Source organism: Peromyscus leucopus, chromosome 12 (genome assembly GCF_004664715.2).
Source record: "Peromyscus leucopus breed LL Stock chromosome 12, UCI_PerLeu_2.1, whole genome shotgun sequence".
NCBI classification, from domain to species: Eukaryota; Metazoa; Chordata; class Mammalia; order Rodentia; family Cricetidae; genus Peromyscus; species Peromyscus leucopus.
The window spans coordinates 38,714,736-38,785,305 of record NC_051073.1 but is presented as its reverse complement, the minus strand read 5'-3'; the positions used below and the strand labels follow the sequence as shown (position 1 = coordinate 38,785,305).

Here is a 70,570-nt window from a genome sequence, read left to right as displayed (position 1 = left end):
ATCTTGGTGATAGAAGTTTGGTCACCTGTATCTGCTGAACCATCTCACCGGCTCCTGAACCATGCAGTGGTGTGTGTGTGTGTGTGTGTGTGTGTGTGTGTGTGTGTGTGTGATATAAATGTCCTATTTAGAGCTAAGCACTCCATTATCACTTCTCAGCACTTTGACCATATACGGATGTCTCCATTAACTGCTGTCTACTACAAACAGAAGTTTCTCTGACCAAGGCAGAGAACACTAATCTATGGGTATAAATAAAAATATATTTAGGAGGCAGTATGATACCATGTCCCTTTAGTAAACCAGTAGTAGCAGTTTTCATCCCCCACCCAGCATCTATGACCACCCCAGCTCCAGACCTTTGTCCAGATGTACAATACCAGGCATGAACTCCATCCTATGTAGTGAGCCTCAAATCCCTTCAGAAAGTTGTTACCTCCATGTGGTGGTATTGTTTTCTCCAAAATATTGTGTACCTTAATAAATTTATCTGGGGTCAGAGAACAGACAGCCACTAGATACAAAGGCTAGAAAATGGTGGCACTCACACCTTTAATCCTAGCATTCCAGAGATAGAAATCCCTCTGGATCTCTGTGAGTTCAAGGCCACATTGGAAACAGCCAAGCATGGTGACACGCCTTTAATCCCAGAAAGCCAACCTTTAATCCCAGGGAATGGTGGTAGAAAACAGAAAGATATATAAGGCGTGAGGACCAGGAACTAGAAGCATTTTGGCCTGGTTAAGATTTTGGCTGGTTAAGCATTCAGGCTTTTGAGCAGTAATTCAGCTGAGACCCATTCTGGATGAGGACTCAGAGGCCTCCAGTCTGAGGAGAAAAGACCAGCTGAGGATCCGGCGAGGTGAGATAGCTGTGGCCTGTTCTGTCTCTCTGATCTACCAGCATGGACCCCAATAACTCGCCTCGGGTTTGATTTTATTAATAAGAACTTTTAAGATTCCTGCTACACCTCCATAAGAGTCATGTGCTATAGTGGGCATTTTGAGAAAGCTGGTATTCTCCTTCACAGCTCTTCTTCCTTGGCATTCTGTATAGCACCTCCTGACACTACAGAAACTGGCCACCAGGGAGGAAGCTTCCAACTCAGTCCCCACTTGATGTCTCTACGTTTTATAGTCAAAGTATATGGTTTCTTCAACAGGGTATTACCATCTAGTTCTGATGGGCAGCCAAGAGCATTGACAGTAGCCTACCTTGTTTTGGGGTCTCCCTGACCCACAACTTATAAGGTAGTATCCTACACCTAGCCCTGGGATTTTCATTTAACAACCTATAGCTTTTGGGAGCAGTGATACCCACTCATACAGGGTACCATTCTTCAAACTTTTAAAAATTATATATATTTTTATTATCTTATCAAAGAGAAGGCCTGTTAGGGTTTTATTGCACAAGAGTACCTCGTCAGATCAGGGTGAAGGGATGCCACAAAGTCACACCATGTAACAGACCCTCACGTAAGAGATTTATCCAGTTGGGGGTATACAAAGGCAGGCTCTGATGGAGGATGGGGGAAAGAGGGGACAGGCTATGAAAGCACTGGTTTTATAAAGGGAATAATGCATGCACATGGGGAGAATGTGACTTGCCGTGACAGTAGAAATGTGTCAGATTTGGTGGCCAGTGATGACATGGCTGTTGGCAGTGAGTTACTGAAGGTGGCCTGGGGGGGGGGAGTTGTTTCCAACATTTGTCCCTCTTGTTTATTATAAAAGGTGAGAAAATAGGAAGGTGTGACTGGTAAGGCAGAAATGGGAGTGCTGTGCTCTTTAGACTGCTTCCTGTTGTCTAGGGGTGTTGACATCTTCAGGGCCCTGCTGATCTTCACCATCAGGACATATTCTGTAAGTCCTGAGGCTCCAGCTCTGTGGCTAAGGGTTGGTAGCCTTGTAACAATAACTGATTGTTTGATTAGAGATTTTTTTTTTAATTTGTTGGAGAAACATAGAGAAGAAATTGATAAAGTTAGGGTGCAATTAGTAAAAGTGGGAAAACACAAAGGGGGGGGTCAGGAAGGGAAATATCCACTTCCACACTTGATCTTAGCCAAAAGGCCGAGAAGCAATTGGAAATATCCACTTCCATGTGGGGTTCTCAAAGGCCCTGAGTCTAGAAGCATCGAGATGTTTCTTACATTTTTTAGAAGTCTGTTTGAAGTTGTTGGATTTTCTTTTTTACTGTACCCAATTGGTTGACACAGAAGCAGCATTCCTCTTAGAGGAAGAGGCAAAGGCCACTTTCCCCCGCCAGCTCTTAGAAGATCTAGTCCCTAGCACTTTTGGAGTAGCACCACTGCCAAGGAGTCAATTTATCCTTGAAAGGTGACTACAACTTGGGCCACCTGTTGGAAGTCCTGGATGAACTAGGAAGAAAATCGATGAAACAAGGTCAGAGGGGTGGTCACTTCAGCTTTCCTGGTGACAGCACCACAGTTATTCCTGGGATGGCCAGAAGGAGCAATATTTGATCCACCCTATTATTATATCAGGTAGCTATTGAGTTCACAACCGGAATTGGTAGGACCCATGGCTTATTGAATTTTTCTTACTTTTTTTTTCTTTTATATTTTTTCTGTTTTCTTATTAAATGTTTTTTAACCTATCAGCTTTCTTGGTGTTTAAAAAGTGTTAATATTACACAAATAGGGGCTGGAGATATGGCTCAGTGGTTAAGAGCACTGGCTGCTCTTCTAGAGGACCTGGGTCCAATTCCCAGGAACCACATGGCAGCTCACAATGGTCTGTAACTCCAGTTCCAGGGAATCTGGCACCCTCACACAGACATACATGCAGGTAAAACAGCAATGCATGTAAAAAAAACAAACAAACAACAACAACAAAAAAAAACAAACCAACCAACCAACAAAAAAACAGCATACCAACAAAACAAACAAACAAAAGCCAGGCAGTGCTAGTGCACACCTGGCACTTGGGAGGCAGAGGCAGGTGGATCTCTGTGAGTTCAAGGCCAGCCTGGTCTACAGAGAGTTCCAGGATAACCAGGGCTACACAGTGAAACCCCGTCTTGAAAAACCAAGAAAAAAAATTTACATAAGTAGAACACAAAATCTGGACAGGTGCTGTTCTATGTATTTTATATGTATTCATTTACTTAACAGTACTTCATAAAATAATTAACCTCATTTTATACACTATTAAACTCAGTCCATAAAGATGTAATAACTAAACTCATGCAGAACTAATAAGGTTTGGAGCCAGAATGCATGCTATAAAGCCTCCTGTTTCTACACTAGCCTCCTTATTAGCCATAGGAAGTCTGATCTAAGTTTACACTCTAATCGTTTGCTCCTGAAAGCAATTGCTTCCATAGCTGTTAGTTGGCTCACTGTGAGGGGTAGAGGAAGTCACATGCTGGACTGTGGTTTAAGTTAATTGCCTCTGTTTAATTCCACCCATATTTATCTCTGCTTATGAAAAGGGACCAGATGGCATTACCCATCTGTTGTACATCCTTCAGGTGAGGGTCATTTTTTCTACACGAACAACTCTTGTTTTCAAACTGCATTTAATTTGCAAAACAAGAAAAACCTCCAGTCTTTTCAGGCTTAAAACACACACATGCATGCGGTCAGAAAATGGAGATTTTTAACTTTTACCCCTTACTGGAGAGATGGCTTAGATGTTAAGAGCACTGGCTGCTCTTCTAGAATACCTGAGCTCCAGTCTCAGAATAAGTAACTGGAGTTCCAGGGGATCTGATGCCCTCTTCTGGACCTCATAGGCACTGCATGCACATGGTGCACAGATACACATGCAAGCAAAACACCCATACACAAACTATTTACCATTTAATTTCTATACATTCACTTGTGTTTGAATTCCCCTAATCTCATTTGTCACTGAATGTTTGAGAACCTTGTGGGAAGGTAGGAAAAACAAATTTAATGTGCTTTGGTGACCCCTCAGGATGCTTTTACCAGTCTCATATTTGTGAAACTAACTTTTCTCACAGATTAAACTCTTAAGTCACATTCATAATGCAAAACAGATTTATTTTTACCCAGACAATGAGCATTAGGAAAATGGAAAGGAAATCAGTCTTCAGTAATATGAAGCGATGAAGGTTCTCAAATCACTGACTTTGTGATCCCCAACTTGCTTCTTTACCCTTCGAGGTTAAATCCCTGCACCTGATGAGGTAGACGGCTTTTCAAGCCGTGGTTTCTTTTGTTCCTTCGGTTTTGCTCCTTCCAGAGAAGTATGTTGATTTTTCAGATACTGTTCATTTGTACTCTGTGTGTCGAGAAATGGTTTCACAAGCTTTTCGAGCTACAGACACAAACAGGGAAGGACAATTCATTATGGACCACATCTCCACGGTGAGACAATTTATCCAAACTGTAGCCTATGAACCACAATCCAAAGTACAGCAGATATGCAGAATCTGAAGTTCTACCACAAATCTTCTAAATCACTGCTTAGAGTACTGAGAAGGACCAGGAGATTCATATGCAGATTGAAAAACCAAAAGAATTGGTCAATGACATTCCAAACCTCCAGGTAAACACAGGCACCTGAAGGCAGGAGTGCCAGAGTATTTCATCAGGGACACAGACCATTCTAAGGAATGAGGTTCTACCTTCATGCTTTTCAGTCCCCTTTACTTCAATCACATGGAGACTTCGACTAGATACCCAGAGCTCCTTTTCAAGGACTTAGCTCTAAGTGTTCAGGCCTAAAAACCCAGCTATTTACATCTCAGTAGAGCCCCTCAGTGAGCACATTCTCTAGCTGGAGTGGAGAACTTTTGTGCTATGGAGTTTTTTTTTTTTTTTTTTTTTTTTTTTTTCCATTTTGACTTCCTAAGATGCTATGCGCTTGGGGAGTGAATTCTACTTTAAGGAAGCGTGTTCATCAACAGTCAGGAAGATTTAATCAAGACTACAGTCCAATCACATCTCAAATGGTGCCTCCCAGCAGGCAGCAGCATTCCTTGGAACTTACTTCGAAAGCAAAACAGAGACCCTTCGCAAAGCTTATCAAACAAAATAAACTGGGAGTGGATGCCAGCAGCTTTTGGTAGTGAGCGCTCCAAAGTGTTTCTGGAGATCAATGAGCTTAGGTATTTCTGAGTGACTTTTACAAGCTGGCACCAGACCATTATTTTGTATAACTGTCCAGAGCACATCATTTCTGAGAAGTCTATGCTATCATGCATTGCACTCTTTCTTATTAAGATCTCTTAATCTTTCATGCCCCAGTTACCCTTAGCAGTTAGGTTTCTGCCTTCTTTGGGGATGGACATGCATATAAGGCAAATTGGTAGCCCAAAGTGAGAAATGACATTGTGAGAATCAATGAACTACTTACATCAGTTTCACGATGTCTAGTAGCTAGATTCTTTAGCTCTTTCAGGTTCTGTGTTAATGTTTTTTCCAGCTCCTGGGCTAATGTTATGGCTTGTATAGGAGTGGTTATTTCATTCATATTAGGCTTCTGTTGGAGAGGAACAGAACTGTTAATTTCCTTCCTTAGGACAGTGTTACATTCTTCTTTACATACATAAAGAGGAGACTTGCACAGTCCAATAGTTTCCACAATCTGAAGTGCCTTGGAATCAGCTGATGGCTCACTTCCAAACACTGATTTCATATGTAAAGTGAGTTTGAGGATCATAGATTTTACCTGCAGAGATAATTAAGATAATCAAGGACATTGAGAGTAAATGGCCCAGGTATATATTTTATTTATTTATTTATGTTTTTTTTTTTTTTTTTTTCGAGACAGGGTTTCTCTGTGTAGCTTTGTGCCTTTCCTGGAACTCACTTGGTAGCCCAGGCTGGCCTCAAACTCACAGAGATCTGCCTGCCTCTGCCTCCCGAGTGCTGGGATTAAAGGTGTGTGCTACCACCGCCCGGCCAGGTGTATATTTTATAATTCCATTAGGTTTGGAATTCTATGGTGACAGTTCTGGTTTTTTTTTTTTTTTTTTTGTTAGCAAATATTTCTTTTTATAAAGGTTCAGTTAAAAAGCAACAGCAACATTTTAGCTAATCAGGGATGTAATGTCCCTGAGTTTCAGACCATTTCTTTTGAATGTCTTCCCTGAGAAATGAAGTGGAGTAAGACACTAGAAAGACAGATAGTAAATACCTGAACCTGTGTATGAATTAGTGCTATGAAAGAGGATGTTAATGGGCTTGTGAAGAGGTCGTAAGAGTACTGCTTCTTAGTCTGTACAACATTCAGATCAAGTTAGGACAGAATGAGGAACTTGTTAAGATACAACTCTGAGTCCTCATTTACAGATACCTTGGGCCTGGGTTGGGGTCCATGAATTGCATTTCTTAGGATCCTCAGGTGGAGCTGATGCTGCTGATGTAGAGACTACCTTAGTGTAGTTCATTGAGAAAAGCTAAACAAACATTCAGTAACTACGTTTTACCCCAAAGGTATTGTTGACACCTGCTTACCCGTGAGCTCAGTCACAAAGAAGACCAGGTAAGAACACAAATAAACTAATAAATGAGAGAGCAACCAGTTATTTCCTAGGCCTAGACCAGGCCCTGCAGAGATGATTGCAGCAAAATTATCGTTACCTTGTGAATTGGAGGGCAGATCCTATTCACAGGGATCTTACGTTCCCATAGCTGTCTTAGGAGTTGATCTACAACTTCCCTCTTGTTGTCAGCCTGTTTTTCAAAGAACTGGGCAAAAGGAGGCATTGTCTTGCCAACAGTGAAGCGGTAGGCCTAGGACAGAGGTGAGACTATGAGGATGCTGGGGATGGGAGGAGCTTAGTCTTGTTTCTGGCCCTTTCATTAATTGTTAAAGCTGTGACTGAGGTGCAATGAAAGTTTTATTAATCCCAACATGTCTACATTAAAAACAAAAGTCACACATTGGTGTAAACCTATGTAGTCTGCCTCCCACCACGGTTGGGTGCCCATTTAATTGGGGGGCACCAACTGAGAATCAAGGTTCTATTTCTCCTTACCATATAGCTCATGATTTCCAATTGCAGTTCTAAATCAATAAACTGCGGAACATCAAGATCCTGACCACTGAGTTGCCATGTCACCTAGTATCAGATTGCAAATCTAGCTACAAATATTTCTAAGGGATAACAAATCCCTCGTCACCCAGAATAGAGCAGAATCCCCCCCACACACACACACACAGCTGTTTAAGAGTCCATACTAACCATTTCTATGTACACACGGGAGACATGCAGGTGGAAAGCCACAGTTCGGTTCAAAGAATTTATGCACCTCTCAGGAAAGGGGTTGAGGGAATACATTTCAGTATTAGGGAAATTCAACGATGCAATGAGCCTCTCACTGCTGTAGAGGGCTTCTTAAATCTGATAGGTCAGCCCATGCCTAATGACCAGGTGAATTTTCTTCCAGCTGTGACTAACCTACCAATAAAGACAGTGTTTCTGAGTGAAAGAATGAATCCGTTCTAAGGATGCCAAGGGGAGGCGTGGAAGGAGGAGTTACTCTAATTATCTCCACGGTCAGTGTTCTTGCTCATCTTTCTAAATATGATCAGAGAAGACAGTTACACACTGAGAGAGTGATGTATTGTCAAAAGGGATTTACTGCCTTTACTCATTCCTCTCCCTTAAAAAAACGATGATGGTACAGAGTGCTGGCTCCGCAATGATGCTACCCAACAGCCCGAAACTTCTGCATAAAGCCTCAGCAAGATGCAGCTGAGCTTAACCTGGGAGAAGGCAGAGTTCTGAAAATTCAAAATCATGTCAGCAAGGGAAAGCAGGGCAGATTCCCTGATAAATATATGTTCGAAATTTGTCTTGATAATGGCAGGCAGACAGAGAAATGGAAACAGACGTAAGGCACTCTTCTGGGAAACAGGAATGCACAGCTGTAGCTACCAGATGAGGCAATAGTTTCCCAATTTCTCTGTTGGATTCCTTCTCACTCCATCTCTCTGAAGTTTCTGTGTGGCCGGCCATCTACTTCTGCATTATCTTCTGAGGGCAGGGGCTGTTGTACTTATTTCACTATTTCTATGGTCCATAATGAAGTGCTTTTTTTTGTTTTGTTTTGTTGTTTTTTTAGGTAGTGTGTTAAATCAGTGCCAATTAATTACAGAATATTTTCTATGTAAGCAAAGGGTAAAAATGTTCCATGCGTCTGGTGGATCTCTACTTGGGCCGAAATCATGTTTTCGTGAATACAAATGGAACTAGCATGTGTTCAAAAGTCTGTCTCTGTGAGGTGGTGAGGGGTGAGCAGCCTCCTGAGGGAGGAGTCGTGGTAAGTGAAGGAGCTAAGCTTTCAAAGATGGGCAGAGTTTCACATAAAAAGTCACCTTAAGGAAGAGATGACTATGGAAATGTCACTTCACTTGTGTCTTTTGGTTCCTGATGCAACACTACCGGTGTCCCCATTGAATTTATGCCTCCATCTTAGAAAGACAGTGCCTGGCAAGCCATAGTTTGCATGGGAATCACCTGGGGCTCCAGTTCAAATACAAAACTGTGATTGGTGGAGCCTGAGAAACTGCATCTCTAAGCTGCTGCCAGATGCTGCCTATCAAGGGATACTCCTGGAGAAGAAAGATTTTAAGACCATTCCCGAAAAGCTTCTAATGAAGTTCTGTAAGGTAGAAACCATGCTGCTGGAGATCTTTGAGTAGGAGGGAAAAGGAGGCATTCTACAGGGGTCACTGTGTTGCCCTGACATGTCTAAACTGTCAGGACCTCCATGACAGAGTCCTTAGGAAGCAGAAATGCTAAGACATTTGGTGATAATGGACTCAGAGCAGGCCACAAGGAAAGAACATAGAAGCTGTAAAACTTGTCCACTGGTTCTGCTCACAGCTCAGGAAAACATGAACCGATTCCTCCTCCCCCAATTCATGAAATTTTTTTTAGAAGCTCAGAATACTGTGTGAGTGATACGAGCTAGGGCTAAAACATTTGGTGTATCACTCTCTATATGCTGCTGTTTATCTGAGAATGAATCCACAAGCTGTAGAGTTTAGTTATATAGAAAGATTTTTATGAGCAGTTGGATATCTCTGTAGGATCCTTAACGTCTTGAAGGATACTTCCATTTAAACATATCATGATTCTACCATTCCTTCTGTTACAAAACATAAAACTGAATGTATGTATTTATATTCATATATACTTTGTATATATACATACTCATATGTATGAATACTAGCTCTATCCTATGGCTAGACATTTACTAAGCATATTAGCCAAGTTTCTCTAGAGCCACAGAACTTGTGGAATGAATATCTCCCTGTCTCACTGTGTATAAAAGAGGAATTTATTGGAATGACTTACAGGCTGCATTCCAGCAATGGTTAGCTGTGAATGGAAACTCCAAGAACCTAATAGTTGCTGAGTCCCACAAGGCTGAGTCTCAGCTGGTCTTCTATATATGCTGGAATCCCAAAGTAACAGGCTCCAATGTGAGGGCAAGCAGCCAAAGAAGGACACCTTCCTTCTTCCATTGTTGTTATGTAGGTTTCCAGCAAAAGGTGTGGCCTGTCAGAGCCTGCCCATGAGTCAACTGGGTACCTAGGTGGAAGCATTTGGATTATAGAGACAAGGAAGAAGACATAACAGAATCAAGAGGACTGCCAGTCAATGCCAGACAGTCCTGAGTTTATTTCACAGCCAACTTATATACAGTCTTGAAGGACAGAGGTAGAACAATGCACAGCACAGGCATTCAACCACTATCTTATCCTGTCCTCGTGTCAAGGAGCAGGCAGTTTCATTTTTTTTATCTCGATGTACCCCCGGCTGGTGGTGTCAGCAGCCTTCATCTAGCTAGATAGTATGGTCCTTCCTGTGGGCTAATCAGCACTTTCTCACAGCCCTGGAGCAAGCAAGCCTGAACTCTATCGACTCAGAATAGACTTCAGATTCAAAATGGGAAACTGAGTCAGTTGTGGGCTCCCACAGTGGCCAAAGTTAAAGGTGTGTCTTCCTGCCTCAAGATCCAGATTAAAGGTGTGTATCATCCTGCCTCATGATCTGAATCACAGGTGTGCCCTCCATTTCTAGATTTTAGTTCGTTCCAGATACAGCAAAGTTGACAACCAAGAATAGCCATCATACTAAGGAATACTTTATATTACTATTTAACCATTTTGAAAGAGCTTCAGCCGGGCGGTGGTGGCGCACGCCTTTAATCCCAGCACTCGGGAGGCAGAGCCAGGTGGATCTCTGTGAGTTCGAGGCCAGCCTGGGCTACCAAGTGAGCTCCAGGAAAGGCACAAAGCTACATAGAGAAACCCTGTCTCGAAAAACCAAAAAAAAAAAAAAAAAAAAAAAAAAAAAAAAAAAAAAAAAAAAAAAAAAAAAGAGCTTCAGTGATTTTTTTTTTGCTTTCCATAGTTTTAGAGCATTTATCATCATTTTTGCTAGGATAAAGCGTGATGCTTATTCCTTGCCTTCCCAGCTTCTAGTAGTCAGCATTCCATCTCTCCTCTCTATGGACTCAGCGTTTTCAGTCTCAGCACAAGAGTGAGAATTCAGTGTTTCTTGACACCTGCCTGATTATGCCTAACACAGTGTTCTCCAGTTTCATCTTATTTCCACAAATGTCAAGATTGAAAATTTCAAGATGGAATGATGCTCCACTCTATATATTTACCCATTTACCCACACTTTCTGTATCTGTTCATTTTCAGATGAACGTTAGATGACGCCATATCTTTGTCAAATTGAATAGTGCTGCAATTAATATAATTAATATAACAAAATATGATGTGATATGATAATACCATTAGTAAGGAAGCTGGATGATAGAGTGATTCTATTTTCATTTTCTCTTTCTAAATAAATAAATTTATTTATATATATTCTGTTTTGGATGACATATGTGTCTGTGGATGTGCACATCCTATGGCATGCAAGTGGAGGTCAGAAGACAGTTTTTGGAGTTGATTTTCTCCTACTACTTTTTCATGGGTTCCTGGAACGGAACTCAAATTACCAGACTTGAGGGATCGGTGTCTCTCTCAACTGAGCCATCTCACTGGCCTCTAGTTCAGTGTTCTGAGATCACTATGTAGTGATTTCCAACTGTGTATATTTATTTTTATTCTTCCCAACAGAACATGATTTTCCCTTTCTCTGGTTCTTTGCCAACACTTACTATAAATATTATAAATGGAGTCAGATACTATCTTGTTATGGCTTTGATGTACATTCTTTAGTGACTAATCACATTGATCACTTTATATCCATGCTGCTTGTAAATATCTTTTAAAGGGATGTATATTCATACCACCTATCTATTTTAAAATCTGATTTTTCAGCTTTTGCTTTTGAGATTTTTTTTCATATTCCTAGTACTAATCCCTTTCAAATAGTCTGCCAACTTTTTCTGTGATTCTTCAGCTGTCTCTGTACTATACTAGCTGTCTCCTTTTCCATGGGGAAGAAGCCATTGGATTTCATAGGATCTTGTTTATCTAGTTTTGATTTTGTTGGCAGTGTTTTGAAATCTTATCTAAAATAGTATCACCAATATCATTGCCTATGCTCTCTGCTTTTTGATCTGCTGATATGTAGCAAGCTGAACAGTAAGTGCCCACTTCTGTGGGCATGGCTACTGTGGCAGCCATGGCTTTCCTGCCGTGATGGACTGTACCCCCTCAAACACAATTACTTCTGGGGATATAGCTCAGGTAGTGTAATCACTCAGTATGCATGAGGCCCTGATTTTTGTCTCCCAAGACAACAAAACAAACAAAATTAATTTAGTACTTGTGAACTCTTTTCTGTTATAAAGTGAAAAGAAAATGAACGAAGTATAAAATTTGATAAATAACAAGCAATCCTATTTAGAATGTTGCATATTTAAGATTAATTCTGTGGACTTTCAGGTAGACTTCTATTTTTTTTTTCTGAAATAAGTCCCTACAGTCTGAAATATATTTATTATGTTCTAGTAAAATTATATGAAATTACAGTTTTAAACAGTCTTGTGATTGAATGAAAGATTGCTGACTATATATAATCTTAATGTGTTCTTAGGAAAGTATAACTCACCCCTATCACATGGTCAGTGAAATATGAGGGATTGTTACATCACATTATAATAGATACATATGCAAATCCTTAAATATTCATAGAAAAGAGGATGACTAGGGAATAGGGTTTATTAGTATTTAGAGCTTTAACCATTTTATGGAGACACAATCACAGCATCAACAACGTGTCTCTACAGTAACTGTAGTGACCACACATGTGCTTTCATTTGGCGAATGCCTCTGTGGTCCACCTAAGTGTACATGCTAGTGGAAAATGTGAATATCATTCACCAAAAAGCAATATGATCATATCCCAGGAGAGGGGAAATTATGATCTCACTAATGAGATTGTAGTGCCTGCATTATTAGCACTTACCCTAGTAAATACTTACTACAGTAAGATAGACATTCTCACATGAAGTTTTCATCATCTATTTTACACACACACACACACACACACACACACACACACACACACACACACACCTCTACTACCACCACTACATCATTATTAACCAAACTAACAATTACAGTAACAAAAAAATAAAACAATCCCTCAACCCCACCCTTCTGTGCTAATCCGTGTGTGAACAATCCTTTTTGAGATCAGTTTCCCTGGACTCCTACCATTCCTTCTCTGCTGGGGAACTAACGAGGAGTATTTGATGCTGTGGAATGTTCTGTATGGCAAATGTGTTGCTCTGATTGGTTAATAAATAAAACACTGATTGGCCAGTAGCCAGGCAGGAAGTATAGGCGGGACTAAAGAGAGGAGAATTGAGGGAACAGGAAGGCAGGGAGAGAGACCTGTCAGCTGCTGCCATGACAAGCGAGATGTAAGGTACTGGTAAGCCACGGGCCACGTGGCAACTTATAGATGAATAGAAATGGGTTAATTTAAGATATAAGAACAGTTAGCAAGAAGCCTGCCACGGCCATACAGTTTGTAAGTAATATAAGCGTCTGAATATTTTTACGTGGGTTGTGGGACTGTGGGGGCTTGGTGGGACCTGGAGAGAAGCTCTCTAGCTACAAATGGCACCACACGTTGGGCGTCAGATATTGGTGAAATTATTAAGGCCATTCCACGTAGTTAAAAGGGAGGTTTATTTTGTGGGGTAACTTACAAATGAAGGGATAGTTTACAGGGTCTGGAAAAGGTGTGGCAAAGTCCAGCAGTGTTCTCTGGAGAACTCTCCTCAATCTACATCAGGCATCAAGGGTCCAGGAACCAAGAGACTCGCGCATCAGGATCTGGGGTCTTCAGGGTCCTCTCTCGGCCCTGTCTTGTAGGCGTGACAGTTACTGAAGCCTCATTGGGGGTTGGAACTTCCAGATCAAAGCTGGAATGGCTACCCACTACAATTTGATGAGAAAACAACATGGCTGTCTCTGCTTTAGGTGAGTAGGTGTCTGGTTTGATTCCAGTGTGGTTTGACCCAAACACTGGGGAAAAAAAAAAAATAAAAACAAAAACAAAAAAGACAGACTCAAAGCCACCAGGGCCATCCTATGATTGGAAGATGATGCAGGATTGGCTCAGGAGAAGGATGATGAATGCAGGTGGCTGACTTGTGAACTTCCTTGGCAAAGGCTGACATGCTGGCTGCATGCAACAGGAATGGGATGTTAAACCTTGTGGGGAAGAGAAATATTTTGGGATGTTAGGTGTTCGCCTTTCTCCATCCCCTTTCTTCTAACGAATCCACATTAATGGGTGACATTTTATATTAATGGAGTTTTTTTTTCATATTTTTATTATGTTCATAACCAACTGCTTCATGATCCTACGGCCTTGACATCCATACCGTGGTGAACTACAAGGCAAAGAATCTCTTCTTTAAGTCACTCTTGTCCTGCATCTTCTCACTGTAATGAGAAAAGAAACTAATTCAGAAAACTGGTGCTAGGTAGGGAATAGTTGCTGAGATAAACCTGACCATGTAGTTCAGGGGCCTTTGGAACTGGTTTGCCATAGGAATCTGTAAGAATTTGGAGAGTGCTAGAATACAATAAACAGAACTTAATGGGCCATTCTTTTGGGGATTGGAAGAGCAGAATGCCAAGAGCGATGCAGACAGTGGAAGCCTGGCATGATATTTCAGACTGGGACAAGGATTCTATCAAGAACTGGACTGGCAACTATTTGCTTTGTGGTCTGGTAAAGAATCCAGCTGCACCCTGCCTGTGTCTTCACAACTTGAGTGAGGCCAAGTTTGGAAACAATGGGCTAATTTGTGAAATGGAAGAAACATCAGGATAGGGTAGCATTCAGGCTGTTTCACAATTGCTGATCATTGTTCTCATCCAGGTACCCAGTGAAAAAGAACAGCAAACAGCAGATACATGGGGAAAGTGTACAGAAAGGAGACTGAGTTTAAAGATACAGACAGGGTTGGTATGAAAACAGCTCTAATCTGTCATTGTGCTATTGTCATTGTGCTATTAGCATCAACGAAGAGAAACCTAACCCTCTGTCCTGGGATAATAGTAAGATGTCCTGAAAGTAAGACTGTACCCATCAAAGTCCCCAGGTTGTAAAAATAAAAATTCATCTGAAATGAGACAGACTGAACTGAACCACCTGAGGAAATGTTTCTTCAGGCATGTAATGGCCACTGAAACTCCATTCCAAAGGGGCCATGTCTACACCTTGGACTGGTAGTAGAACTAGGCAGTGTTGCCCAATAGGACTGGTTTTGCAGGCATGAAAGTTAAAAGACTGTTGTGTGATATTTTTATTGCATGCTGACCATAAAATTTGTTTTGAACCAGAGGGTGGAGCTAGCTACTAGCTGACCAAAATTAATCATAGAGGTTTTGGAGGACTGAGGACAGATAGAGAGACAGGAAGCAGTAGGACAGGGCTTAGAGAGGATTTCGGCCCTTTTGGATGGATGAACAGAAGAGATAGGAAGTCACTGGTCCCTTCACCTCCACTTCTCTGATCATTCAGGTTCTTACCCCTATATCTGACTCTCAATTTCTTTTATTGATAAAGAATAATTAGATAAACGCAAGAGTAAGGGAGTTAGGATAACTGTGTCAGGATTCTAGAATTCTTCTGCAGCTAAGCAATGTGTGGCAGGGTTGGAGTCTCTGCAAGGATGCAGCTACCCAGGCTGGGGATGGGCAAAGGCAGGCTCCACACAACCTACCACCCATTTTATGGTGTTCCAAGACTCAGCTCCATTCATGTTATATGTAACTGTGTTTCCCCCTGGCATCTTGCTGCTGGCTTTCCAAGCCACCTGTCTTAAGAGGAGGAAGAGACATGTTACCCGATGCTTCACACACCAGCCCGACACTACAAAGAACTCTCATCACACCCCCCCCTCCCAAAGACCCTTTCTTCTTCAGGGCCAAACTGGTTCTGGAGGCAGAGACATGCTGACTCAGTGTAGAAATGTGGATGCCCAGCGACAAGAAAATGCAAGGTCCTTTGACGTGGTAAGCTCCAACAAGATATTCTAAGTGGCCATAACACCACAAAGAGAGTGCAGAAAGCTTCTCTATAGGAAGTGTGCTTGCTGAATTCTGTGCAGGGCCCCTGCTCACCTTTCTGTCTCATCTCTGTTCTACTATCCAAGGTGTCCAATTTCCCTCAGGTATCTCCCAGACTGGATTTCAGCTTTCTCCCACAGTCATCCACAGTGCCATGGATGACTGCTGGGTAACTCTAATCTGTTCTGTGAGGTCTCTACTTTGCTTTGTCATCGGCTTATTGATTCTACCCCCCCCCTCAAAAATGTCCTAAAAATTCTCTCTGATCTCATCCTTTACCATGAGTTGAAATAACAATCTTCAATTTTATTTGTATAACCATGCGTAAATAACTGTTACCTATTTGGGATTTGTTTCTACCCTCTATAGAGAGACAGAATTAGCTTAATCATGACTTTCATGCTTCTCTTTGGTCTCAAAGGTCTAAGCCCTGACTCTCTACTTAGACTCAAGGCAGTCGCTCATCTATGATTCTGTATAAAATAAAAACAGACAAAGACATGCTTCTAAACTACAAGGGCACAGAGGAACAGTCCCATGCAAAAAGGGAGAAACAGGGACATAGAAACAAGGCTTGGGAACAATGCAAACCCAAACCCATCAGGGTAAGTAGATCCTTCTATAACTTCATGTCCAGCCCTGGGGTCTATGGCATCATGATAGGCGCTCCAGTGGGTTTGGCAGCCCAGTCCCTGTGGGTTTGATGTTTGTAGCCCATATGGCCACTCTGGAACTCGCTCTATGTGGAGCTTGAACCATTATCAATGGCCACTCCATATCCTAAGTACTATGCTGTCTTGAAATTTCCTCCTCCTAGTTGAATTCAGCCTCACTCAAATTGTCACGACATCAGCAAAAGATCAGCCGATTCTTTTCCAGACTGTAACATGACTAGCCTCTAGTTTTATACCAATCTTTAGAGATTTTTGTCTGAAAATTTATAAATATAGCCTTTACTATCTCCATTTTGTTTCAGCATTTTGGTTTTCTGAGCTCCCACTGGAATGGCTATCAAATTCTACTTAAATCATGCCATGACTTCTTCAGCCACATCTCCAAATTTTTCCAAATTTGTCCCACACACCAGTTTCAAAGACTTAGCCACATGGTCGGGATTAGTCCTAGCAGTGACCCTAATTCTCTGGCACCAGCCATCTGTGTTGGTTAATTTCATCCCCTGGGGCCACAATACCTGACAACGTAAAGGAGGGCAGGTTCATTTGGGTTATAGCTTCAGAGAGTTTCAGTTCATCATGGCAGGGAAGCCATGGAGACCAGGGCACGTGGGAGAGGTTGTCCACAGGGCAGCAGGCCAGGAAGCAGACAGCATGGGAGAACAAGGGACTGACTATTGCTTTCAAGGGCTATCCCCAGCAATGTGTGCCTTCCAGCAAGGCCCCACCTCTCAAAGATTCCACAGACGCAGAACATATTACCATTGTCTGAGGAATGAGCATTCAAGACCTGAGTGTGTGAAGAACGTGTTAGATACAAACCACAGTACCCACTCTTCTCTTCCCTGGCCCCACCTCCAACCCGTCTGGGCAGCCTCACCCATTCTGGCTCAGGATGATAAAGTGGACTGAAAAGTATTTCGGTATCTCTTGAGTCAGACACTTCAAAGCTCCCATAGGTTCCTGGAAACCCACCACATTAGCTACGGCTCTGCCAGGCTATCCGAGGAATGCTTGTCCTTCTTGGCTTTTTGTTCTGTGAAAAGCAGCCCTGTTTTTCCTTGTGGTTGCAAAGTTCATAGGCTCCTCTTCGTAGGACTGAATGCTCAAGACTTAGGAAGGAGCCTGCAGGGTTACTTTTTTTTTTTTTTTTTTTTTCATTTTTAAAAAATAAGATTCTACTCACTCTACATACCACCCACAGATCCCACCTCCTCCCTCCTTCCACTCCCCTGTCCTCCTTCCCAAGTCACCCCACATCCCCACATGCCCCAAATCAAGGTCTCCCATGGGGAGTCATCAGAGCCTGGCACACTGAGCCTAGGCAGGTCCAAGCCCCTTCCCACTGCACCAAGGCTGTGCAGGGCATCACACCATAGGCACTGGGCTCCCCAAAGCCTGCACATGCACCAGGGACCGATCCCGATCCCCCGGCCTGGGTGCCCCCCAAACAGTTCGGGTTAAACAGCTGTCTCCTGTATCCAGAGGGCCTAGTCCAGTCCCATGGGGGCTCCACAGTTCATGGGTCTCCATTAGTGGGGCCGGTCATCTCTGCACGTCTTGCCCTCATGATCTCAACGCCCCCCCCCTGCCCCCCTTCCATTGACTGGATTCCCAGAGCCTAGCCTGGGGCCCAGCTGCAGATCCCTGCCTCCACCTCCATCAGTCACTGGATAAAGGCTCTATGATGAATGACACTTAGGGTATTCACCAGACTGGTCATCAGAGTAGAACAGTCTAGGCAACAGGGTTAGTTTATAATATGCACTGTGTAGAAATCAGGGAAGGTTCATGCAAAGTTTTTGATTAGGCTCTGTTATACTTTAAGACTATATTTAGCACATAAGAAGAAAATATTTATAAGGTTCAAGTTGTTATCATTAGAGTTATAGATATAAATAATTCTAGTATTTTCTGAAGACTCCTCTGTAGACTAGAAAAGGGCCATTTGTTGTTGTTGTTTGTTTTTTAGACAAGGTTTTTCTGTGTAGCCCTGATTGTCCTGGAACTTGCTTTGTAGACCAGGTGGCTTCAAACTCACAGAGATCTGCCTGCCCCTGCCTCGCCACATGCTGAGATTTAAAGGTGTGTGCCAACACTGTCCAGCACACAGAATATGTTCCCCATTCACTTGACCCCAGACCCATCCTTCATTTCTACCTCTTCTTCTACAGTGACCATCTCAAGTATAAATCTGGTCTTGCTGTCTGACCTCTGCCTTAATGCCTTTTGTAATGGATCCCACCCACTTCTGAGTAAAGGATAAAGTCCAAAACAGCGTGCAAAGAACAGCCTCACCTCACCCCATTCACTTCCCCACAACTTTGATTACCACCACTCTGTGATTTATGCAGCTGAGGCTCAGACCTTAAGTCTGGATAGGTTACACTAGAAGAGATCATCATCTTTTTTTTTTTTTTTTTTTTAAATAATCTTGTGCTCCATGGTTCACAGAGAAATTCAGCAAACACCTTTATTAAAACAGTACTCTTGATGATATATCAACAATTGTTCTGTATTTGTGTTCTAAATTCTAAGACGTCGATGACAACTGCTTTAAGAGGTGGGTTCTAGTTCTAACCTTTCTGATGGGTCAGGAAACTAAAACAAACATCGCCCAAGTTCACAAATGACAAGGCCAGGTTCCAAAACCCGACGTTTAAGCTCCACGGGCTGTCTCCTTAACCATGCTTTTGTGCATCCTTCACTAAAGTGCAGGTTCACAGGCCCATCCACAACCAGAGTTTGAAGTATGGTGTTAAACATTTGAGGACTATCAATAGGCGAGCACCCTCTAGTGGCTATACTCGACTGTTACACCATTCTCAGTTAATAAACGAGGTTTAAAAACATTTTTTTGAGATTACAATATTACAAATTTATTTGAGATTACATCACTTCCCCCTTCTCTCTCTTCCTTTCAAGTCCTCCCATGCATGAGCCAGACTTTGTGATGCTCATGTATCGTACAGGCGTAGCAGGATAAATTATTTTCATTACGACGACTCTTTAATGACCTTTAATTTAACTTTTTCACTAGTGTATGAATAGTACCAGATGCCTGTCATTAGCACCCATTCAGTTTCAGAATTTAAATTTCATTAAAAATTTAAATTACATGCCGTGTGTCTATGAGTTTGTTCATTTATTTATGCTTGCATGCACGTGTGTGTGTGTGTGTGTGTGTGTGTGTGTGTGTGTGTGTGTGTGCATATCAAAGCACCTGCCAAGGTCAGAAGCCAACTTTTGCTGGTCAGTTCTCTCCTTAAGCTTTGTGAGTCTCAAGGATCAAAATTAGGGAATTCGCCAGATTTGAGGCAAGCACCTTTGCGCACTGAACCATCTCTCCAGCTCAAAATTCATTTTTTTTTTTTCCTGGAAGTCCACACCCCATCTGACAAGAGGGAAACACTACGTTCACTGTGCCAGTGGCAGATTTCACTCATTGCGGCTGCCGGGGCTTCCCTGCCATCAGAAACCTTCAGTAGGGCCTGCTCAGTTTATTTCACAACATGAATAATTTTAGATTTGTGTCCCTCATTTTCCCTCTTGTCCTCTTTAGATGAAAGTTGGAAGGATGAGAATCCATTAACTATATATTATACTATATATGTTATACACATTTAGTAGTGATGTGTGTATAGATCTCCCCCATTTCCTGGGTAAATAACTGGATTGTTATTTATCCCCAAACAGGAACTGATAGGCAATACTTGTCAGGCTGGAGCCAAGTGTCTGTAAGTCCAAAGTCCCTAAGGTTAGAGGGTCAAACAATGATGACGTTTGTTCTCTCTGAGGCAACTGTCAACAGGCAGCCGTCAGGGGGTGCAGAATGCTGCCCCAGCTCTTTGCTCAGACCGCACATTCAAAAGTAGAATGAACTCAGAGTAGCTCATCTGATCCCCACCCTTACATCTGTATCCCAGCCATTGAAGAACATCTCCTTTCCTTTAGCGGCCAAATCCAGAGGTGACACACACCTCAGGTCTTAAGCTAGCCTCGAGGCCACACCCTAGGGGCTGGTACCTCAAGGTCATAGGTGGAACAGGTACCCACTACCGTTGGGGATTTCTTGTGAGGAAGCTATGTGTCGATTTAAACCTGGAGTGCTGTTATTAGAGGAAGTGAAAAAACGAAATGGATTTTTGGTGGGAAAATAGCTCACAGGATACTTCCTTTATTTGGACAACTTTATATATATTTTTTTCAAGGGCTGATTTTTCACAGAAATTATGATAAAAATGTCCTGTGTTTCAACAGCTCTAGTTAATGAGATGTTACAGTTCTTGCAGAGGTGCTGCTGGTTGTGCTGAAAGCCATGTTGTCTTCATGGGCCTTCTTGCTGGGGACTTCAGTATATGAACCAAGGCAATTAGTTGGAAGCAGTTGCTGGTGTTCCCTGCACTGCTTGCTCCTGTATGCACAGATTACAGCTAGGTACGCTGCTTGGGATGAGTTATTTCCAGTTCCCCAACCCCACAATTCAAACGTTAGTGAGCAACGTTGACTTACTGTGCAAAGCACAAACTTTAAGTTACCTCTTTGGCTCACAAATCACGAGGTAAATAGCAGTGTTCTTAGTGGTCACTGATCAATCGTGTTACTTTCTGAGCCTGCTTCATAGATGTTCAGGGTGCTGTGGGTATAGCTAATGCTGTTTCCTTGTCTCCCGGGGGTAGACCCGTGTGACATTTTATAACAATGAATGATTGAAAAGGGGGATTATTTAACAAGGGTGAAAGTGAAGGAAGGAAGGAAAGAGAAAGTGAGTGGTAACCATGGAAGTGGGGTCTGGCCAAACTTCACTGGAATTACAGGAGACATTACTGACCCAGGGATGACACTGTTCTCATCTGGAGGCACCTATACGAGGTGGAGAAAATCATTAGTCAAAGTTTGTCAGGACCATCTGTGTGTATTTATTAAGAGAGAGGAAGCTGGGTGGTGGTGGCTGGTGGCGCACACCCTTAATCCCAGGGCAGCGAGAGCTATGCAGGGAAACAGTGTCTTGAAAAACCTAGAGAGAGAGAGAGAGAGAGAGAGAGAGAGAGAGAGAGAGAGAGAGAGAGAGAGAGAAGAAGAGAGAAGAAGAAGAAGAAGAAGAAGAAGAAGAAGAAGAGAGAAGAGAGAAGCATGCATGTGTATGTGCGTATGTTTTAAGGATGTTTGAGTCTGGCAAAGCTCAAATCTGTAGCTCATCCATTATTCTAATTGAGTCTTCACCTGATTGACTTAGGTTTGCACATATCTTGGAAGGTAGAATGTCCACCCACACAAATTTCAGTTTCTTGTGAAACTACCCTTACATGAACATACAGAAAAATGTTTGACAACCTATCTAGGAAATGTGGCCCAGCATATGAAAAATAAAACTTATAGAAGCAGTTAGTGAGATTGTTCAGCAGGTAAAGGTATTTGCTACCAAGCCTGATGACTGGAATTCAGTCCTTTGGTCCCACATGGTAGAAGGAGAGAGCACCGATTGTCATCTCACCTCCACAGGGTGCTGTGGTTCACAAGTATGTGTGCACACGCGTGTGGACACGCGCGCGCGCGCACACACACACACACACACACACACACCAAATAAGATGTAATAAAAATTGTTAAAAAAAAAAAAAAAGAACTTACAGACGTCAAACTATTTAATACACACAAAGAACCTGTTAGAGTTGAATGAAGATGATTCAGAGGAAGTAAAGTGGGTTGGAAAGGAAAACAAGCTAACTAGCCACCACCACCACCAACAACAACCCAACAACACTAAAGGCACTACTGGAATATTTCAAAAGACTGAAAGCCCAATATATGTAACATCTTAAGCTGGTCCAGAAGAGAGACAAGTGTGACAATTTAGCAAGGCCCAGGAAAGGCTCCTGCTCCAGGCCATAGTATATACAATAAGAACAAGGAGGTGAGCATGCTCAACCTATTCTCCAAAAGTACAAAGAAGTAAAACATCCCACGTCTCAACATCACCAGTGTTTTAAATTACTAAGTGGTTAACACCTCAGATATTCTTTCATTTATAATTTATTATCACTTAGATTTTATGTGTTGACAAAAATACTAATGAGCCCCAAAGGACCCAACATTTTCTACTTATTATTAAGAATGACATGCTGCCTTTAGCTTGAGGGTCATTTTTATAGTCCTGCAGCACCATGCAGAGTGAGGTCTGCAGGTGGAGTAATTCATCTGAAGCCCTGATCTCATGGCTCCAACAGAGTTTCTGCTTCAGTGTTGGGAAGGCCAGTACTTTCTCTGTTTCCTGAAGCTCTTGGCTTAAAGGCAGCCAAGGACTTTCTAGATTCCAGCACTTTCTTCTACTGGGCACTTCTACTCTACTGATCAGACAGGAGCACTTAAAAAAAAAACCCCACTGATTCTTTCCTTTTTTGTTTGTTTTTTTGAGACAGGGTTTCTCTGTGTTGTTTTAGTGCCCATTCTGGATCCCATCTCACTCCATAGACCAGGCTGGCCTCGAACTCACAGAGATCCGCCTGGCTCTGCCTCCCGAGTGCTGGGATTAAAGGGTTGCGCCACCACTGCTGCCTGGCCTGATTCTCTCTTCTTTGCGCCATCTTACCCACTGCGTCAGTGACAGTGCATCAGAGGCCGGAAAGCTTCTGGTTTCCTTTGTCCCTTGATAAGCTTCCTTGCTCTTCTTCCTGACTTTGAACCCCATGCTCTAAGCCAATTAAAATTACTTTAACTAAAGAAAGAGCAAGTCAACCACACTAAGTTGCATTGCATACTTAATATATAGGGTTGTTGTTGCCTAGGCTGGTCTCAAACTTACAGTTTCTGTGTGAACCTTCTTCAGCACCCTAGGTTGCTCACCTGTCCTTAGCCCTCAGCCCCTTGGAGGTCCCCGTCTTCATTTATACAGCAACCCACCTGCAGCAAAAAGCCTTTCAAATGCTGTTTTCCCTTTCTGCTTTCACCCAAAGGCTCTTCACTTCGAAGAAGCAGGTTCCAAGAATTGGGTAAAAACATTGCTCTAGGTAAATGCAGAGAACAAAGAGAACTGATTTGCCATCCAAATCTAAAGCAATGCCAGTCTGGTTTAAGATAAAACCTCTTAAACAAGTATTTTCCAAGAGTGATCCCTCCCACCAGATGGGACGAATGTCTGGGGATCTGGGCAGAAGCAGAGTGAGTACCTTTTCTTGACTAAGTATTGCTGTGGATGATTGTTTGATAAATAAAACACTGATTGGCCAGTAGCCAGGCAGGAAGTATAGATAGGCAGGACTAGCAGAGAGGAGAAAAGGAAAGGACGGGAAGGCAGGGAGGGGAGACACCAGCTGCATCCAGGGAGCATCATGTAGAGGCAACAGGTAAAGCCACGGAACATGTGGCGACATATAGATGAACAAAATTGGGCTTAGTATAAGAGTAAGAGCTAGACAATGGTAGGCCTGAGTTAATGGCCGAGCAGTTTAAATAATATAAGAGTCGGTGTGTTTATTTTATAAGTGGGATCCGGGATCCTGGCTGGGCTTGGCGGGAGCTGGAGAGAAACTCTGCAATTACACAGTATCTTTTGTTGTGAGTGCTGTGAAGACAGGAAGGAAGCGAAGAGAGGGACACATAAGCAATGCTGAATTTCTTTCTCATTATGTATGACGAGGGCTCCTCACAAGTTATCCAGGACTCACTATTCCTTGACTGCTTAAAACAAAGCACATGCACACATGTACCGCTACTTTGTCCCCAAGGTCTTTCTTCCCAAAGGACCCAGACTACCCTTTGGCTCCCGACATGAGAATGGTTGATACGGAATGAGAACAGCATTGATACTGAAGGGGTCTGATGGTCACACGGCCCTAAACCCTAGCAAATGTAACACTTTCAGTTCTTCGGCTAACTAAGAAGAAATAACTATACTGTCAGTTGAGTATATTAAATACTTGCCTCCTGCCCCTCACTGTTCATAAATGACTGGCTCTGTGCTTGCTAGTTCTGAATCACCTTTTCAAAAACAAAAACAGAAACCCAAACAACCTTAAGACATAAGTGAAGTTCTCCAGAATCAACTTCAATACTCTGTTTTAAAAATTGAGTGCTATTTCTACCTACCTGTGTGAACAGCCAACTAAAATTACTTTAACTAAAGAAAGAGCAAGTCAACCACACTAAACTGCACTACATACTTAATATATAGGGTTGTTGTAGCCTAGTCTGGTCTCAAATTCACAGTAATCCTCCTGCTTCAGCATCGCTTGTGTTGGCATAAAAGATATATTGACTTAAGGCAATTCCTCACTGATCTCTTAAGATTAAGAAAAGTCTGTATGAAGATGAAAAATTCAAAATGTAAATCCTAGGGCAAAATATTAAAATCTCAAAAACTTTACATCTTTGTCAATTTCATTTTCCTCACAACCCCATGAGAACTTCTAAGTTGGTAGGAAGCACGCCAAGGCCATGTTTAGCAATACCTTGTTACTAATTAGCCTGTGTTTCTGTATCTGTTTGAAAGCAATGGAACAGAGTCAGTTTGATAAGACATGACTCACATTTGGATATCACAGAGAATTGGTAAACATAGTGTAATTTAGGGAAGATGCTTGGAAATTGTGTATGTGTGTGTTCGAGGTATGTATATACATATGTATGTGCATGTGTGTATGTGTGTATGTGCCTATTTGTGAGTGCATGTGTGTGTATATGTGTGTGTGTGTGTGTGTTTCTGGAAAGCAGGTGAGCTACCAGAGGAATGAAGTGGTTTTCTCAAACTCTCCCTAAACAGAGAAAATAATACACTAATGAAATTAGTTATTTTTAATTGAGGAAGGTTCAAACTTATAAAGATTCTGAGAGGCATGTGGAGTTTGGAGACTGACAGTTTAAGTCTGTATCTGCATAAGGCTAATCAGAATTTTCTGGCTAGTGGGGTCATACAGAAAATAAAATCATATTGCACTGCAGAACACCAAATTCAGATGCAGATGAATACTCCTACTGCATAGCTGTTGTTTACAACTTAATTTGTCTCCACTGGCTTCTGATACATGAAATTGCTTATAGGGGGGATATTTCATTTCTATGTCATAGACCAATAAATAGGATTTGGGAGTAATTTGAGCCCCCAGGAAGATGATTTTTTTTTTTGGTGCTTCTTCTTCTTCTTCTTCTTCTTCTTCTTCTTTTCTTCTTCTTCTTTCTTCTTCTTCTTCTCCTCCTCCTCCTCCTCCTCCTCCTCCTCCTCCTCCTCCTCCTCCTCCTCCTCCTTCTTTTGATAGGGTCTCACTATGTACACAAGGCTGGTTTCAAACTCACAGAGATCCACCTGCCTCTATCTCCCAAGGGCTGGAATTAAAGGCAAGCACCACTATGCCCGGCTAAAAAGATGATTTTTTTTCTCATACAAATCAGGCTATTTAAGGATTCCACTAAGTACTGAACATTAAAATTGAATGTGAGGACTGTGCTGGAAGCCAGAGAGGGGAGGAAAGAGACAACCAAACAGAAAGATTAAGGATGGGGAAGGCTGGAAACCAGCACACAATTTGTTCAGGACCAACTTATTTTGCTGGACAAGTTTCATTTGGCTATTTTTTTTTTTATTAGCTTTGCATTAGCAGAATGGGGAGCATACGTGAAGGAATTTCTTACAGAAAAATTACTAGAGAGATTGCTTTTTATTAATGAGGTTCATTTATCATCAGCGGGCCCCGCCAGACCCATCTCAGGCATTCACAGGTGGCCAACAACCTTCCAAGAGATAATGCTTATCTTTGCTTCTCTTCCAAGCTGGTCTCCAGGCTGGGCACACTACAGCTGAAAGTTAAGGGTTTTTCTTCTCGGAAGGTTTCATCACTTCTCTGTGAGGTCATTGGCCTGCCATTCTTTCTCTTAGCTGCCAGGGAAGCCTGTGGTTCCTGGCGGCACCAGGAAGCATGTGGTGCCAGGCCTTTTGCATGAGAAGCAGCAGAGTGAACGGACTGGTTTGAACCACACCTACTGAGCGTCTATTACTGTTCTAGCCAGAAAGGAAAGCTTGTGGAGAAATAACCATTGGCCTAGATTATTATTTACTAGTAGAAATTAAAATCACCCCAGATAGTAAAAGGGCAAATGAGCCCTTTCGATATTATAAAACATGTTGACGTTAACATCTGTGTCTAGGCACCATCTGGCTTGGCACAAGCCGCTGACTATTCAATCTGCGAGCTTCTGAGACCCTCATATTTTCAAAGCTTAGGCTGTGGGGAGACGAGAGATCCTAAACTGGAGTGTGCATGTTTTCTCTAGGATTTACTAAGGAGCCCACTATTTACTTACAGTCTTTCCAGAACTCTTTGGGTAAGCTTAGCGCTTACCCAAAAAGGACCAAGGGCACCCCCCCCCCAGACCCATAGCCAGGACTAGTCTGCAATCTCTGTTTGATATTTTAAGGGTGTGTCTCTGTGTTTTATTTCTGCCCGTTTGTCCTCAGCTTTCCAGACCCCCCCACCTTTGGGTGAGTGAGCAGGGTAATCGAAGGTGGTGTACGTGAATAAACGGCACCTTTTTTTTTTATTAAGAAATTTTTTATTCATTTTACATACCAACCACAGATCTCCCTTTCTTCCCTCCTCCTGCCCCTCAGCCTTCCGCCCCCAACCGATTCCCCCATTCCCTCTTCCTATAAGGTGAGGCATCGCTGAGCCGGGTACATTCAGTTGAAGCAGGTCCAAGCCCCGCCCCCTGCATCAAGGCTGTGCAAGGTGTCCCAACGTAGGTAGTGGGCTCTAAAAAGCCAGCTGATGCACCAAAGGATGGATCCTGATCCTGCTGCCAGGGGACCCCTTAAGCAGATCAAGCTACACAACCGTGTCGCTGATGCAGAGGGTAAACGGCCCCCGTTATCAGTTCTAGCACCTCCACAGACCTTCACGTACTTGCCGTAGGACCCACCTCAGTGGGCGGGGTGGAGTCTTATCTTCCAGTCCTGGAGCAGTCAGGCGGGTGCAGGTGGCGATAGGACAGAACTACAGTTCCCAGCATCCTCCACTCCCGCCTGCTGCCCGTCGGCCTGCGGCCCACACCCGCCAGCAGCTCTTCCAGGCTCCGGGTTCCAATTTGCAGCGAGTCTCGGTCTCAGGACCCCGGGGGACTCCGGCGGGTCTACAGGACCGGCGCTGCCCAGTCCGGACGGGACATGGCCTTGAAGCTGGGCCGGCTGGGCGCGGGCCCCTGCTGGCGCGCGGTGCAGGGCGACTATGGACGGCTGCGCGCTTGGTCCCCGCGCGGCACGTCCGCTCGCGTCTGCCGGCTGCCTGGCACCGCTGGTACCCAGGCTCGCCGCGGGCTGGGCCACAGCCCCTCGGCTGGAGGCGGGTCCTGGCTGGGGACCGGGCTGGCCGCGGCGCTGGCGGGGTTGGCAGGGCTGGCAGCCGCCGCCTTCGGGCACGTGCAGCGGGCGGAGATGGTGCCCAAGAGCTCAGGGGCGCGAAGCCCCTCGCCTGGCCGCAGGGAGGAAGAGGAGGACGATGAGCTGGCTCGCCGCTGCAGCGCCTTCATGACCTCGCCGGTGACCGACCTGCGTGAGCTGCGGAGGAGGCCCGAGGACATGAAGACCAAGATGGAACTGATGATCATGGAGACCCAGGCCCAGGTGTGTCGGGCGCTGGCACAGGTAGACGGGGTCGCCGACTTCTCTGTGGACCGATGGGAGAGGAAGGAAGGTGAGCAGAGGGCCCTCCTGTCACCCACCGTGGGATGGAGTGGGCACCAGTTGCAGTTTAGGATTGGGGTTAGGTTAAAGTAGGCAGTACCCACCGGGGTTTGATCTATTAGACGGAACACCCTTAAAAAAAAGACAGACATTGAGAGAGCTGTGTATTCTCTGCTTGCAGATGTGGACCCAGATGTGCCAATAACGTAGGACTGGCCGTTTCAAAATATTGCCAATTCATAATTGCACTTTCTATTGGTTTATCAAGGAACACTTGCAGGCAACAAACGGGAGCTTGCACGTTCAAAGTTCAAAGTGTGTTACTGAACAGATCTTTTTCCTATACTACATTTCATCTGCTGGTTAGGGTGTATTTGTCCCTTGTCCTATAGAGGCAGAAGGAACACTAATCCTTCATCCTGAGTGTCTACTAAACTCCCTGTGCCAAGAATCTCCCTACTTTTTTTTGGGGGGGGGCGGTTGCAGAAGAAATATATGGTTGGTGTTTCAGTAGCTCTTACTGAATTAAATACATAAGATTTCTGGAAGGAGCCGGACGGTGGTGGCGCACGCCTTTAATCCCAGTACTCCGGGAGGCAGAGCCAGGCGGATCTCTGAGTTCAAGACCAGCCTGGTCCACAGTGTGAGATCCAGGACAGGCACCAAAACTATACAGAGAAACTCTGTCTCAAGAAAAAAAAAAAAAAAAGAAAGAAATTCTTGAAGGAAAACATTTCCTTAGAATCCTAAAATACCTGCCGTTTTTGTCGAGTCATGTATTGGCGACCATGTTCCCTATATAGTCTCCCCTCCCATCTAAACTTAGGATTGTTTAGGATCTTAAACTTGAGGATTGCTGACCTTTTCCCAGCTGGAAATATAACAGGATATCTATCGTCAACACCTTTTGAGCTGTGATGCTGCCACATCGGTGTTAAGTGACATTCGGCCTGATCTAGTTTTCCATCTTGTGATGTTTTCAAGTAAAGGCCACTGACCCAGGACACGTCTCACATACTATACTATATAGCTAGCTTTGTAACCTTTGGAAGTTACTGTTTTCTTCCCATGTTTCGTAATTTATGAATATAAGTAGAGTGCTTAGAATGTCAGAAACATGGTCAGCACTTGAAAAAAAAAATCACTTACCCTCCTCCCAACTGTGAGCTCTTGGATATGCTGTCCGGCTTCTCTTGAGTTGTTCTCATTTGGAATGTTCACGGGTTCTACTGGATCATCCTGTGACACAAACACACTCTCTCTCACCAGCTCTTAGACATAAAGCAACTCAGACATTAATTTTTGAGAAGCAGTGGTTTGGGGTGACCCTACTGTCTTGAAAAAAAAAAAAAGCTACATTTTTAAATTGCATAGAAAAGTTAAAGGTAATGATAGCAGGTTGAGGGAAGAAAACGTGAAGCAATATGGAGTTCTTGTATTCAGTGAAAGTAGAACACTGTTTAAATGTACCCACTCCTGCCTGTGACATCAGCTTTCTATTTTGTGAATAACAAATGGATTCCTTTTAGTCATGTTTGAAGACAGAGTTCTTTGGTGATTGATTAGGCAATGGTGTGAGAACACAGAAGGAACAGTCATTTTAGTGGTTTGTGTCTAGGTTCAATGTTTGCCTAGCATGAACAGTTTATGACAGAAAGCTCATCTAATCATCCAGGGTACTGCACTTTAAAATATATGCTATAGATGGTTTTGGAGCTAGAGCAGGAAGCGAATGCCTCATGCTGCTGAGTTCATGGGAAGAGTTGGTTCCCATTTGATAGTCCCCTGTTCTGTGGTTTTCTGTTCCTGTGGACAGGAGGTGGTGGCATCACTTGTGTGCTTCAGGATGGGCGTGTGTTTGAGAAGGCTGGGGTGAGCATTTCTGTCGTTCACGGGAGTCTTTCAGAGGAAGCAGCAAGTCAGATGAGAGGCAGAGGAAAAGTCCTGAAGAGGAAAGATGGTAAGTCTGGTCCACTCTCCCTTCCAACTGTTTTCCCACCAGATTTGCTTAAAAGTAGCTCTTTGTTCTGGCACAGCCGTTGGATGCATATGCCCAGTAAGCATGTTCACATGCTTTCACTGTGAAAATTATATCTTAAGGGACAAGTTACAGAGCAGCTTATGATAATGGATTCAGAAATCACAGGAGAGTAATTTGTGTCAAACCAGGAGATTGAATGCATCTCACTATGTTATTTCACTTTCCAGGTAAATTGCCGTTTACTGCTATGGGTATAAGCTCTGTGATTCACCCCAAGAATCCTTATGCACCCACTATGCATTTCAACTACAGATACTTTGAAGTAGAAGAAGCTGATGGTAAGCCTCTCAAGAGTTATACAGAATATCACTGTGCAAAGTCTGTCTTTTAAAGAAATCAAAAGGTACCCTATCAAAAAGTAAGAAAGGAAGCCCAGGTGGTGGTGGCGCACACCTTTAATCCTAGCACTGGGGAGGCAGAGCCAGGCGGATCTCTGTGAGATCCAGGACAGGCACCAAAACTACACAGAGAAACCCTGTCTCGAAAAACCAGAAAAAGAAAAAAAAGTAAGAGAGGACAAAATTACTATGCTTTTCAGTAGTATTACAGAGGCTAGGTCTTGGCAGGGTGTATAGGACCTGAAACATCAGAATGATACTGATTCTTTCCTCCACACAGAAGGATTTTGTGAACCAAAACTTCAATCCCAACATGATAGAAATTTGTTACTGCTGAAATTGAGAACTTGCCATTGGGGTCACACACACAAATATATGAACTCTATGTACAGTGCATGAGGACCTAAGTTGGAATTCCCCCCAAAACTTACTTAAAAAGCCGGGAGCTGGAGAGTCTAGACAGGGGATATCTGGAGCCAGTCAGTATAGCTAGTTGGTAAGTTTGGGGTTCAGTGAGAGACCACGTCTCAAAACAAATAAAATGGTAAAGTGATTAAGGAAGACCTCTGATGTCAGCTGCTGGCCTCTACGCAAATACACCCATGTGCACCTGCACACACACACCATTTTATGCTCACACGCACACGTATAATCGCTGGTAACTGGTATTGACAACTTATAGATAAGAGCGAGTACATGAAACAGTTGTTCTTACATGGTAGACGGCTCCCTTAGTGTGTGTTTTCTCCCTTTATGGGGTAAATGGAATGTGTCAGTGGCTTTGGGGTGATGATCCCTAAGAGTGGGATCATCAGACTCTCCTGCACTGTTTTTATTAACTTCATGTAGGAATTGCTTTTTTAAATAGTGATCTAGCTGAGATATTTGAGCTGTGTGATGCTAAAGTTAAGCCAACATTGAGATTCACAGCTGAGACCAGCTGTACGGACTGTTATTACTCACCATTCTCTCCCATTTCCCTGCCAGCTTCTTCTCTCTCACTAATTTCCTATCTCGTCTCCTTCCCATTTTTTTACATCTCGCCAGCCTCAGCTTTACCAGCTGTCAGAACCAAATTCGGTTAAATGTTCCTTGGCTGTAACCTAGTTCATATCCATAAGTTAAGTTGCCGAGTTAAGCTTGCTAGTACTATCCCTGGTGTGCTCCAGTCTCGAGGCAACATTGACATGGCTCCCTTGCTTTGGTAGGTGACACACACTGGTGGTTTGGGGGTGGATGTGACCTCACGCCAACATACTTGAACCAAGAGGATGCTGTCCATTTCCATCGCACTCTAAAGGAAGCTTGCGATCAGCACGGCCCGGATATCTACCCCAAATTTAAAAAATGGTAAGCTGTTGAGACTGTATTTTCGCTAATCTTTTGTGGGCCTTATATTTATATAATGACCATCGAAAGAGCTCTCTCCAAGTTAAGGGCTATTCTACACAGTTAGATTAGTGAGTGGTGTCTTCGGAGACTTGTTTTGTTAGACAGAACAGTGGCATCCCGAGGAGGTTGATGGCTTCTTGTGCTGGCTCCTAAGGGTAACCTTTAACACAGATGAAGACGTTCTGTAAACATTTCCTTCAGCCAGCATCCCCCCCCCCCACCCAGCCATACATGCTTTAGAGTCACCCCTTTTAGTCCTGAAGGAGACCTAAAGTTGTTTGTGGCGTCCTGCTTTTGGTGAAGAAGACTCTTTGACACGTCAGAGCTCAGGCTCGCACCAACTAGTGTCAGTGTTAGGAGACGCTCACCCTCTGCCTCCTGTAAAAGCAACAGTGCCGAGCTGGTGGTATCACTTGTAGGAAGTAGGTAGCCGTGCTGTACTCTTGTTTTATTTGCTGAAGTTCTTAGTGTTCCTTATCCTTAGATTGGCTTTTTTTTGAGTTGCCTGGTTGCTACGCACTTAAGAGTGTATACATAACATACATACATATGTGTGTGTGTGTGTGTGTGTGTGTGTGTGTGTGTGTGTGTGTATATCTGCATGTGTAATATCTTCAGAAAATCTAGCCTAAGTCCTAGTTTCATAGTATAGAAAATATTGCTGGTATGAGTCAGGGAGAGTGTCTTGAACCTTAAGGGCCTGTACCTATTTCCATGTATTTCTCGTCTGACCTTTTGGTCCATGATTTAACTCTGCTGCATGTTTTAGGTGCGATGACTACTTCTATATAGTGCATCGTGGGGAGCGAAGGGGCATCGGAGGCATCTTTTTTGATGATCTCAACTCCCCGTCCAAGGAGGAAGCATTCCGCTTCGTTAAGACGTGTGCTGAAGCTGTGGTTCCTTCGTATGTTCCCATTGTGAAAAAGCACTGTGATGACTCATTCACCCCTCAGGATAAGCTGTGGCAGCAGCTGAGGAGAGGACGGTGAGTGACCGAGGAATGGACATGAACTGTCTCTTTGTACAACTTACAGAAGTAGGGCGGCTCTGAGAATAGTGGCTATTGGATTGTCTGTGGTCAAATACTTTCTAATTCGTCATATTAATCCACATTGTTAATTTTCTTCTTAAGTAGATGAGTATTGAAATTGAATTTAATAGCATTGTATAAATAATCAACATCACAAGGTTTACTTAGTTCATATACACATACACACACACTCATAGTAGGCACATGTGCCATATAAGGTAAGTACTTGTGGAATTTAATTCTCTTTATTTCCTTTCTATCCTTCTACTAAGATGAGTGCATCATTTAAGGTTTTTTTCTGCTTATAAATTTGTAGTCACACTTTAAAAAAATTTATCTTAAATATTTTATGAAAGTGATTTTAATACAAACTATTCATTCTTAATGATAACCTTTACGCATTTTGGTCCTCTTACTGTGCATAGCCCCTGTATAAGGTATTTTGTGTCTGGTTTTCCCAGGAAACCTGTGGTATACATGGCATCATCAGTTCACTGATCATAAGGTGTCCTTAGCAAGCTAATTCCTTTGCCCAGGATAACACAGCAGTCTGATAGCATCCCAGACGTGACTCTGAATTGTCCTGTGTGTGCTTTTCAGCCCTACTTACCGCCAGCCACTGGCTTTGTATTGAACTTGGTGCGTTCATAGCTGGTGAGATAGGTTGTGTTCCGTCCACATACCCACTCTGCCAGCCCCCTGTTTTTTTTGGCCATCTTAATTGCATATGCACCACGAGTCATAGTCATAACATGAATTCTCCTGATTCATGTTAATTCTCTCGGGCACCTGAAACTTGGAGCCCTAAGGAAGGAAAGCTGTGCCTTGAAAAGGCCTTATTACAAGTTTAAAGAGAAAGGTTTGTATTTGACTTTCTGGGTTGGTTTGTTTTAATCTCCGCCCCCCCCCACCCACCACCACACACATACACACATACACAATTGTCAACCATACCCTTCCCATTCTGTCCTTCTTTCTCTAGATTCATCTTGGGCCTGACTACAGGGTAGGCAGGCATAGCATAGATGTGGTGAAAAGTGGCTCATAGTTCAGTAGGGAGGGTATTGCTAATTAAAGCTCTGCTTATTACTGGACATATTCAGTATGCATCGAAAGTTTTATGGATCCTCCTTAGGTGAAGCTTTTACCATTTACTATTATACAAAACAAGAATATTTTTTTTTCTTTTTCATCATTTGATGGCAGGTCGTTCTGTGAGTTCTGCTCTGTGTGTATCATTGCCTGGCTGCTGTCTTTTGAGTTAAGCAATGTGTGAAGTGCTAGATTAATTCCTCATGGCTTAGTATGTCACTAATCTTCACATAAAAGCTCTCTGTCACCCTTATCTCGGGGTTGGAAGATAGCAGTGGACTCTGGGGCTTGAGATAACTCCTGCATCATCGCAAAGATGCCTAGTGCTCAGCACCGGCTTCAGTTCTTACTCTGTATTCCTAACTCGTTATCTGTATCCTTTACAGACCTCTTCCCTCCCCCACTCCTAAAAAGACTGTCCCTTTCAGGAGTCATCGGATTCCCTTTTGACTCTATTATTTTGACTTTATCCATTCTCTTATTTGAGCATCTCATCTAGTTGGTTGTCTTGGTTACTGCTGTCCTCTTAGGCCTTGAACTTTGGTCTCTTAGTTATCTTTCCATAGGAAAATAGGAGCTAAAATCTGAACTAATTTTTCTTTTTGAGAAAGGGAGGACAGCAGGATAGAATAGAGGCATTTGTGAAATTGAAGAGGTTCTTTCCAGCCTGTGGATTATAGGAATATCAGCAGTTAGATGCACAGGAAGCACTAGAGAGGTCAGGTCCAAGTGAAAGCTGCGAGAGTCAAGGCAGATATTGAGCAAGGAGGCATCCTGACTCCAAAATAGCAGAGGCAGGCTACACAGTGCATCCTGAGAATTCCTGTGTAACAATCCCTGAGATAGGTCTTCAAACATGTTGTAGAACACGCTGTAGAAAGGCAATGTCAAGTGAAGATGGTTGCTGAGACGGGAAATCCTCTCCCGCAGATTCGGGAATGAGGTTTTATTCTTGTTTTTAATTGACTAATCTGTTGAGACAGGCAGAAGAAGGAATAAAATAGTCATTAGTGCATGGAAGCCAGTCAGTGATAAAGACGATGGAGACAGAAAGGAATCCCGTAGATACAGCTGCTGAAATTGTTACAGGTTCTCTGACAAACTCCCACACAAAGCTTGTCTTTCAGAGAGTGAAGTACTAAGGATTCTAGAGGTGTTTTTGGTTTGTTTGTTTTGTTGTTTTGTTTTTTGCTGTTGTTGGGCTTAATGACAACAACCTATGCACTAAATAAGAATGTTTGGCTGGCGGTGCACGCCTTTAATCCCAACTATGGAGGCAGAGCCAGGTGGGTCTCTGAGTTCAAGGCCAGCCTGGGCTACAGAGTGAGATCCAGGACAGGCACCAAAGCTACACAGAGAAACCCTGTCTTGAAAAACAAAAAAAAAAAAAAAAAAAAAAAAAAAAAAAAAAAAAAAAAAAAAAAAAAAAAAGCTGTTTTCTTCATTGTTGTGCATGGCTGGTCCCAGTTTCTGTTGGTACTGTTCATTCACGGGGAGAATAACCTTCCTGATTTGTAATTGCTCTGTGTGGAGCACAATCTGTATCCCATTGTTCATCGGGTAGAATACCCTTTTATTGATGCTTTCCAGAGGAGACGGCTCCCTGGTCTGTGAGCTGCTTCTGTGTCTGGCTCCCAGTTGATAAGGGGTCTGGAGAGAAGCTCCCTCTCAGTGTTCCTTAGTATTTCTGGAAAGCTTCAGTCAGCACACACACACACCCTTACTGGGTTTTTGTTGTTGTTGTTGTTTTCATTTACATTATTTTATTTGGAAATGTTTATAACAGTACAGTGAAACTAAACTCCAGAGACAGTGGTTATCATTAGTTTAGGCATCATCAGTTTATTATAAAGAGAGGCATGGAAATTATTTGCATGATGTGTGGTTCAGAGCTTCAGCGGAATGGGCAGCTACATGTGACACCGTTTCAACAGTGATTTCAGTCCACATACTTTCCAAGAATGTCACCATCTCTCTAAATAAAAAAAATAATCCTTGTCGTCTAGAACAACCTTGGTGCCTCCATATTCTGGGAGAAGAACTTGCTCTCCAACTTTGACACTGACCGCCTGAATCTCTCCCCCTTTCCTTTGGCGCCTGATCCCACAGCCACTACTGTCGCTTGCGATACTTTTCCTTGAGACTTTTCTGGACTTTTTTTTTTTTTGCCACCCTTGGTTACAGTTTCGGTGGCCCTCCTTTGACAACCAATATTTGTCAAAGAGTGGAAGACGCTTTCTGAAAGCTTGTTCAGCCGTGGCTTGAACTGCTGAAGCTCGCTCGGACTTTTGCGCTTGTGGTCGCTGCTGCAAGGAGAGTCCTGCGGACTGGCTCCGGACACGTGAAAACAAACAAAAAAAAAAACCCAAAAAGACTCACATCCTTATTGTTATTTGATATCTTTATGACAGGTACGTAGAATTTAATCTGGTGTATGATCGGGGCACCAAGTTTGGGCTCTTTACTCCAGGATCCCGGATCGAAAGCATCTTGATGTCTTTACCTCTAACAGCCCGGTAAGGAGACAGTTCATCATAGTAAATCATCCCCCCCTACCCCCAATCCCTGTGCCCTACAGAATCTGCACATTAACCCTGACAGTGTCTTACCTACAGCTTCATTTATTTTCCTTTTGCTGATTTTATAAGAAAATCATGGGTGGATTTTGTAAGGCACATCAAATTGGATTTTGTAAGAAGTGATAGGATGAATGTCATAGCTTTGTGTATGAGGACCTTGGAGAGAGCACAGGGAGCCGGAAGTGGTGCTTGAGGGTTTGAGGTTGACGTTTCTGGTTTCTTAAAAGATACATGTGTAAAATTAAGCTAATACCTACCTATGTATCATCCAAGGTTCTATACTTTATGAAACTCTAGTTTATTCAAAGTGTATTTTGACTTTAGGATCTTAATATTAACCCAGATATACCTAAGAATTATTAAGAAATTTAACCTCTTAAGTAGCAATTTTTTTCCCCTTCCTTCCTTATTTATTTATTAACAAGTGGGTGCAGGGCAGGGTAGGCACAGGGAGGTGAAGGTACAGTGCATTCTTTTTACTCATAGGATTTCATACTTCATTTGTTATGTGTGTCATTTATTGTTATTTTATTTGCATTTTCTTGGTTTGTTTTGGACGTGTGTAGATGGGAGTACATGCATTCGCCCCCAGAGAATTCCAAGGAGGCTGAAATTCTGGAAGTATTGCGCCATCCAAAGGACTGGGTACATTGATGCAACAGAGCATTGTTCCAGGGCCTGGTGGACACTGGCGTGGTGGTCTTCCTGCACTACTGCCGCTGTGTGGCAGGCAATCCTCTGTGCCTTACTGTCCCAGCCTTCTCCACTCTGGGCAGCACCTCTGTGGCAGGTGGTTTTGGATCTTTTTCCAGGCTGTGGAGTGAGGTGGTAACGATGGATGGTGATGTAAAACTGCCAGGTTCATTGGTTGTAAAACCCATTGTACTTTTAGAATCATTTTCCATGACCAGTTAATTTGACATTGTGTTTCCAGGTCTTAAGATAAGGGAATGTAAGTACTATAATATGTACCAGGAAGCTCTTCATCTTATTTGTTGCTGGAAGTTGTAGTTTTTGCCACAGAAATTTATCAGGGGATACATTTTAGCTTTCATTAGTTCAGTCAAGTTGGCCCTCTTGGTAACTTTAGAATGCAATTTGAAGCCTGGTGGTGCACACCTTTAATTCTTTAATCCCAGCACTCAGGAGGCAGAGACAGATATCTGTGAGTTCGAGGCCAACCTGGTCTACAGAGAGAGTTGCAGGACAGCTGCTAGGGCTACACAGAGAAACCAAAAAGAATGCCTTTTGAAGGGACATGTTTTCCTTTGTCATTTTTGAAGTTTCTTTGATGTAATTTTCATTTGTCTTTCTCTATAGACCAGAATATTATAAAAATATTCATTTTTTTTATAAAGATAAGTATTTAGGAACACTTAAAATTTTCTTGTCAGTTCCTGCATTATAATTCAATGATGAGCTATAGTTTACAACTGTAAATGGCATTATTATTTAAATAAGAAACATCTAAGTGTTGAGTTTTTTTTTTGTGAGTTCATTACTTGCTGGCATTGGGATTCTATGTATTCTTGAAAGCAAAAGCTTATATTCCTGGATTCTGATACTTAAAGTTTTATATTTTACACATTTAGGTATGGGAGTTTAGACTAAGAACAAATGAAAACCATTTTCTTTCTTTAATTAAAATGAATGAAGCTAGCCTAACATGTGGGTATTTTATACTTTTTAAAAAATGGACCAATTGAAATTGTCCTACTTTTCAAATAAGAGATTCCTCAACTTTTATCTTTTCTCTTAAAAGTCACAGCAGATTTCTTAATGCATGGTTTGTCTGTCTAAATAATAATATGACTGTAGTGTTGTATTTGATTCAAAATATATTGAATTTGTATGGAGCAGTGTCTCATACATATATAAATATTATCCTGGAATATGTTGGATGTATGTGATCATGTTTGGCTCTTTTAGGGTGAGAAAAATCTACAGATTCTTCCTCTTGTCTTATACAGACCCAGCTAATAAATTTTATTTTGAAATAAGACAAGTAAGGATTTGTATTCTTTATTTTATTGGAATGACTTAGGAATACATATATTTGTCAGTGCTAAAACCATAGTTCCTTATTACTAGGTGTTTTATCCAAGAGAAATATAAATTTTGCATTTCATTTCCTTAGCAATTTTAGTAAGAATAGACAAAAAACAACTCAGATGGCAAATTAGCAGGTAAGTAGATAAACAGTTTTTGACTTTCACATGCAGTAAAACACTGAGCAACAACAAATGAGTACCCACTGAAAATGCAACAGTGTACCAGGCGTCAGAAGTACCATGGCAACAGAAAGACGCCAGACACAGAAAGAACGTGCTGCCAAATGTCACCCAGGAGCACTTAGAGCAGGAAGACTTTACGCAGGAAAGCAGGTCAAGGCTGCCACAGGCTGCAGGTGGGGAGCTGATGGTGTTTTCTATGCTGTGACCAAGGTGACAATGGTTATTAGATGCTATACGTTTATCAAAACCCATTGAGTTCAGCGTTACAACATCATAGATTTTTTTTGTATCTGTGGGTAATATTTCAGTATAGATGAATTAGAAGAAAAACACAAGAACAGGTATTTGAATACACTGGTCTGGTTGCCTTTTAAGAACTAAAAATGTCAAGCTGAGCATATGGTTCAATGGTAGAGCCTGTTTAGCATGCATAAAGCCCTGGGTTTTATTTCCAGAGCTGGGAGGGAGGGAGGCGGAAATCGCACAGATCTCTGGCTGATTTAGTTGTATTTAAGGCTTGCAGGTGGTAGGTACAAGACAACGTTGAAATTTTAAAATCCTCTGCATCTGTTTTGAATTCTTCAGTTACCACTGTGGAGCCTTAGCTGGAAGACCACTAACAACTGCAAACTTGAAGATCATTCTATTGTTCTTCAGAGTGAATGGCTCTTTCACAATCTTACTGATGTTATTCTAAGTTTATACACACCCATGTGGTATAAACACCTAACTCCTGTTGTCTTACAGAGGCATGTTGTTGGTCATAAGGGTGCATCAGGAGAGGTATAGACACACAGGGATGAGTATCTGACTGCCATCCCACCACCGTGCTGTGCATGCTTACATTAGTCTGATTTCTGTTACTGTGATGGAATACCAAAGGCTGGGTATTTCACAAAGAAAGGTTCAGATTGTCATTTGGGCTGCCAAAAACCGAGGACCAGACAGCTCCATTAGTTTGGCCTCTCATGAGGGTCCTTTTGGCTGGATCACAGCATGGCAGAGAAGAGGGGAGAGAAGTGTTCATCTACAGTAGAGGCCAAGTGTGTGCAGTGGATATCCTTTATAATAGCTCACTCTCATGAGAACCAGCTTCTGAGGAATCAGCCTTTATCCATTTCCAGGGCAGTGCTCAGTGACCTAAGTACCACATAATTAGGTGAGATCACTGCAGATTTCTACCACCTCAAAATCCCTGCAGAGAGGACCAAAAGTCTACATTGTGTGAACCTTCAGGAGCCAAACAGCAAAGGTCAGCTGTTGGGCATGCCCAGATCAGCCATAGACTGTATTTCTATAGGATGCATTTTTTCATGTGTCTTTTGTTAGGATTTAATAAGACACAGCTCACCTGGAAGTTTGCAATGCAATGTGTGAGCTTGGGCAGGACAACTCCAAGTTCCCTCCATATTAGACAGTGGGTCATGATGCCTGCCAACGACTCAGAACACGTACTCTGTGGGACAAGACGGAAGCCGAAGATGGGTTTTCTGCTCCAACCTCTGAAGTTATTAATTATCACATGTTCTGAATTCTCCTGGTTACAAATGAGTCCACATTCAAGGGGAGGGGAATTAGTTCCCAATAGCCTGCTTGCCTCCAAGCACTCTGGTTTCTATAGAGTCGTTTATTTAGATCCCACTGGCACTTCTACACTGAGTATTCAAAGCAAGGCCTACAGAAAATCCTAAACTTGCCGGACATTGAAAGCAGTCCATTGGTCTCTTCTGTTGCTCTTCAGCCTCTTCTGTGTTCCTTTTGTGCACTTTGCTTCAGACTATTTTCTGAGCATCCTTGTAGTTATACCACCTTGGACTTTCTGGAAATTGTTCTCTGCCTGGACTCTCTCATGTGCTTGTCCATCATTCCTGTGCCTAGTTCAGATCTCTGAGAATCCTGCCCCAGAAATAGTCTCATCTACTTGTTCAACACATTTCTTATTTTTATTATCACTCTCATTACAGTAGTCATCCAGTGTAAATTTCATTAAAAACAAGGTATGTAAGATGGAGGTTTATTTACATTACTCATGAGTGCCCTGTTCATCCTTTGTGTTCTGTGTTTTTATAGAATATTATGGCATCAAACTTAACATTGTATGATGAATCCTAATCTGTGAAAGCAGAGATGCAAGCAAGGGTCCGTCTAGAAAAGCCCATTTGGAAATTGTGATCCTGCCACAAATATCAGCTATGTGTTTGAAAGCCCGCATTCTAAAATTTAGTTCCTCCCAAAGAAGTACACCTGTTAAGCTCTTATTTCATAATAAACCTTAATCAGATCCTTTAAATTAGTGAGGCTTAGGTGCTTCCAAATGCTTGACTAATCCCCTGTGTTCTCTGAATCCCAGTCACGATAGAGAATCTCACAGACCAGTTTCTACCAGTAGTTTTAAACCAAGCCCACATTGAGGTGTGCCAGCAGTGCACTGTAACCAAACTGCATTCCACCTTCCCAGCAGAGTTCCTGGCCCAAGTCTACAAGTCAAACTCATTCAACTGGTATTTCAAAGTGTCTTTCACCTGCAGTCTCTTGTCTCATTCACATTTCAGAAACAGGCTTTAACATGAAACTTGACATGATCTAACCCACCATAGTCTCAACAAGGTTACCACAAAGCTGTCCATAGGAAGACAGTTGCTACACTGGCCTGTCATGGATAATTTGCTTCTAAATTTTTTTTTACTTTATTATTTATTTATTTATTTTAGTGCCAAATGCCATTTATTGAAGGAGGGAGGAGGTCTTAAATATAGGCTTACAGCACAATGGGAGAACCCTGAAGGGCAGAAATTCGATACAGATGTTTTACAATCTTGCATCTAAGCTGTTAAAGCCCATTATGCAGGATACATAGACAAGGAACTTCCCTGAAGCATTCAGGAGGGTGAAACCCAGGAGGGAATTAGCATAGGGAGTTTACCAAGGTCAAGGTCAGCAAGCAAGGCAACAGTTACCCAAAACGGGGGCCAGGACCCTACAGGTCCCCCTTTTACTAATAAATGAGCTTCTGACTTAGGTTGCATGAGATGTAAGCAGGTCACCTTACCTGTCATGGAGACACCTGCCCAGGCCACACAGGTGCTCTGTCTTAGGTTGGTGAGTACCCCCCAGGCGTTACCCGTCTCTGAATACTCATTATCTTGCAGTCTCAATCGTGTGTGAGCTGCAGAGTTAACTGCTGCCAAAGATCTCAAAGTGGCACTGGGCTTGCAATCTGTGTGTTCGACACAGAAAAGACCAACAGAAGTCCTAACCCACCCATAGCCAGTAGGCTAAAAGCAACTGAGCCATTCCCTTCCTTAATGAGCCTTACTGCAAATTGGAGTCCTTGTAAGATGATATCCCAAAAGCAAATGGAGCTTGAGTTTATAAATTTATAATTTTCAAAGCCAATTGAAATGTATATAACTATTGAATTAAATTTATTATGCCCTATAGAATGAAAGATTAATTAACTGTGGTAGCTACTTTTGCTGCCAGGGTTGCTTCTAGAATTAAGTTGGTGAGGCCTCCAACTAAAGCTCACTTTAGTAGTAAGTTTTTTTTTTTTTTTTTTTTTTTTTTCTGAGACAGGGTTTCTCTGTGTAGCTTTGCGCCTTTCCTGGAGCTCACTTGGTAGCCCAGGCTGGCCTCGAACTCACAGAGATCTGCCTGTCTCTGCCTCCCAAGTGCTGGGATTAAAGGCGTGCGCCACCACTGCCCAGCTTACTTTAGTAGTAAGTTAACACACTTGTAAATTAGTCTTCATGGCTATTTTTCCATGTTCAGGTGTGACTAAGGTCATTTCCATTTTTCAACTGGGTAAGGCAGGAAAGCCCTTTTCATGATCTGTCCATCTGGGATATGTACATCCTCCTAACGAAAGCATAATGTGTGAATGCAACCCAGTGTACCAAATTCTTGAAGCTAAGTTGTCGCTTAACTTTTAAAGACAATAGGTTCAATAAATATCCTTTAAAATATTTTAACTGTAGTATCTCCCCCAATACAGCTTAGCAGCTGTGTTCAATGTAGTCTTTATTCTGTAAAGTGCATTTCCTCTTTTGCCCTACTCAACATGAAGGAGTTACTTAAAAATAACCTATCTTAGCGATGGAAAAATGGTTCAGCAGTTAAGAGCACTAGCTGCTTTTCCAGACACCCCGATTCAATTCCCAGCACCCACATGGCAGCTCACAATTGTCTGTAACTCCAGTTCCAGGGAATCTGGCACCCTCCCACAGACATACATGCAGGCAAAACACCAGTGCAGATAAAAAATAATTAAAATACAGGAAGCACTGAACAAGGACCTATTTTTCCTCACTTTAGTAAGGAACAGGACATATGCCATCTCCCTTGTTACAGCCCAAAGCAGTCTTCTCAGCTGGCCCTTGACCTGTGACTAGAGACAAGTGATCCCTGAGATCCTGGAATCACTGATTCACAGAATCTTTGTGTGGGATCAAGTGGTTGCTGTGGCATGCCATTAAATGGTTTGTTAAACAGCAGTTGACAGCTGGAACGTGTTAGGTACCATTTACAAAACCGAGGGGAGCTTTTTGAGGAGCTTTAAATGCCGCAAGCTACCCTTGCTAGCATTTAGAGATAGGAATCTACAGCTTATGAGGAAAGTTCAATTTAGAAGCATAAATATACCTATTATTTATACAAAGGTGATAACTGAAAAAGGGGAAGCAGATGAACTGCCCAAGGAAGTGAGAGCAGTATTATATGAAAGGAAGGCACTGGCTGAACCAGAGCAGAGAAATTATCAGGGGAGGAAGTCCCAGGAGAGGAAGCCAAGAAGCAGCTCATCTAAATGGAATAGGGAAGGGAGAAATTGAAAGACCATGTGAGGCGTGACTGCAATAGGGTGAAATCTTTACAGCGGCTGTTTGTGAAGGGAAGAGAAGGTGATATTGTAGTGTATGCTCCGTGTCAACAAGTTTGATCAGTTTGGAATTAAATTAACATTTTACAAACAGTTGTAGCCCATTAAATGACGAGGTTTTCTTGGTCCTGAAAGCTAGGTCACAATGATTGACATTGACATGTGCAGTGTTTGCAGGTTCTTACTGTGCATAAACATGACATTCTTAAAAGACCAGTAGGTGGAGCAGCTTTGTTCAAGAAGTGTACTTTTTGGTTTTGGAGAGGGAGGTAGAGGGGAGGAAAAAACTCAGAAAATTGAGGAGAAGGAGGGAAAATGAGAAAAGGAGGAAGAGGGAGAGGAGGAGGGGGACAGAGACATGAGGAATATTTAGGACAAGGGAGCAGAATAAAACAAGGTGTGAGAGCCTTTGAAGCCAAGCCTGTGTGCCTTAAACTACACTTCTCTGGAGAGACTTCCCCGAGGGAGCCGTTAGCAGCGCCACAGACACAGTTTACTGCTGCTCGTGTCTCATCACGAGGCTCCACCATGTTCCACGTCTCACAATCGCCAGGAACTTCTGCCTCTGCCGTGGACTACAGTCGCAAGAACGTTGCATGGCTGAAGCAGGGCTCTTGTCAGAATTCCCATAGGTCCCATCCTGGAGCTGGCGTCATGAGAAAATGTGTGCCTCATCTTCTGAGAATGAACAAGGATAGTTTGACTTCTGATTAATAAACGATCTGGCAGAAATGTTGAAAGACATTCATTGAAATAGGCGTGTCCAGTGGTATAGTTTCTGTACACCCATGGGGTGTCTTTGAATCTTCAGCAAGAAAAGAAAGAAAACATTTTTTTACCATTTCAGAGTCTCTATTTTTGTGTGCAATTAAATTATTTCCGCTGTAAATCATCACAATACTAATTACAGTTTAGAGGGAACTTATAGGTACTATCTAAAATCACAGAGAACTAAGGTAGTAAATAAAAATATAAAATATAGATGTATAAACCAAACTGAACTGGGGAACTTTAAACTGTGAATTTAGAACACGTAATATCAAATAAGATAGAGCTTTAGGTAACATATCTGTTATAACATGTCAATAAAGGATCACATAATCTGTTAAAATAATTCAAATGGAACTATTCAGTAAAACCAAGAAGTCATATGTAGCTAAGACACAGTGCTTTGGAAAGTAATACATGGTAGCTATCCAAGCAGGCACAGAAGTTTAAAACTGAGTTAAGTGAAATAGCCACATCCAAAGAACACAAAAGAAGAAATGAAGAGTACTTAAATGTGACCATACAAAGCTATGAAAGCTTGGGGCTGGAGAGATGGCTCAGCGGTTAAGAGCCCTGGCTGGTCTTCCAGAGGACGTGAGTTCAATTCTCAGCCACCACAGGGTGGCTCACAACCCTCTGTAATGAAGTCTGGCGCCCTCTTCTGGCCTGCAGATATGCATGCAGACAAAGTGCTGTATACATAATAAATACATCTTAAAAAAAAAAAAAAGCTATGAAAGCCAAAGAACTACATGATGTAACCTCACTCACGCGGGAAAAGGTGTACAAACAACGAAATAGATGTAAGAAGAGACTAAACTGAAACACTTAGAGCAGGTTATTTTACTCCTGTGACAGAATAAACACCAGAGACTGACCTGCATGTATTTCGGGATTCAACATAGCCAAGTTATCCAGTCAGCCCAGGTGTCTGTGAACGAGTGAACAGATTAAGGAGATGTGTGTACAGAATGGAGTCTGCAGCCACAAGGAGGATGCAGTTAGGACAATGGCGGCAAGCGGAGAGCATCGCGGTTGTGAAATCGGTTGGCTTCAGAGACAGGGTTTCACGTTTTCTCCCATATAAAATCATATATACAGGACATGAAAGGAGAGAAGACTGGGGGGATGAAAGGGAAGAGAGAGAGAGTAGAGGGTGGGGAGTGAATGTGGCCACAGTGTTTGTCTTGTCAACAGCTTTTGAAGCCCATCACTACGTACAATGAGTACGAGACAATAAAATTCACTGAAAAAGGAAAAAAAAAAAAAAAAACTTTAGAGGCAGAGATCAGAAAATAGGGGAATTTGTGAAAGTTGTCCGGAACTGTGGACTCTAAGCCAGCTCCTGCCCCCTTTCTCAGGGGAACCTGGGCTCCCACTGGGCAGGAGGCTTGTGAGTTCATTCTGGCAGAAAAATAGTTCCGGAGGACAACTGTTTTACTCTGGAAGCTTGGGTGTCCCCACCAAAAAGTGGTGAGCTTTTTTTCATCCCCTGGCTTCCTCCAGAGTGTCTTATCCGTCAGTGTTTAGTGCCTTTGTATGCATTGCGGAGAGTCTTCAAATACAAGAGAAAGAAAAATACGCAAAGAAACACAAAGAAATTGTAATTATATCTTCAGACAAATATGAGTTTAAACTTAATATAATACGTGGGGCTAGGGGCAAGAGAGATGTCTGAGTGGTTAGCAATGCTTGCTTACTGATCTTCTGGAACATTCAGGATCTCTCCCCAGCAGCCACACAGTAGCTCACAACTGTAAGTCCAGTTACAGGTGATCTGTACCTTCTTCTGACCTCCACTGGCAACAGGTATGCACATGGTACACTTACATACATGCAAGATACATGGCCATACACATAAAATAAATCCCTTTTTTTAAAGGTGGAGGTCAATATAAGGCTGAAAAGACTTAAGAGTGGTTGCTTTAGTATATAAAGAGTAAATGGTGAAATCCTGACTGGTGTTTTCCTTACAAGCCTCCACTGCTTTTTAACACTTTAAAACTGTTAAGCTTAGCCGGGCGTTGGTGGCGCATGCCTTTAATCCCAGCACTTGGGAGGCAGAGCCAGGCAGATCTCTATGAGTTCGAGGCCAGCCTGGGCTACCAAGTGAGTCCCAGGAAAGGCACAAAGCTACACAGAGAAACCCTGTCTCGAAAGCAAAACAAAACAAACAAACAAAAAACAAACAAACAAAAAAAACTGTTAAGCTTTATGAGATTAATAGAGGTTAAATTAAAGGCCTTGGATTTCTTTACGCCCTCAAAACACCATTTTTTATCACATGTAGATTTCTATCAGTTCGTGTTTCTTATTGGAAATGGCTTCCTTCCTGTTACAGTAATATTTTTTATCATGAGTTGCCACCAGTTTATCAGTGTTCTGAAAGCCCTCTCTTCCTGTTGTTCATGACGGCTAAGATTAATTAACACAGATTATCTCCCAAGGTGTTTTAGGAAGCCAGACCTTTTCAGAGGGAAGAATTACACGTTCTAATAGTTCTTAAGGATCCATTGAAGTTCCACATTTCTTTTTTTTTTTTTAACCTTTGCTTTTGAATGCAACTTTTGCTCATAAAATTTGACCTGTTAAATCACAGCTCCTGTGTACCGCAAAGGGCGTGGGAAGCGTCTCTCTGAGGGTGGGTACTGAGTGATAAGAGGTGTGTGACCTCTTGAAATGCTTCACCACTGAGTTTAGGGTTAGGCTGAAAGCAGCGACTGTTGGAAAACCTGACCGCTCTTCCTGGGGTTATGTTTCCTCAGCACTGAAGCCCTCTGGCTCAGCCATGGGAACACCTCACACATTCTGCACGACCCACCAGAGCTGTGTTTCTGTAGAAGGAAGTTGGAAAAGAGCATATGCTGGCTCTTACATGTCCACCTCATGCCTTTTTCAAAGTATATTTTTATGACAAATTGAAAGAGATGTAATTTAAAAAGTTTCAAAAACCTCAACGTCATTTTCTTGGCCATCAGCAGAATAGGGAAATGGAAGGAAACACCCTTCCCAGCTCCTCTTCCATGCCTTCCAGACTAGAAGAAATCCAGCAGAAGGAATGAGCCAGTCTGGTACTGAGAAGTCACAATATGTGTGTGCTGTCACTCACTCTACGCCGTTACTTCATGGTCTCACTTGTGTGAGACGCAGCATAGATGGGCAGAGGAGATTGAAGGACACTTTCTGTTTGGGGCAAATGGGCCACAAGGTAACTGTTTCCTCTTGAAATCTTTGAGTCTGCTCTGCATGTTGCTTCATGGTTTGGTTTTTGCTTTGGCCAGGGTCTTATGTGGGCAGGCAGGGTGGAGCCCTCCCTTTCTTTCTCTAGCCTTGTGGTGACATTCTGAGTTCACTAGTATTTGTTCCTCAATTTTTTTGTGTGTGTGTTTCTCTGAAATCCTTTATACAGTTAGAAATGTCCTTTGCTACTTACTCTTTAGTATTGACAAGCATAAAACAGTACCTGAATTTTTGTTAGCACAGAAAAGTAATTTAGAGTAAGAGGCATATACAGAGACAGCCGAGCATCACGTTTGCAGGGCTCATAGCATCCTCACCCTCCAACACTTCAATTTGCTTCCATCAGAAAATATATTACTTACATAGCACTTACAAACTTCAGGTAGGGATGCTCAAACAAAATTCATTTTCCCTTTCCTGTATGCAATTCAACTTTCAATTTCAAGTGTTTATTATTATTATTATTATTATTATTATTATTATTATTATTTTAAGATAAAGTCTCACTCTATAGCCACACTAACCTAGTACTCACAGGCTTGTCTTGCACTTATTACAATCCTCCTGACTCATCCTCCCAAGTGCTGGGATAATACACGTGACCCAAGCTTCAGGTTTTTTTCTATAATGATTTTTGTTTTTGTTCTAACTTACCCCTTTGTGGTTTGATGTTTAATCCCATAGATTAATCCCAAGACTCTCTGTTTTATTACAAAAAAATGTTTTCGCTTACATACATACTGGGATTTCTATATCATATATATATATTATATATATATTATATATATATTATATATATTATATTTGTGTAATCTCCATGCCTCTTCCTTGAATGTTGAAAGTTAAAATATAGGTTATGTAACTTCTTCATTTGATAAGACTCCATTTGTTGAAATTCTTAATTTGTCCCCTTAAAAGAATTGTGATGACATATAATAGAGCTTGAAATACAATGGAAGGAATTCAGATAGACATGAGAGCCAGCAAAGGGAGCTAGAAGTGGGTACTGATGACGAATGACTTCAGTATCCAGACGCCCAGGGCCACAAGTTTGACTGGTGCCAGATCCTTGCTGTCCTGCTGAGTAGCTTCAGTTCATCTCTTTATACATCGATGGTTACAACCTACTTCTGTTAGGATTCTCTAGAGAAGCAGAACCCACAAGACATGCAGTGTGCATGCTGAGAACAAGACCAGTATGAAGGAATTGGCTCATGTGAGGATGGAGGGTGGCAAGTTGTGTTTCCTGGCAGATTCCTTTGTGTGTGGGAAGGGCAGTCCTGTCTAACTTAGAGCTTCCACTAGTGAGATGATTTCTAAAGTCAAACTACTTTCCCCAAGGTCCACAGATGAGGATGCAAATCTCTTTCACAGCCACCCTTGCAGGCCTGGGAAGATGGTTCAGTAGGGGAAAATGTTTGTGGCATAAACACACTAGGACCTGGGTTTGAATCTGTAGCAACTATCATTCAAACAGGCTATGGGGGCAGAAACAGAAGAGTGACTGGACCACTCTCCAGGTTCAATGAATGGTCCTGTCTCAGAGAAATAAGGCAGGGACTGACAGAACAGTCCAGCCAACCTCCTCCTCTAGCTGCTGCACATGTATACCCCAACACATGCTGCCTACCCCCCCCCCACACTTTAAAAAAATACACAAGAATCTTGCAGATACTATGCATGTAGCTCTTAGCAAAGTACTTGCACAATACTCATGAAGCCCTGGGTTTGATCTCCAGCACAGAATAAAGTCCGGTACAGTGGTACATGTCTTCAATTGCAGCACTCCGAAGGTAAAGGCAAGAGAATCAGATGTTTAATGGCCAGCCTCAGGTACATAGCAAGTTCAAGGCCAGCCTGGGCTTCATGAGACCCAGTCTCAAACAGAACAAAACAGAAAAACAAGCGAACAAACCATAAGCAAAACAAAACAACACACTCATGCCTTTTGCACCTGTAACAATCAGCATCTGATGACAAATCTAGGCACCGTGCCCCACTCATAAAATTCTGTTATGTGCTAGAGTTTGCCACAAGCCTCTGCCTTCTGTCCTTTCCTTGTGTGTGCCCCTTCTCTTTCCTTCAGGAAGTGGCACACTTTTCACCTTAGTCCCTTTTCCCTCGAACTTAACACTGCAGAGGCCCAGGGTTCTAGAACACCAAGCCATAAGCTCGTACTTCCCCGGCTAAGTGAAGCTTTAGCCTCCTGGTGGGCAGTGGATGTCTCTGAACAGACAGACCTTGGGCCATGTTGCTAGTTCAAGGGGCTCTTCTCCAGTGGCCCTGTCTCCCTGTCCTTCCCCAACCTGAGCTCTTGATAACATTCCTTTCATGATGACAGACTCTGATGAATCGTTTCTGCTGAAGGGTTTTGCAGCAGGGATTAGATCTGCTTCCTCCCAACAAGCCTGTACAAGGGATATGGCTCTAAAGAGCTCTCCACAGGAGTAGAGAAATAAGGATCCTTCCTGAAGCTTCTCGGGACCGAGTGGTCCAGGGTGTCTGCTCTGACAGGAAGAGCACAATTCATCTATCATTTCGTGTCTTGCAGAGGAAAGCTTCTTCGGTTACTTTTCAAAAGGAAAAGCCGAAACAGAGATGAAATAAACTGAGGAAGTGGCGAAATGGGGAAACTTCATAGGCAGAGATCCCCACGTAACTCTGTGTTGTCCCTTCCCCACTTAGGCCGTCACCTTAAATACAGAATGGTAACTTCTGAACACCTTTATTGTATTCTCAGACCCTCTGAGACTAGATCGCAGGCCACTCACAGCTGTGATTTCAAGGAGACTCTACTCTCAAGTTAACGTGTGTGAAAAATGTGTGCTTCCAGAAATTCCCGTGAGAAGTTAATGAAATAGCATGCGGGGTTGTGGCGGGGGGCGGGTGGGGGCGGGGGGGGGGGGAGTTCTGTCAACTGACCAGTTTGAATCCCCAGCACCCACGCCAAAATTTAAAAAAGGACTGTGAGTGGCCACACACGCTGTGGGAGAGAGCTGTGTGGATGCTAAGGTGCTAATCAGTTAGAGGCATACTGAAGGCGTTAAAACCGATGGCCAGATATTTCACCTGGAGGAGATCATGTGATTGGTTGGCACTTTAAAGATAGGAAGCCGACACAGAAGCGAGCTTATGTAGAGAGAAGAGCTCAGTTCTTCCCATCCCATCCTCTTCCCCCTCCTAGGTGAAATACAAATGCATGAAGATGCTTCATATTCACCGAAGCACCAGGAGGTGATTTTTACTTTCTCTGATCATCAAACATCAAGTCATAAAGATTTTTAAGTCAAAAGTTTGAGTATCCTGAAGAACATGGCTGAAAAAGTACAGGACAACTTAGTGATGGGTATTGATACATAATCAAAATATTAGATACATGTTTGTAGATATACACGTTCTTTGTTTTGTTTTTTGAAACAGGGTTTCTCTGTAGCTTTGGAGCCTGTCCTGGACTAACTCTAGATCAGGCTGGCCTTGAACTCACAGAGATCCACCTGCTTCTGGCTCCCAAGTGCTGGGATTACAGGTGTGTGCCACCACTACCTGGCATTATCTTTCTTGTTTGTTTGTTTTTTGTTTTTTGAGACAGGGTTTCTCTGTAGTTTTGGTGCCTGTCCTGGAACTCACTCTGTAGAGACCAGGCTGGCCGCAAACTCACAGAGATCCACCTGACTCTGCCTCCCAAGTGCTGGGATCAAAGGCGTGTGCCACCATCACCTGGCTGATATACACGTTTTACTTGGGAAGAAAATAACACCTTATCTACTACACAGAGCCTGAGTTATTTTATTCTGTGTTGGCTTCACATCTGTTGCTTGGCTTTTCATTTTCTTTGTTCTTTCTTTGTGGTCAAGTACAAACTGAAGTCCGGAGCTGAGAGCTTTATACCAGGGGCAGCAGGGGAACCTGGACCACATCAAAGGGGCATAAAACAGGCAGTTTTCTGTCTCTTACCCTGAAACTCTACCCCAGCGGCCCCAGGTTCCCCCACCTAGAACAACTCACCCCCCCTTTAAACCCAGGTGTATTTGATATCTCTCTCAACTGACTTTCCCATGACATTTGGTAACATGATTTAATCTTGTTATAAATTTACATGTATATGTAAATGGTCTACTTTGCCTCTTATTGGTGGTGGTGGTGGCTGCTCATTTCAAGACAGGGTTTCTCTGTGTACAGCCCTGGCTGTACTGGAACTCACTCTTGCAGACCAGGCTGACCTCAAAGTTGGAAATCCACCTGCCTCCCGAGTGCTGGGATTAAAGGCATACACCACTATGCCTGGCTTCTATTTGCCTCTTATTGCCTAATTCTGAAGATAACACACACTGAGGGGCGACTAACCAGGTGTTATTCTAAAACCACATGTTGCCCTCTTCATAATCTGAAGTAATCCTAGGGGTTAGCTATCCCCACTGAAGCAAGAAGTTGGCTGAAAAGAGGCTGTATCTAAGGTTCACTCTGAGTCACTGAGGAAGGACAGCTCAGTAGGATCAAGACCTCCCCTCACATCTCAGTCATACCTAGGCCCCAACTCTGACCTGCAATGTCTTGTGGTTGGTGTTCTGGGAAAGGAATCCCATACTAACGGAAACGAGTGAGAAGGGGTGGAGTCATTGTATTCTATGAATCCTCCATCATTGTCTTCTTTGTCTTTTTCATATTAAGTAAAAAAACAAAACAAAACAAAACAGACTAATATGACTTGCAGAGCTTCAGATTAAGGCATGTTAATAACATCCAGGTCTTGCTGGCACTGAGTTTTTGGAAAGGATGGACGTGTGACTCTATACAGCTATAGAACTATGAATAGAAACTCACTATTATGCAGCAAACCATTCCCTGCACCTGTTTACTCATTAATCTACAGTGTTGGAGCCAAACCCTTCACCACTGGTAGGGGCTTGTGTTTGTAACCAAGACACTACATTGATCATAAAAATCACAGAGAAAGTGTGGACTGAGAGGCCAGATTTTTGAGGTTAGAAATCCCACGTAAATGGCAAGCACCTTGATAGAGTGGAAGAAAGCATCATTATGTTAACACATGTATGAAGCATGACACAGGCCAGGCCCATAATAAGTGTTCGCTGTCGTCATTCAAACCCACAGTTTCAGGTAAAGGTCTTGGCTTGGTCTTCTGTAATTAGAAACTTTGACTCAGTTAGACCTATCCCTATCCCTTTTGTTCAGGGCAGCAGTTCTCAAACTGAGGATTGTGACCCCTTTGCGGGGGTCGAATGACCCTTTCACAGGGGTCGCATATCAGATATCCTGCATATCAGCTATTTACATTACAATTTATAACAGTAGCAAAACTACAGTTATGAGGTAGCAACAAAAAAAATTTACTTTTGGGGGTCATCACAACATGAGGCATCAGGAGGGTTGAGAACCACTGCATTAGAGTCATCAGATCTTAGTTTTGGAAGGGTTAATTGTCTTGGTCCAGTTTGATTGCTAAAATAGAACACATGCACTGGATACTTTATAAAAAAAAGAAATGTATTCCCTACAGAATACAAAGTCAAGCAAAACCAGGCAAAGGGACTTGGTTGCTGGTGCTGATGCTCTGCAGTCCTGAGACAGTGCAGGACATCCCAGTGCAAGACAGTGCAAGCATGCTAATTAGTCCACTCTATAACAAAGATGACTTTCCCACAGCAACACATTCATCCATTCAGAAGAGGGGGATCCTCTTTACACAGTAAGCTCCCCAAGTTTGTCTGCTAAATGACATTAACTTTAGGAACTGAGTTAGTAACATGAAATTTAGGGCACACATTCCCAAGTGTATTTGAATTGAAACATTTTTAAAAAAATGTTACCGGTATAAATATGTAGACTAAAATAAAATGTTTACATGCCCCCAATATTTACCTCCCCTGGCTCCACCTCACAGTGATAAATGTCCACAAATGTGTTCCAGAAATTTCTTACTCTTTGGCATACAACCACTCCAAATGCCTGTTTTAATAAAAATTCTGAAGGAATCTTAAAAATATGCATTTCATGTACTTTATATTTCCGGCATTTTCTGTAATAATATATACAGGTTGTTTGCTTTTAAAAGTTCTACAACATTTCACAAAAAGTAAACATTTATTTAACTAATATATCAACAATGGGCATTGGGGTACTCTTTCTGCTACTACCCTCCTCCTCTTTCCAAACTGTGATAGGCAGGTACAAAAAAATTACCTCTAATAAGCCTTATGTCTTAGTATTTGCTTTCTTTTCTATTCCCTTCTTTGGTGGTGTTTGGCTGACCGATATGGGAAGCTGCTTTGGAAATGTTAACATTTAACTGGATAACTGGCTAGTGGAAGCCTGGCAGCCTCTGCCTTACTCTCTCTGAGATCCTTCACTTTGGTAGACAATAGTTTGGGGGCTATGGGGATTCTCCAATAGTCATATTGAAAGGTCTGATGAGGGGTGAGACTTAACATTTGCAACTTGGCAACCTGTGAGTGAGTCAGACTGGAATTGGACCTTTTTGCACCAGCCTCTGCCACATGCCAGCTACAGTCTGGTCTTCATGGCTGAGGTAGGTGAATTCTCTGAGTCAATAGTGCAATTATGACTTTCTGCTGGGCTTCATGTAGACAAGCGATACCACCATGGTCATGCACATCTGCTTATTTCTATGAAAACATGCAAGTTTCTAAGGCAAATTCCTAGAAGTAGAACTGAAAATAATTAAAAACACTGATTTAAGGTTTTAAGTATTATTCTGTTTAATTGAACAGTGTCTCATAGTGGATGAGAAGCTTCATGTCAATCTCAAACACTGTAGCTCATTAAAATTTTGCCGTTTTGATAGATAGGAGAATAGCAAGGTACAAGTGACCTGAATGGGGAAATTGGAAAAAATGGGGGAGAGCTTTAACTAGAGAGGAAGAGGGAGTCAAATACAGAAGAGTGACCAGCATAACATGAAAACCCTAAGGGTGCAATAATGGTACACATACCTTGGCAGTAACCAATGTTCTTAACAAGAAGGATACCATGCCTGGTACTGCAAAGCTTGCCTAGTACCCAAGGCTAGTGAAGCATAATCCCCTAATTACATTCTAAATATTTATCCTTACCCTGACAGATAAGTGTAGTTCTCACCCCTCATCAGTGAAACATCTCTTTGCAGCAGATGGAGACCATTACAGATGGAAACCATAACCCATCAAAATGCAGAATTGTGGAGCCCAATCTCAACTGGTGCGCATACAGCACAACTCCTGCACTTAAGGCTAAGGGATCATTGTAGAAGAAGTGGTGGAAAGATTGTAAGAGCCAGAAAACTGGGGGGTTTGCTGTGAGACTGTGTCTCTTCGAAGTGTCAGAGAAGCTATTCCTATGAAGCCTCGACAACATGGCTACCTAAAGAAGACCTGAAGGAGGACAACTTCAATAGACATGCTAACATGGAAGGGCAAGGTTCAGGATACCTCAACCCCAGAAAAAGAACTACCGGCAATAGCAATGCAAGCAATGCTGGGAGCCTGAGAAATAGTTTTCCTTAGGGAAGAGCACACCACTTTCTATCCAATACCAAATGGTCGGTCCAGAAAATAAATACATACAAGTAACATTATACTGACTAAGTAGGTTCTATGTTGTCTTAGGGTTTCTATGGCTGCAACGAAACACCATGACTAAAAAGCAGGTTGGGGAGGACAGGATGTACTCAGCTTACACTTCAGCATTGCTGTTCATCCCTGAAGGAAGTCAAGACAGGAACTCAAACAGGGCAGGAACCTGAAAGCAGATGCTGATAGAGGCCATGGAAGGGTGCTGCTAACAGACTTGCTTCCCATGGCTTGCTCAGCCCACCTTCTTATAGAACCCAGGACCACCAGCCCAGGGGAGGCATCACCCACCATGGGCTGGGCCCTCCCCCATTGATGACTAAATGAGAAAATGTCTTAAAGCTGGATCTCATCAGGGCATTTCCTCAACTGTGACTCCTTCCTCTGATGACTCTAGATTGTGTCAAGTTGACACACAAAACCAGCCAGTGCATAAGTATGTATTTAGAAATGCACACACACACACAGATAATGAAAGAAGAAGGGGCCATGAGATTGAAAGAGAAAAAGGTGAGGTGCATGGGAAGGGAGAATATGTCAAAATTATAATATCTAAAATAAAAATAAATATAATAAAAAGTAATTTCACTATTTTGTTGCTTTGCACTTTTCTTTTGTAAATGTTGCACTTCATATTTATGTATGAGACAATTTTTTAACAATATATTGTGGATACTTACATTTATATTTATGTCACCCGACAGTTGATGTCTTTTACACATACATGAGATTCTTCATCTTTTTTCCCCCTTTCCTCATTTTTATTAGTTCTTTGAAAATTTCATGCAGTGTGTTTTGATCATATATTTCCCCCATTCCTCTCAAATACAACATCGTATTCTCCCTGCCTTGGGTACTCAATTTTGTATCTTTTGTTCTTTTTTTGCCTATGAAGTCCTATTATTTTCAGATGGATGACCTTCCACTGGAGCACAGAAGAATGGAAGGAGTAAACTAACCAGGGACCATACCTTAAAACTGACTTTTCCTCTCCCAATACTATGAAGTGCCAAGAGTTCTTTAGCTACGGTGAGACAGACACTGTGTCTTCCTCCTCCATCCGTGCTTGGCTTTTGTTTTGGCTTGAGCTTATGCAGGTCTCATGTTTTGTTATGTATACATATTTTCCCTACTGTGAGTTTTTTATTGAATATTATCCATTAATTATTTTTAGAATATAAAGGTTTTTTGTTTGTTTGTTTTTACTTTTAAAAATACCAGCACTTGGAAGGCAGAGGCAGGTGAATCTCTGAGTTTGAGGTCAACCTGGTCTAGCTGTCCTAAGCCCAGCTAGGACAGTATAGTCACACTCTATCTCAAAAATACACATAAAAAGGCTCCATGTGGTGGCACACTCTTTTAATTCAACCACTTAAGAGGTAGAGGCAGGTGGATCTTTGTGAGTTTGAGGCCAGTCTGGTCTGCATAGGGAGTTCAAGGCCAGCCAGGGCTACATAATAAGACCTTGTCTAAAAAGAATAGTTACACCTTTTTGATATAATATATCTGGGTATAATGCATCTTTTTAAAAAATGATCTAAAAACCAGATAGAGCATGCCTGTAATCCTTGCACTAGGGGAGATGAAGGCAGGGGAGTGAGACATTCTGGGTAATTCCTGGCCACATAGCAAGTTTTAGGCTGGCAATGGCTACATCAGATCTTGTCTTAAAAGAAATCCAAACAATCTCTAACAATTAACAAGAGGAAGAAAATACATTTTCTTCCAGTTTGTGCTTTATGCTCTCCCTATCAGCAACGGCAGCTGAGAAATTGGCTCTCAACAAAAACAAAGACAAGCCCGGATTTATGGTACCTGCCAGTTTCCAATGTCTAGGTGCTTCCTTCACTCAGGTTCAATTTCAACACATCACAGAACACAGAGGTAGGTAGACAATTTTAAAAACACAAAGAACTGTGCACACATACCCCGGGCCAGCTGGGCTCTTCCAGCTCTCACATGTCACTGAACAGGACACGCATTTTAGTACAGGGAAGAGGGAAAACCAGTTTCTTCTTTCCTCTTGTTTCTAACCAGCTCAGAAATTCATTAAAATAACTAAACCTTCAGGCCAACCTACATTTACTTCAGCCATGTTTGCACTTTAATACTCTGTGTGTTAATGTGAGCTTTCTTTTGATATAGGTTGTCATTCTCAAAACACAGTTTGAAGACATCATGTTATACCTTCAGCCAGATGTAGGGATGGATGGGACAGAGAGAGATGTGCCTTTAACTCATTTATAAAGCTGATGGGGTTTCTGTCTAGTTGCAGACATATTACACTGGGCATCTAGCTTGCTGGTCTAATTTGATTTTACATAAACTCCTTTCACAGGGAAAAAGATCAACAGCCAATGGGTGAGTGACTTGAATAGGAAGACTATGAAAGATTTTTAGTGCAGTGAAACTATTCTGTGGCTATAATGGTGATGTCCAAAAGCATACAATATATAATGTCAAATGTGAACCCCAAGATGCTCTACGCAGCTGAATGTTACGGACATGACAATGTAAGTTCATTAGTCGTAGTATATTTATCAGTCTGGTGGGGATGTTGTTAACAGAGAGGCTACATATGCACCTCACTATCATCTTCCGGGTTCTGGGAAGCCTAAAATTCCTTCAAAAAATAAAGTCTTCTTTAAAACCACACCAAAATACCACCTCAGATCCTGTGTTACCTGGAAGTGCGAATGACTGATGAAAGATTCAAAGGCTTGAGTGCTAAAAGGCAAAATCTTTTTTAGAGAGAAGAAAGCCGTAAGCCTGCTGTGCTAAAAGCTTTGGCTCCGGATGGGGGTGAGAGTTGATGGGATCTATAGTTTTCTCACAGATCATAAGGAGGGGAGGGGAGCAGTCCCCAGAGCTGAAAGGAAAAACAGAACTACAGAGGACTTGAAGGCTCTGGCTTTGAGTTCTGGTCATGGCTGGATTATTTCCTGCATGAGTGATTTTAAGAACTCCCTGAGACTCATTTTCCTTACCTGAGTAATAAGCTGAAGATTAAGCATCTTCCCAGCACAGTGAATGGGGGTAAGTGGAGACTGTAAATCTCCTGCTTAATGCACCAAAGTGATGCCAAGATTTTGATTATTACTCACAAAGGGAACAGAGCCTCAGAAGCATGCAGGCAGCCAATGTGCATTGGGGTCTGTCTGCTTGGGTTCTGCCTGTTTGTCTCTGCTTGCCCCTGACCTTGACATGTTTACCTTCTCATCTCTAGTACTGGAGTAAGAATCAATTTGCCTTGTTGTTTTAAGGACAAATTAGATACTCTTGGAACATATTTAGTGCGGTACCTTTATCCATCGTACCCCAGCAAATGACCCACAAAAGCTGTACTCCTTCTTTCCCGGGTGCACAAGGCACAACATTAGCACCTATCTGTGATGATCACCTCACCTCAGCCTAAATTCTTCCCCTACTGCTCCAGGAGAGAGGGGACCTGACTTCATTATTTCCTTAGTGTGTGATCACTTCCTACTTATTTATTTATTTATTTATTTATTTATTTTTAGCTCACTGTTGTCTGATGAAGAGGGAAGCCTCCTCCCCACCCCCATAGGAGTCTAAATAAACTGACAATAGACAGACTGACCTGAAGAAAAAAAAAGAAAAGAAAAGAAAAAGAAAAACGATTTGAATTCCACACATGCACTGAAGTCCCACAGAACATGATATATGAAGAATGGCTCATGGTTACAGTTAAGCATCTGAACTACAGAAAGAAATAGGAGCGCAGAGCTTCCTGTGAAGGTTGAGATGAAGCATGCACGGTTCCAGGAAAAGCCAGTAAAGACAAGTTGTGCCTGAGTATCCCTCAGAAGACTAGGTGACAGTCTGTGACAGAGCCTGCCTGGGAATGATGTATCTTCCATCTTTTGTGTGTGTGTGTGTGTGTGTGTGTGTGTGTGTGTGTGTGTGTGTGTGATGCAATTTGTCTTCTTCTACATTGAGGAAATTCCTGCAGAGGGGACTCAAGGCAATGGCAGTGACTTGTCGATCCTGTAGCAGATGAGAACATGTCAGAAAAGGCTGCTCTCTATGCCCTAGGAGGCTGTGGCCGGGGTGGCGAGGAGAAGGTTGAGGATGAGAGGGCAGGAGGTTACAGACCTTGGATCTGACATCGTCCCATTTTCCTTATCCCCAAAGTCTTCAGCATGCCTTAGTGATATACTTGAGGTATTATTTCCTGAACTCCAGCAATGGACGACATCTGACGCTTTTGTCTTATCGCTCTATTAAAAGTGTTATCTATTTGAGGCGAAGTAAACCACTAGGGGATCTTTGGAGAGTTAAAAGTGAAGTGAGACAGTTAGAAAAGGAGAGAACTTTAAAAATACAAAAGAGTGATCAGTTCTGCAGCGAGGGGGAAAAATCCTGATTGTTCATTACTAGTGTTACATTTTTATAAAAAGATGTCTATTCTTTTCCTCTTGGCTATTTTTCATTTGACACCTGTCGTCTTGGGTGGAGATGACTTTTCTACAAAGCTGTTGGGCTTCTAGAGGAGTGGGGAGTTTCTGATCCTTGCGTGTGATTGCTTTTCTCTGTTCAGTAACGAGATCAGTCACCAAGTCACACTTTGCCCCCCAGTGATGGCCACTGCCTCTCGATTTCACGAGAAATGATAAAACGAATGAGTCACCTCCCCGGACCCTTCAAGAATGGCACGCTATGCTCAGGCTGGCCCCGCCTTCTCTGTAGTCGAAGAGGTTTCAGAAAAAAAACCTTCCGAGACGCTCCCCCAGAAACACAGGCTGCTTCTCTTTCTGAGACACTCCCCAGAAACACAGGCTGCTTCTCTTTCTGAGACGCTCCCCCAGAAACACAGGCGTGCTTCTGGCTTCCTTCTCTTTCTCTCTTCTTGCCTCTTATTTGGCTTTCTGGATTCCACTGAACCTTCGGAAACGCCAAAGTATGAATTCGATTTGAAATATAAAAAGCAGTGATCTGTGATCTTTGACCTTTACGGGAAGCTTCTACACAATCACACATACAAACAAGGCATCTCCAATAGCGGAGGGCAGCTGTGTTCATTCTCCTAATTACCCGTCACCCGGGGCAAACAGGTCCAATTTTAGAAAACTCGTTCTGCTTAGGCTGCACTCTTCCTCTTTCTCCTGAGATAAGCTTTGCTTAGTGAAGTGTTTTCATAACCCTTGCCGTGTGTTTTAGATGCTGCTGCTTTTGTATCTTTTAAACTACAACCATTCTTTGTTTAAAGGCTTGGAACAGTTTGCAATTAAATAATTCTATTAAGCCCCGGGATAAAAAACAAAATATAGTGCTCTATAACTCTAAATGGGACTCAGATCTCAGCCACTTTATAAGAGCAGACCTGTAGGATTGTTCACATAACAATAGCGGAGAGAAGGATTTTTGACCTTTTATAATTGTCCAGGTTCACATGTCCTCTGGAAAGAAAGCAAACCAATGGCATTTTGGAATCCCTTAGCCATAAGTCCTGTCTCAGAACATTCTGTCCTATCTGCTGATTTCACCATATAAGCCTGGATAGGATGAGGCTTTGAACACGGGAGCTTTGGAAACTGGGAAGGTGATTGAAAGTGGTAGAAAAGGCACCTTTGAAACTGACAAAACTTCCATAGCCCAACAGGACAGAGAAAACCAGCTACTTGCCAAAACAGTTTTGATCAAGTGAACAGGTAGGAATCTAGCCCTATTGCTTTTTTTTTTCTATTTATGAAAATTCCTTAAAATTACCCAGATCAAAGTGTTTAGATTGGGTAGCATTATGATTATACACTTGAGTAAATTAAGATACACAGTAAGAATGTTGCAAGATTATAAGATTACTTGGTTTAAGGTGGACCAGACGTATGTTTCATCCACCTTAGTCCTACCAGTTTTAGATCCAGGGTTAACATGCACGGTGACCTGCTGTCTTTCCTCTGTGTAATTTCTAAAGTTTAGGGACAACCTGTACAAAACACCTGCACACAGTGTCTTGCTAACATTTGGTTCTGGAATGGCTTTTATTTGTGAACAGAAAAATGAAGGGTGAAGTTTACTGTCAAGCCATCCTCCGCATTCTTCCCCCAACTAACCTGTTACACATTGTGCATGACAAAGTTTTCATTTTAAATGCCTTAGACAGTTTTAAAATTCACCGCATTTATGCAAGGAATATTATTTGATTCACACTAAAGCAAAAGACAAGCAAGCAACGACACCCTCATATTTTATATACTCCCTACCCCAGCTGAACCCCAATCTCATTAGGCAAGTCGACCCACACTGGCTTAGGTTGTAAGCCCTAAGCCTGTAAGAAGACACATTGTTTTGTATAGTATTTATAGTAAGCAGCATGACCTTTCTGAAGGATAGGTGTTAATTATTTATGACTACTGAGTTCAGGGATGTCACAAGATGAACAGGAACAGGTAGAGAAGGCTGGTTTATTAGCAAAGCTGGGAGAAGGCTAATTACTGGGGGGTAGTTATTACTGTGTGGGAATGGTTTATTGCAAGAGATCCTGACAAAGCCTTTGTAGTCTGTATTACTAAGGGGTTTAAAGGCCTGTGTTAAACTAGGGGAGGAAGCAGAAGCTGATTTCCTTTGGCTGACAGAGAATCTGTTCCCAGAGGAACCCTACCGTATTTTACAGTTTGCAGGATCCAGCGCATCTGGTTAGTCACATCTGTGGAGCAGAGGCGTGGAGAGTGGAAGCGCTTTGCTGTGTAATTTGCCAGCTCACAACTTGCAGAAAATTCAGCTTGGTCTTTTGGGTAGAACAGACCCATCTGAAATGAAGGGAAAGTACTGGCTAGAGGATGATGTCCCTTAAGGGATTCAGACTCTAGCTGTATGGCAAGCCCTTGGCGGGTTCGACTCCAGTAGCCTTCCGAAAAAGTCCAGGGAATTTAAGGGAGGGCTGGAGAGCTGATTTCTTCCCTGCTGTAAATCCAGGGGCTTAGTCATGCTGTGTAAGTATACTCACACTGAGTGTGTCCAAAGAAAAACCTGTCTCTCCTGCAGTTCATTATGAGAACAGTGAGTAACAAACTCCTACAGCTGTTTCCCCTTGAATCTTAATCTGTAAAGGGCCATAGTTAAGGAATCATGTTAGACCAGCCATGCACACACACATTACCAGAAAGCCGCGGTCATTTGCAGTGTGAATTGGTCGGAGAAAAAAAATTTTTTTTTCCGAGACAGGCTTTCTCTGTGTAGCTTTGCGCCTTTCCTGGGACTCACTTGGTAGCCCAGGCTGGCCTCGAACTCACAGAGATCCGCCTGCCTCTGCCTCCCGAGTGCTGGAATTAAAGGCGTGCGCCACCACCGCCCGGCTGGTCGGAGAATATTTTACTTCCGGTTTCTCCTCACGAAGGATGCAAGGATAGAAGACAGTAAAGAACTGCTTCACGAGCTGTTTGGCTAGCAAGAGCTGAGGTATTTGACTCCTTGAACTGGCATCCTGGGGGCTTATTCTCCTGATTCCGTGCTGTAGGGCAGCTTCGTGGCAGCCTTCTCTAGAGACTCCGTTCGACAACCCCACGGACTAAAGGGCATCAAACCTGGGCCAGCTGTGCGAGAGCCACCAACTTCTCTATCTATCTGGTGGATCTACTGCCTCTGTACGGCTTGTATCACTGTTGGAAATCTTACTCTTTTATTCCCAAGCAGGATCACTTAATTTTATAATATTTTCCTTATTAATCTATCATACAAATCTCTTTACACTTTTTTTTGTCCTTATACTCAAGAGTTCTTTTAACTCTTGAAATTAGGCTTGAATAAAAAGTCATTGCAGCACCTATACATTCCTTCTTATGAGTTGATCAGTTATGTCCCATCTCTTCCTACCATACATGAAAACACTGCAGTCTCTTACGTGGTCTTCACCAAAGCCCATAAGCCACAGAAGCAAAGTTGTTGATGAAACAAGTTAGCTGGGAAAATAGAATACAAAAAAAAAAAAAAAAAAAAAAAAAAAAAAGCTGTTGATTCACACAATCATTTTCTTAGGTATTTTTTGAGAATTGTGGTTCATCAAGAATCCTCTAACAATCCAAACCCCTAACACTCCTTGCATTTTTAAATGGGGAAAGTGTTGTTAATAAATATTCAAGGGTTGAGCCCATGCCTGAGACAGTCCTCTCAGGAAAATGGTTCACTTCCTCCTCCAGGTTTTACTTTAGTCATGCTATATTAAAAGTTGTGAGAATTTTCCCAGAAAAGAAACCTATATAACAGAATGTGAAACTGAAATTTCAAGTAGACATCCAGATAAAATAAATGCAAGATATCCAAGTGGGTTGTAAAAAAAAAAATCACAGTATGCAGATGAGCAAGTATGACTTCTGAGAACATATTCCATAATGCTTGGAGCCCTGTAGGTCCTAGGGAATGAGTGCGGCTGTGCTGTGGCAGCCTAGACTTTTGCACTGGAGAAAGCTACTACTTTCTGTGCCAAACTCAGTTAACAGATGCTTCACTGTGCTCCCAGTGAGCAAGGTATACTGGCACAGATGACTCCTCTCAAGAAATTTCAGGGTGAAAACTATCTCACTTGCACTTGAGTCTAAGGCCGGACTTTGCTGCCGTGTGGTGGTGAAGAAGGCCCCGCCTGTTTTATTCCCAGGGGCAGACGGTGGGCTGTAGGGGGTGGTGAATGAGATAGAGCTTCTAGGCTGGAAAGAAGGCAGCTAAAGAAGTGTGAACATACACGGCGGCAGCAGTTCTGGTGGTGGCATGGATGCAGAGAGCTAGTCCCTCCCTGCTCCAGCCACCACAAGACTTTCCTCAGCTCATAGCTTCTAGCACAGATGAAGGTGGAGAAAGACTCATCCTCCCTTGTGGGGATGGCCACTAGGAATTTGACCATGCTTCAGTGAACATATGGACAACAGAAAATGGACTTGCTGGGAGGGGGGAGGTTATGCGGGAGGGGGCAGACATGGGAAGGCTGGGAAGTGAGCACAATCGGGGTACATGATGTGAGATTCCTAAATAATCAATAAAAATTAATTAAATAAAAGAAGTATGACTATCTTTGGACAATGGGGAGCACCATTCAAGGCTTGAGAGTTGACGATGGGAGAGCTATTTGAAGCAATGGGGCAGTGGTGGCGCATGCCTTGAATCCCAGCACTTGGGAGGCACAGGCAGGCGGATCTTTGTGAGTTCAAGGCCAGCCTGGTCTACAGAGCGAGATCCAGGAAAGGCGCAAAGCTACACGGAGAAACCCTGTCTTGAAAAAAAAAAAAAAAAAAAAAAAAAAAAAAAAAAAGCCTGCAGTTATCTCATGAGCCTGCCTTAGCTGTTCACTTTGTCCAAAGAACATGAAGCCACTCAGCACTGTAAGGACTATAACATCCCTTCTCTTCCCTTCTTGTCCTCATACAGTATTGTCAGATAAAATTTAGCACTCAGATAACAATAAAACTCATTTTGTTATTAAGTATTTCCCAAGCAATCTTTGGGATATTTTTACACTAAGACATCATTTGATATTCATTTTAAATACACACACACACACACACACACACACACACACACACACACACACACACAAATGTCCTATATTTCTATTTACTAAATCTGGCAACTGGAATCATATTCCACCTTATTTCCTGGAGCAGCTGGTGCACATGAGTTTCTCTGTAATTTCTGAATGGATGATGTTTTCTGGTTCAAAGCTCTTCCCAGATAACAAGCACAAGTCAATGGATCTGCATAGGAACATTGCCCTACTGAACACATCCTTAACGGACTGGATAGGAATTAAAACAATAAAAATTATGTTTGGAGTACAGCATCAATCCTCTGTTAATGATCCTAATCTCTCTGTTTAACTTTGTTTACTGAATAGCTCTTCCTTAGGACCATGACTATTACCTTTTGAATAGTCTTTGAACTTGTGCTGTTAGGCACATATTTTGAAAATTTGTACTCAGAGGTACCAATAACTATAGACAGTACTGCCAGAACTCCTGAAGAACAGTATGAATTAGATCCCTTGGGGGTTTTGAGTAAAAGTTTAAACAAACATGCTTTAGCGAGTGTTTTCAAGTCCAGGTACTTGGAATGCATAGATCTAGGAAGGACTCTGAGATGGATTCATCTGTAGACTCCGCCATGCCAGCCAGGGCCCAGAGTTTCTAGTTTGTTTTGATTGAATAGCTTAGAATCTTTTTTTTTTTTTCCACAATGAACATTGCACACTTTAAGACTGGCTCCTTTGTGGTCAACAAGGGAGCTACAAGTTTCAGTGTGATGCAGGGGGAGGGGAACAACAGAGCACTGGCCTCTCAGACAGCCCGGTGGTCTCTCACATGCTTACCCTGTGGTCACTGTGGCTGTGGTGTACAAACATGGAGGACCTGAAGTCTACTAAAGCATTATCGTGTGGCTGAGGATGAATTTGAGTTTTACCAAGCACACTAGCAACAATGGAAAGTGCAGGCAGTTAACTGCTTGAGGGTGAGAGTCCCCCCAAAGAGTGGGAGGATGGAGGGTGGATGCTGGACCAGCCAACAACGTCCTTTAGAACTAGAAATTTGAACTTTCAGTCCTGATGGCAACAGGGTTCATACCACTAGACTAAAGAGTTTTCACTCTTGGTAGACAACACCGAGACCAAAGGACATATTTCTCAGGGCAGGAGCCTGGATTTTGAAAGTCTTTTACATTAATCGTTAACTCCCTAGCTACTTGACATTGAGAGATGCAGGAACTGGGGAAGGTTGCAGAGCCATGGTTGGGTGGGGCACATAGAGCACTCAGATCTGTGGCTGTTACCAACTGGACTAACTCTGTGTCAGCATTATAACAGCCTTTGTTATCATATCCATGGTTCTGGATTAAAAGAAAAACAAACAATACTTTGAGTAGATTCTTCCTTTAGTCTTCTCATTTGAAAAATGAGTGGGTTGAGTTAGATGATCTTAACAATTCCTCTGAGAACCGTGTTTGCACTGTAATCTGTAACAATTTATGTAAATGAGCTTTAATTCTATCTATCATGCACGTTGTGACATGCCTGTTTTAGAATCAATAGTTGTTAACATATTTAAAATGCACAGGACCAAATTTCCATTTGAAATTTGGCACATTAACTATGACGGAATTTAACTGGATTTTGACACAGATTTTTAAACTCTGTTCTTCCTAAGAACATGAGCGGTTTCTTGTTTCTCATTTTCTGTGTTTTGCATATAGAATGAGGGAGAGAAAAATATCCATTTGACATCTTAAAAACCACTGATGTTGTTTTGACCTGAACAGAGAGAAGACAAGCACAAAAACAGAAATAGTTACAGAAAAATCAGAGTTAAATGGAGGGATTTCTTTGTCTGAAGATGGGGCGGTGACTGAATTGATTCACTCACACTGGCTGCACTTGACAGGGTCATCCAAAGTGAAGGAAGAGGGAAGGAGCTACAGACATGCTGACTTTTCTTTGTCAGGTCCAAGATCCTCCATGGACACGGACTTCACCCCCCCCCTTTTCCCCGATTTCTCCTGCTTACGGTAACACTTAATATACCTACCCAGCCTTTTAGGTTTTGTTTCACCAAACATCAATGAAAATAATTAGAAATATGAACATTTTATAGTTAACATTTATGGCAATTCTTATTTTAAGTCCATGATGTGTCTAGCATACAAAACACATAGAACCGGGATAGGAATAAAAAATCTGCAACGATGATGGTGCTGATCCCACTCCCTAGATACTTCTTTGTTCTCTCCTCCATACCCAATGCAAACTAGAGTCCATTATTCCAGAGAGCAGAGCTGGTAGACCCCACAACTCCAGGCAAGAGGGAAGAAGATTATATATTTTTCTAACTATTGACATAAATGTTTGTAGTATTCGCAATATTTGAAACATTTCAAACACTGGCAGTTTATATTTACAAACTATCCTGCACTTTGTCATCAAAGCCAAGAGAGTCTGTTGATCTTTGAAGAAAGAAACTCCTGCTTCCATCTCACATCCCCTGTCTTCAGAGCACAGCCATGGATCAGGAGATTTTTAGGCATTTCTTTCTATATTTATGTATGATTATGACTTAACTATGAGTGTATATACATCTGTGTTAACCAACCAGCTAAAACCTTATATGAACTTCTGAAGGAAGATGTAGATTCACAGGTCTAAGTACTTTTCAAATACATACTGGCTTGATCACTAGATAGAGTTAAATGAGGAACATTTTCATTGCTTTCGGTAGAAGTTTTAAAATATGATTTATAGAATTTGTTCTGTTCTTTTTTAGGAACAATAAGCAAGGGATTCTTCTCCAGCATAGTGTTTTCACAGACTTTTTGGGATCTGTCTCATGTATAATACCCCTCCATCAAAAAGTGCATAGTCTACTAAGTTATGCAACATCAAATATGGAATCTATACCTGGACCTTGTGGAAAGGTGTACAACAAACACTCCAGCCACAGCTGAAAGCACTACTCTATCACATGGTGACTGGGTATCACCATTTTTGGTTACAATCACAAAGAACTTCAGCCAGAAATGTCTTCCATTAAATAATGCATCTGCTATACAGAGTCAAGGGAAGTCAAGGGAAGGTTGCTGCAGCATCCGTTTCTTTAATCACACGACAGCTAGAATGACCAAGAAACTTCAGACTGTTCAGATAATTTTTAAATGATGTATAATGATGTGTACACATTACCTTTCATACTCATAATGTATCAGAAGAAAAGGAATCAATAAAAAATAAAAAACATGAGCTTTTAATATTTGAAACAGTTTTAAGAATTTTTCATTTTCATTCCAGTCAATGATGCTCTGGTTTAGTTCTAGTTGAGTGTCTCATGTGGGACAAAGAAAGAGATGGGATTTCCTTCCTTCCTTCCTTCCTTCCTTCCTTCCTTCCTTCCTTCCTCCTTCTCCCTTCCTCCCCCTCCCCTCCCCTCCCTCCCCCTCCCCTCCTCTCCCTCCCCTCCCCTTCCCTCTCCTTTCTTCTTCTCCTCTCCTCTTTGCGTGAACTTTGGGCTAACCATCATCTTTAAAATTTTTCAATACATGGCAGTTCTCAAATGGTTGGTTTTAAGTAGTCAGGTATTTGGACATGACAAAGGTCTCAGAATATTCTCTTATGACTGCATGGTATGTGATAGTAAGGGTGTGCATGAACCTTATTTCATCAATTCTGGACACGTAAGTTTTCATTTTTCTCCTACAAACAACGCTGCAATAAAAATATTTGGAGAAACTTTCTTGCCCATGTCCATCCATGGACATGCCCACATTTGTTTGCCAGGGTCAAATCCTGTAAGTGGAATTGCTCTTGATAAAGACTTCTAAATTGCATTTAGAAAGCTTAATCAGATGACGCTTAGTAAATCCTCCCTTGCAACTGCACAGCTCTAACCCTGGCCAAACAGTATTTAATGTATAAGTGATTGCCAGTTTTACAGGTAAGACTGTGTTTTGTTACTTTACTATGGTCACCTTTGATTGTTTATGTGAACATTTTCCGCGAGACTATCGCCGGTGTGCTTTGCTTTAGTTGTGGAGATAAAGTGGCTTTGACTTTAAACCCTTGAAGCTTCATGGATCATGTAGTTCTGCATTCATTCTTTCAATTCTCAACTGATTTTGAACTAGTTTGGCGATGCAGGAGTCAGGTCTGCATTTCATGAACCTTTTCATTACAAACAGAGAAGCCCTTTCCATCTGCCTGCAAGCCCTGCGAATCTGTATTTCAGCTTCAAAAGCGAAACCGCAGGCGGAGTTCCGTTTCTCATTTTCCACTTCTCTACCTGAGCTGTTAGTTTTGCTTTTGCTGGAGACTGAGGGCAAGCGAGAGGGCATCTTACCCAGTTACGGAATCTGGAAAGTTCTTCAGAGATGTCTGCTTTGCTTTGCACATCTCTCTCTCTCTCTCTCTCTCTCTCTCTCTCTCTCTCTCTCTCTCTCTCTCTCTCTCTCTCTCTCTCTCTCTCTCTCCTCTCTTTCTTTCTTTTTTTTTTTAATTTTTGATTTTCAAGACAAGATTTTTCTAGCTCTATAGACCTAGCTGGCCTTGAACTCACAGAGATCCTCCTGTCTCTGCCTCTGCCTCCCAAGTATTGGAATTAAAGGCGTGCCTCACCACACCCCTCTGCACACCTCTGTAGTTTGTCCTCTGAAAATAAACATAAGAGGGTGGTGGTGGCAGCGGCGGCGACCGTGGCTTCAATCCCAGCGCTCGGGAGGAAGAGGCAGGTGGATCTCTGTGAGTTCGAGGCCAGCCTGGTCTACAGAGTGAGTTCCAGGAAAGGAGCAAAGCCACACAGAGAAACCCTGTCTTGAAAAACAACAACAACAACAACAACAATAATAATAATATAAACATAAAACTGTTCAGAATTCCTCTTGTCTTTAAAATAATCTATGGAGTCTAAAAAACAACTTTTAAGAACAGAGGCAGCATTTTCACTTTCTTGAGGGAGTAGCCACCCTCCACCCCCCAGGTGACTACACTCAGCCCTCTGTTATCTGAAGCAATAAGCAATGGCTGCTGTACAGTAAGTGTGTGTTTTTCACCAGCATTGGAAAAGACCAAAGAAATACATTTGACTTGTAATCATCTTAAATAGAACAGGCCCTTCTTGAGTATCAGTACTCCATTCTTTGATTATTAAAAAAAAATTTTAGGGTAACTTCATGAATAAGTTATGTTCTACTTTGGCATCTTTACACACTATAATCTAATAGAGTCCCAGACAGATGATGGAGAGAATAGATATATGGACCCTAAATCAATCTAGGAGCAGGCTATTTGTTTAAACTGTTACCAGAGCATTTAGTCCATTCGCGTTTGTCATGAAGTGTTGACATACTTACAGGTGCCACTTAGTTTTGCATTTGCATGTTCTTTCCTTTACAGCCACATTGTATTCCATAGTTTAACAAGTACATAGAGAACAGCTACATTCAGCTCAAGTAATTTACCTAGAACATTAGTAAAAGGTGAAAGTTTTCTGTGTTCTGAGAAACCACAATAAGATACTTAATCACGATAACAAAATGTAATAGATGCTTATTAGCTGTGATTGCACTATAGGTTTGTATTATTAAGTTTGTACACACGAGAAAGTGTTTTTGTCAATAGGGTAACTACAGTGTATCTGCTTTACAAAACATACATACAATGAGGAGATTTAACAAAGTGTCACAACACATTGTTTATGATTAACACTGTGTTTAGAACAGTGTGTGTGATATGATTGCTTTTAAAGAACCCCACAGATCTATAGCATAAAAATCATATATTCAAACCACAAACATCGAGAAGAGAAATCGAACCATTTATCTAGAGTGAGGTCATATACTTAGGACCGATACCCCATTTAGGCTCATTTTCTGTAATCCAGGCAGTTTTTCTGAATGTTACACTTCACTAAATTTCTATGAAGTTGATGATGTTATTCTGGAATTGACAAATTCAAGGATATGTGAAAATTTCACAATTGATTGCCATTAATAGCAGAGGACTGTACTTTATAAGAGCAAAGGTGAGTTTGCTGAGGACTAGCAGAGGAAAAAATTTAA

At 42.3% G+C, this 70,570-nt stretch overlaps 2 protein-coding genes, 1 long non-coding RNA gene and 1 pseudogene across 3 annotated transcripts in view; 1 reads left to right on the top strand and 3 right to left on the bottom strand.

Annotated features, from left to right (window-relative positions):
- Positions 1-13,301: 13,301 nt before the first annotated feature.
- On the bottom strand, positions 13,302-16,975 carry LOC119088858. Its single transcript, XR_005092594.1, has 3 exons — positions 16,705-16,975; positions 15,167-15,263; positions 13,302-13,877 (listed from the first exon to the last, which is right to left on the bottom strand). It is a non-coding gene; the product is annotated as an uncharacterized LOC119088858 (long non-coding RNA).
- A 10,181-nt stretch (positions 16,976-27,156) lies between these two features.
- Positions 27,157-38,338, top strand: Cpox (coproporphyrinogen oxidase). The gene is made up of 7 exons (XM_028867542.2): positions 27,157-27,864; positions 29,671-29,814; positions 30,063-30,173; positions 31,442-31,583; positions 32,395-32,613; positions 36,162-36,266; positions 36,896-38,338. The coding sequence occupies exons 1-7, from the start codon at positions 27,339-27,341 to the stop codon at positions 36,981-36,983; spliced, it is 1,335 nt and encodes a 444-aa protein (XP_028723375.1). The 5' UTR covers positions 27,157-27,338; the 3' UTR covers positions 36,984-38,338.
- LOC114691948 lies at positions 35,464-36,047 on the bottom strand (annotated as a pseudogene).
- Positions 38,339-69,878: 31,540 nt separating the features above from the next.
- The window catches only part of Gpr15 (G protein-coupled receptor 15), a 5,523-nt gene continuing 4,831 nt past the window's right edge, over positions 69,879-70,570 (bottom strand). The window contains exon 1 of the mRNA XM_028867557.2: positions 69,879-70,570. This exon is cut by the window's right edge and continues 4,831 nt beyond it. The gene's annotated coding sequence lies outside the window, so the exon portion shown is untranslated.

Excerpts from the sequence above, each read along its gene's own strand:
- Cpox (XM_028867542.2), top strand. The coding sequence starts at position 27,339 with ATGGCCTTGAAGCTGGGCCGGCTGGGCGCGGGCCCCTGCTGGCGCGCG. Across the intron at positions 29,815-30,062 it reads AGTCCTGAAGAGGAAAGATG|GTAAATTGCCGTTTACTGCT; the intron begins GTAAGTCTGGTC and ends TTCACTTTCCAG. Across the intron at positions 36,267-36,895 it reads TCTTTACCTCTAACAGCCCG|ATGGGAGTACATGCATTCGC; the intron begins GTAAGGAGACAG and ends GGACGTGTGTAG.